This window comes from Arachis stenosperma, chromosome 8, assembly GCF_014773155.1.
Source record: "Arachis stenosperma cultivar V10309 chromosome 8, arast.V10309.gnm1.PFL2, whole genome shotgun sequence".
Lineage (NCBI taxonomy): Eukaryota > Viridiplantae > Streptophyta > Magnoliopsida > Fabales > Fabaceae > Arachis > Arachis stenosperma.
In genome coordinates this window covers 19,064,218-19,136,306 of record NC_080384.1, presented here as the reverse complement: position 1 = coordinate 19,136,306, position 72,089 = coordinate 19,064,218, and the positions used below count along the sequence as shown (strand labels likewise).

The window sequence follows — 72,089 nt, the reverse complement described above, 5'->3', positions numbered from 1 at the left end:
AAAAATATGGTTCGAATATGAATTTTTTTATACTTACATACTCTCCTTACTACTAAACTATATTGCTCCTTATTATTTTAACTTAATTGTTAATTATATAGTAAAAATGTACAATAATTTTTTTAAATATTATTTTAATTTTATATTCACTTATATTTATATTAATTATATTTTTTATTATTCATAATTATTAATATACATATAATTAAATATGTATAAATAAAAAATATCAAATATTTTTATTAATTACAACATAATGATTTTTTTATAATTATATGATATTTATTAATATTATTTTTTAATAAATACATATATAGTATATAACAATATAATAAATATAAATTAATTAATTAGTTATTAAAATAAAAAATATTTACTTTATTATAAAAATAAAATTAAAAAATTTTTATTATGAAAAAATATTAAAATTTTATATACTTATTTAATAATAATTAGATTATAACTTATTAATTATAATTTGTTGAAATTTAATTATTTTTTAAATATTAGTGAAGATATATATTTTTTAAATTTTAATTATAAATTTTTGTTTATTTTATATTTTTTATTTATATGAGACTGATTTTATCAGTTCAATTAATAATTCATTAATTAAATCAATAAATTAATAAATCAATAGTCTGACCGATTCAATTTTGACAACTATGTCTATATCTCCCATAATCCTATCCATATCAAAAAATAAGAACTCTATTACCATTACTAGAGTTCATCCATTCACAACAAAGCTGCACTGCACAAGATCCACACAGACAATGGCAATTGCAGTGGTTTGTGGCATGTAAAGTGGCACCACCACCTTGCTATACGGTGCACCTAGCTACGCTCACCTGTGCTTCCATAATGGTGATAATAATGGTAAGTAAAGTATATAACAAATTAATGGAAGGAAGATGAAGGAGGAATAAAAAAGGAGAGAAGTATTTATAGAATAATTTTAATATAATTAATATTTTATTAGTTTTATCTAATAAAGATAAATTTTGATAATTATCAAATGTATTTAGATCTGTTATAATCAATTTTATCCGTATCTAAATTATTTATGGTTAAGTCACCAAAAAAAATTATTTATGGTTAATAATAGTTATTTATTCTTTAAAAAATAGAAAAAATATTATTTGTTTAAATAAATTTAAATAAAAAGGTTGAAATTTTTATAGGTTTTTTAGAATTAAAATATTATTTCTTTTTTTTTTGAAGATTATTTTGTTAGAAGTTGCATCGTTTGAGTCAAATAATAGTTTATTCTAAAAATTTTATATGCACACTAACAATGAGTTATTATAATCGATCTTTTTAATAAATATTAAAAAAAGTTTTACTTTTATATTTTTATTTTAAATAAAAATCTAATTTAATTATATTATTTTAGTAATTTTAATTAATGTGCATATATGACCATTTCACATTTCTATATGTATTCTTATACAAGAAGTTGGTTGATGGCTAATTGTTTCATGCAATTAAATAGCATGGTTGAAAAATTGATTAGGTTGTTTGTTTTGCACTTTTAATTAAAAATTATCTTTAATAGTTTCATATTTGTTTTAAATTTGTATTTATTTTAGAAAGTTGGATAATATTATATTTTTTTTATCAGTAATTGTTGAATAAAAGAGGTTATATGGCACTTTTTTTTTCTTACTATGCTGCATTCTTATTTGACACGAGATAACATTTACTAGTTTATTGTGTAATTGTAAAATATCCCAAAATACATATTATATATGCTCAAAAAAAAATCCAATAATTTCTTCTTGTGAGTTGTGATTATGGTATGTGAAAAAAAATTATTTAATAAATATCTTAAGTGTATCTGTGATATTGTTTTAAAAATAATATTGGCTAACTAATAATTTAATTATATATTTATATACTCATTTTTTCCAAGGATCCCCTTCAGGAGTTCTCTATGCTAAGAAATCATATTAATATCCTTTTAAACATGATTAGATTTGTTCTCCCAAATTTATTTATTTTTTCCAATTACTAGAACTCAACAAGGTAACTCTATTTATTACTCAACTCTTTTAGAAATGATTGTTACCGTCAAATTTGTACAGCTATAAAGTTTGCTCCATGAACCATATAAAAATAAAAATAGAGTAAATAAAATGATGATTAGGTCTCTGAGAATTTTGATTTTAGATTAATTAGTTTTTTTAAAAAAAGTTTCAATTTAATTCTTGATAATAGTAAACAATAAATACATTATGTCTTTTTTATTAATATTTTATTAATTTATCACATAAAATTTAACAAGTATTTATATGTATCATTAATTACGGTTAAAAAAAAGTAAGAGAACTTTATAAAAATAAAGATTGTGGGCATTCAAATCATGTGGAATGATATACAATATAAAAAAAATATTTATAGGTGTTAAGAAAATCAAAATAATAAAGATGTAATATTTTATAATAAATATTCAAATATGCTAAATAATTATAATGAATGCTAATTAATCATAATATATTCTAACAACTATTATGACGAGTCTATTTATAAAAGATAATAAATATTTTATTTTCTAAAATTATATCATTTTTATGTTCATGTAATAACAACAAAATACACACTACTATATAAATAATAAAATACAAAAATAATTTTATTTTATTTCATATTATTCATGATTGACAAAAAAGTATACATGTCTATGTTTATTATTATGAAAAATTCAATTGATATTTTTTTAAATTAAATATTTTGAGGTTGAAATTCTCAAAGATCAAATTATCATTTTATGCAAAGATTTAAGAGCAAAGTTGGAGTTTTGTTTCCAGAATAATAATCAAATTCATTAATGTCCTACCTATATAAATAGTTAGTTATGACTATTAATTATAGAGTTAAATCACTGGAATGGAATGTTTATTATATTTATCTATTATTGCCTCTGCATGGCATGCATTTGCAGTTAAATACTAATTGAAAGTCAGTGATAAGTAATGTATTGTGTAGTGAATTCTGAGCCTCAGGTAATTCAGTGAAACTTTATAGTACATTTCGTACATGAAAAGTTATAAAACCAAATATTGAGTTATGATTTTGTAAATACTAAATAATTTAATTTAATACACAATATTAGGGTTTTATATAAATATAAATTTTTTTAATTTTTTAAATATGCACAATACAAAAATATTGTCAAAGTACGCATGACCAATTTACATGAAATTTTTGCAAAATAAATTTTGTTATTATTTTAAATAGAATGCTTACGAAATAGAGTTAGATATAGAGTTAAATATGTAATGGGAGAGTCCTATTTTTATTTTGTTGCCCATGAAATAGAAAAATACAATTTCTGCTTCATCACTCATAAAATAGGTGAAGCAAAAAACATAGCAAGAGCATAAAAAAGGAATAGAGTAGAAATAAAAAAAAAGAAAGAAAGAAAAATAGAGTAGAGAAGATGTTTTTTTTATGGCAAATATATATAGCATAAATTTTAACTTGAAGAGAAAAAAGATGCACTTTGAAAAAGAAAGGAAGAACAAAATAACGCTAAAAAGTAAAAATGATAAGAGGAGAAGAAAAAAAAACTAAAATAACACATAATATATTCAAATATTAATTTAAAAATTTATTAATATCTTCTTGTTATTAGTATTTTTAAATATTTTAGTTAGTTACGCAAAAGATATTAATCGTCGGTACCTAATGGAAAAATTTGAATTTAAAATATTAAAAAATATCAATAAAAAAATATTAATAAAATTTTAAATTAGTGTTAAATAATAAATCAAGATTGAAATTATAAATTATAAATTATTTCATTAAATATGTATTATTATTTCTTTTATAGTGTTTAAAAAAATATATCGAATCAAGTCTAATATAATTTAACATATGACAATCCAATATATTATGTATTGTCCTGATTTTTTTTTTATCCTTCTCCCTTTATCTCTTCTAGCACTATTTTATTCTTCCTTTCTTCTTCAAAATGATTTTTTTAATTAAAATTCATGTTATACATATTTGTCATAAAAAAAAATCTCTTTTACTTTATTTTTTCTTTTTTATTTTTTTTTAATTTTCACTCTACTCCTTTATTTTCACATATTTCACTAGTGATGAAGCAGAAATTACACTTTTTTATTTTGCATGTGGGCAACAAAATAGAAATGGATTCTTTCATTTTGCAAATGATGCATCAAAAATAGTTCATGCCTAACTCCATTTTGCAACGTTGCATTTGAATAATAACAAAATTCATTTCACAGAATTTCATATAAATTGATTATGCGTATTTTGACAACACTTTTATATTTGTGCGTATTTAGGGAATTAAAATATTTTATATTTATATAAATAAAAAGTTCGATATTGGTAAAACAAATATTAGATGAGTACCTTGACTTGTATAAATAATATATTGTAAAGAAATGCACAATTTATTTGTTCATCATAATAATTATAACGTGGATTTTTAGAGTGTGTGTTTATAAATGATAATTACGTAAGTGTGGTTAAAATTAAAATAATATTTTTTATATTTTAATAATATTTTTTAATAACATTTTTAATAATATTTTTTAAAAAATATTATAAATAATAAAAATATTATTTTAATTTTAATAATATTTTTTAAAATATTATAACTACTGTAACCACAATAACATAACCATACTAGCTGCTAAAATTTATATAACTCAACATCTTCTTTTGAGTTTTAATATTGATAATCAGTTTTCTAATTGGAAAAAAAAAGTCAACAATAAAATTATTAGTAAATAATGTTGCTTTATTAAATGAACTTCAATGACATTGATTCATTATCCAAAATCTGGTCAGATGAATAATATTTATAATTATAATAAAATTATTAGTAAATAATGTTTTGTCTTTATTATATAACCATATCGCTATGCTTGACATTATTTATTTTCCCCCCTCAAAACTAAAAGATACTACTCATTTAAAGAAATGAAAGAAGGTAGATGAGTGTAATGAATTAATTAATTGTTAAGTAACTAATAAATGTGTTGGTAACAATAAATGGAATGCCCGCACCGCACCCGAACCAATATTTATGCTTGACAGAAACATAAAAGCTGTTCTGTTTTATGTTCTGTTCTGTGCCTTCAACGCTACAAGTCACAAACCCCACCACCACTCACAATTACAACTTTTTTTCATTGTATTTTCATAATAAAAATATTACAACAACAATAAGACTTTATTCCACTTATAATTTAAAAAATATAATAGTTGCTATTATTAAATATAAATAAATTTTTTAAATAAAATACGATTTATAATTTAAAAATTTTTTGTTAAATATGATTTATTTTGGTGTATCTGTGTATTTTTTGAGACGATGATAATAGTTAGCATTGTTAAATATGTTTTTTTTTAATTTATAATTAAAAAAATCCTTGAAGAAGTCGTGCTTATTGTCTGTATATTTTTGTGTACTCCTATATATTATTTATAAATTTATATACTATTTGGAGACGATGATAATGGATTAAAAACACGGAATTAAAAAAAATTAAAGAGAGTTCGATTAGGTGAACTTGCTCTAAAAAAAATATATTTAAAAAATTAAAGTTTAAAAATAATTTTTGGGGAATTATGAATTTTTTTTATTTCCGAAAAAAACCCTTTAGATATCCCTATCATAATCATAACACAAACCATTAAAAATAATCTACTTATGAGAAAATTTGATACTATACATAAAATTTTATGTGTAAACTTTATTTTCACCAATATCCCAAATAAACAACAACGACAAAAGATTTATAGTCATGATTTACCTTTTATTTTTCAATGGAATTATGCCCTAATTATCTACTAACTACTAACAAACCCCTAATGAGTTTAATATTAATGAATTAATAAGGACACTTATCAAAGATATTACTGTAATAAGTTTATTTTAGAAAGTTAAAAATTTGGAGTCTTCAATATATTTTTTGTGTATTTAATACAGAAAATTAATTAAAATCTTATAATAGAAATAACCTTAATAATAACTATCTTTAAAATATTTGTAAACAAAACTCCAATATTTACAATTTAACCTTTATTGGACTTAGATTGTATATACCCTAGTCACCAAAAAAAAAAAAAAGATTGTATATACCCCACCAAACCAGATCAAATTTATTGGGTTCAAATTTGACTAAAGTTTTGTAGGTAGCTAAAAGAAATAGAAAATTTGTTTCTAATTATTTCCTAATTTCCCTCACATTTTGTTAGGAGGATAAAGAAACATGTTTGTATTAGGATAACAAGAAGTAATAAATTATGTCCCTATAAAGCATGTTCAAATTAGGGATGTTAATGGGTTTTCGTTTGGGGAAGATCTTTTTTTAGTTTTTTGCAAGGTTGCGAGAATCAGACTGGTCAAACAACTGATAAGGTTACTAGTTTAATAGTTTATTATTTCGACTGGGGTTTAATCGGTTTAATTAAATATTAAATAAAATTATTAAAAAATCTAAAAATAATTTTAAATATATAAATTTAATAATTTCTAACTTAATAAAATTTAAAATTTCACATAATAAATTATCCATTACTTAATATTAGAGGTTCACAAACAATTTCAAACATCAAAATTTATAACTAAACAAAAAAAGGCACATAATGACAAACACATAATGCTCTACATTCAAAAGAAACAATTACTAACAAGTTTTTAACTAATCAAAGGTGCAACTCATCAAAAATCATAATTATCATTAAGTGTTTCAACTAAGAATATTCACGTTGTTGTTCAACTGAGATTTGATTATATTATCCAAATCTAAAGTACAATAAAGGTGACTAGTTATAATAGATGGTTAATAATGGAACGCATTCAACATTCCACCTCGTCCCTCAGACCACAATTTAGCACAAATAATGAGGTTTTGCAACTAAGCATTAGGTTTAACCATGAATTTCATGTGGAAACGTACCAAAGAATGTTAGAAACATAAACCAACCTAAACGAAAAAATTTCCAAAACAATGTCATTGCTTTCGGGACTATGAATGGCTGCTGGTCAAGGATGTTATACACATAAAACATTAAACATGTTTGCCACATGAACCCGCCAATGGTACCATGATGTAATGAACATTTGGGTCTTCTAGTCATCTATTTATCTCAATACCAGAGGAGCAGAAAATTACCGATGCAGAACAAGAAGGCAAAATGGTGACAACGGCATGATTTTTTATTTTAACTTCATTTTTTGGAGATGGAAGGTTTAACCGATTCTACAACCACCTGTTTTAAAAAAAGAAATCATGAAGCAGCAACCAAAATCATGAAATAGCAACCAAAATCATATAATCCAGCATGAACAAATAAATTATTCAGCAACCAAAATCATGAAGCAGCAACTCATTTCATCATGAACAAATCATGAACAGATACCAAATCATGAATAGCAACTCAAACAGAATTTTTCTAATGACCTCATCATGAATCCAGATAACAAATCATGAACAGATACCAAATCATGAATCCAGATAACAAAACATGAACACAGATAACAAATCATGAATAGAAAAATTATAAAATCAAGCACAGATAACAAATCATGAAAACGAATAGGAACAGAGGATTACCGGCGGCGAGTAACGGCAACGAAGGAGGAAGCGAGCTCGGCGACGATGATAGAGGAGGCGAGCTCGTCGACAACGAAGAGGGGCTGTGGGACGGCGAAGAGGGGCTGTGGGATGTGGGATGCGGTGGCGATGGTGGTGGCTTTGCGACGACGAAGAGGGGCTGCTCGATCGTGGCCCGTGGGTGCTTTCTCTTCTACCCGTGGTGGCTATGCTGATTGTTGTGTTTTCTCTTGGAGTCTTGTGAGAGTGTGAGACTGAGATTAGGATTAGGGTTCGCACTTCGTTGTGTTTAGCTTTTTTTTTTACCTTCAAAACGACGTCGTTTAGCAGTTTAATATCCAAACCAAAAACCGCTAAAAAACCGGACGGTTCTTCCGGTTCATTGGTTAACTGCCGGTTCGACCGGTTTTCTCACCGATTTTTTGCCAGGCAATTTCTGACCTTACCCGGACCGGCTAGGTGACCGATTTCTGGTTTTTCGGTTGAATCGACCGGTTCGGTTTGGTTTTCAGAACCATAGTTTTTTGTTTTTATTTAATAAAATATATTTTATTATGGGTCTCTGTTTATTTTCTTCCATAAAAAGGCAGATATCTATACATGAATATTAAATTTTTAAAAAATTTATATAATCATGATAAAATTCAATATAATTTAACTAAAAGTATTAAATTAAACATAATCAAAACACAAATTTAACATATTATTTTAGTTTAATTTAATAAAAAATAACAATACATTATTTTTTTATTAACAGAGAGTCCAGAGGCCCAAAAAAAAAAAACTACATAGACATTACTCTCACGGTCTTCTTTCTACTCTTGTCATAAGCACGGAGGGGCACTAGAAAGGGACAGGAGCAAAGAAAGAGTGAACCCCGATTGGATTGAGCTGCGCTTTCTTCACCAACACATCTGCATAGAAGTTGGCCTGATAAAATACATACTTGAGAGAAACACTGGTCATTCTACTTGGAGCTCATTAATGCCCCTAATTAGAGAAGAGGTATGACAATGACTACTGACTAACCCATCTATTAGCTTTAAAGCACAGGTGAAATCTGTCTCGATTTGCAATCTATTGATTCTTAGCTCTACAACTAGTATAAATGGTAAAAAATTCTACAGTTGTAATAGCAACCTTGCTAATCTTCATCATGAAGCTCGCTGCAACGTTTCCATCGTCATTTTGAAGAAGGCCATTGCAACTCCTGGAACTTGCAGGAAGGATGATTGATCCATCAATATTAAGCTTTATGCATCCATCCTTTAGAGGTTCCCAACCAACTACGTAAGCTCTGGTGAGGTTGATTAATTTTTTACTGCTCTTTGTGAGGTTCATCAGATTGTTGTACTGCTTTGCCAAGTTGCTGGACAACTTATACACATTGAGGCCAGTAGTTCTTTTATTTTTGAAGATTAACTCATTTCATGCTTTCCATAAAAATGTTGTTGCAAATGGTAATAAAGAGGGTGTGATAAGGAGTACCACTAATTTTTCAAGTGGTCTTAAAGAGATTTACCTTAAGCCAATCTTGCAAGGATTGATTAAAGAAATCTCAAAGAAGAACACTAGTTAATATTCTAGTCCAAACACTATGGACATAGGGGAAATCATGCAGCACGTAGAGCAGAGTTTCATCGTGATCCTGACGGCATCTAAGACAACTTCCAACTGTTGTAAGACCTCTTCTCATTTTGTTAGCATTAGTAAGTAGTGCACTGTGGTACAGTAGCCAAGAAAAAGTTTAGTCTTTTTCATGGCTACTATACCATAATTTGAAGTTTATGTCTAATTCTTCTTCACCATTATAATAAGTAGAGTATGCTAATTTAATAGAAAGCTTCCTATTTGTAGAGGGTAACCAACTAATACATCCATACCAAGAGAATGGTGAGGTGATTTCGAAGTGAATAATATGAATGACATAATCTGGGAAGTATCTGTTTAACATTTTCCAGTTTCACTCCCCATCCCGATCCACGAAGCTTGAAAGCTTATCAGTTAATTTCTCTTCAGCGATAGGACACAAAGCAACATCCTTTAAGCTGCTAATTCCAAAACTCAGTGACTTGTCCAAACCTCAATAAATTGATTACAAACTTTAACAATCTTTTCTAAGCAATATAGCAATTGGACTTTTTGAAAGACTTTGAGAATAGGGTTCTTGCCACAACATTACTTGGCTCTAAAAACTTTAACTTTTAGACTATTAGACTTCATCATAAGCCCCAAGCAAGCTTCATAAGAAAAAGATTGTTTGTATCTTGAGCTCTCCGAAGCCCTAAACCACCTTAATCCTTTGGTTTACATACGGTATCCTAGTTCAGTAGATGAATTTTCTTATCTTAACTCTCAATCCCCAAGAAAAATCATGACAAATCTTTTCAATATTATTGAAAACTTCCTTAGAAACTTTCATGGTTTGCATGACATAGCTTAGAATAGATGACATAACGAATTGGACCAGCATTGCTCTTCCAACTTTGGATAGAGTCTTTATGTTTCAATTCGAGAGTTTTGCTTGCATCTTGTAAATGATAGGTTGAAAGTATTATTTATCGCAATTCTCATGAATGAATAGGACTCCTAAGTATTTTCCTTGATTGCTGGTAAGAGGTATCCCTATCTCCTTGCTAAGCTCTTGTCTGATGTTATGGTTTACATTTTTCGAGAAGAATACACACGACTTTGTCAGAATAACTTTCTGTCCTGAGGAATCACAAAAGATATTTAGCGCCTCCTTGACAACTCCCACTTGATCCTTATTTTCTTGCGCAAAAAGAACTAGATCATCTGCAAAATAAAGATGATAAAGATTAGGGCCATACCTAGACAATTTTATAGGTTTATATTTTTTACTTTCAATTAAAGAGTGTATTAGATGTGAGAGCCGTTCAATACAAAGAACAAAGATAGGGTGAGAAGAGATCTCCCTGTCTTATTCCTCTAAATGGTGTAAAAGCCTCGGAAGGTAATCCATTCCAAAAAAGACTCATAGTGGTAGACGAAATGCAAAAGTATATGTTGTTTAAAATCTACTAAAAAATACAAATATCCCTAAGATTGTCAATGATAAACTCCTAGTTGAGCCTATCATATGCCTTCTCCAAGTCAATCTTAATAGCCATGAGTAGAGTGCCACCATTCCTGGTCCTCATAGTGTGAACAACTTCCTAAGCAATCAATCTCTTATCCGCACTAACTCTTTCTGGAACAAAATTAGCTTGAGTGTTATCAACTAAATTATTCAAATGTGGTTTCAATTTGTCAGCAATCTTCTTAGTCACAATTTTATAACAAATATTACAGAGACTAATAAGCCTAAATTGAGTAAAGTTCTCAGGAAAGGGGATCTTAGGGATGATAGGGATGAGAGTTTGCTTAACAAGAGCTTTCTTCTCTAACTCTCTAAAAATCATCTTTATCCCCACAGTAAGAGACTCGACCTGCAATAGGAAACATAGGAAAGCAAGGATCATAATGATGAGGTGAATATAAAGATTTGAAAAAAGATATTCCCATAGCTTTAAAAGTCTCCACATCTTCAATCCATCTTCCCTCATCAATGTTTAGGGTGAGGATCTTGTTTCTCCATCTTCTTTCATTCGCTTTCTGGTGGAAGTACTTTGAGTTTTTATCTCCAAAATTTATCACATTACACTTAAACATCTATTGCCAATAAATTTTCTCCTGAATAGTGATAACCTCATACTCATTTCAAAGATCTTTCTGTAGCTTTTCTAAGAAAGAATTCAGGTTAAAAAAAAGATGACAATTAATACCATCCAATCTGTTTAGAGTTATATGCCTTTTTCTGGAAGATATAGCCAAAAGTGTGAATATTCCAAGATTTGACATTATCCACAACGGCTAAAATATTTTTCAGAAGGTTCCTTTGCTTATCCAGCTTTATTTTACCAGATTATTATAATCCTCATGAAGGATCCAACGAGCCAGCAATCGGAAAGGCTTATCTCCATCGTGTGTATCGGCAAGGTTGAAATCAAGGAGAAGTGGCAAGTGGTCATCAGATTTAAGCTTCGAAAGGTGTCTCACCTCTGCTGTAACACCCTCACTATCAGAATGTCACGCTTTTGGCTGCGCCACTATGATAGCTTAGGTATTATGATGACTCTAAATGTATTTAGTTTAATAATAGGAGCCTGTTTAAAACTTAAAATACGCATAACCTTTCGAAGGACTTTATATATATATATATATATATATATATATATATATATATATATATATATATATATATATACTTACAAAGAATACATATATACACATAATACCAATATACAAACTTTACATATCATAAGTCCTATCCCTCTTACAAAATTGGTAAAGATAAAGGCGAGGGAAAAATATAACATCTAAAACAATACAAAAATATCGTATAACAAAACTAGAAATAAAGTCTTCATAACTTCTTCGCTCATGTCTTGAAAGAGAGAAAACCTGTAGGGGAGTAAGAACATCGTCCTCGTTGGTTCTCACTATAGGGTTATAAAATTGCTATAATAAGATACGTAAAATAAAACTATTTTTTAAAGTACAGTGATCATTACTCGTTTTACGTGCGTTTTTGAAAGCCAAAGAGTTAATATCCAAAAATCCGTTTCCAAAAGGAATATTAGCTAATTATCCAGAATTTGGAAAACTTTTTCCTCTTTTATAAAAATCTTAAAATCTTTCCTAAACAGTAAGAATGACCAACTTGTCCCAAGCATAAGTTCATTAAGTATATGATGAACCAATTTGATTTTTCATACTTTACTAAAACAAAAACATAAAAGAAGTTACCTAAACTGTATAAATGATCATCCTGTTCCAAACATAGGTTTATTAAGTTTATGCTGAACCAATTAGATATTTTATACAGATCTAGACCTCAAACATACCAGCCACGTCCTCAAGCCCAAACAACTCAATCAGTATCCAAATCACCACAATCCAAACAATTTCAGTCACAAACACAAGTAAAGAGGTTCAAACACAATCAAAATAGTTACATCATGTATGGCAATTAGCAGTTAAACATAATTATTCACATAGGCAAACCAATTACAATATGCACACCCAAACAATATCACAAAGATGCATATGATGAATGTCTATTCTATTGGCTGTGATATCACATTGTCGGTTCAGCTGCCAATCCGACACATTCCCATGGGAATGTCGCCTTTCGGTCACGAATATATAAACGGAAACCCCTCACGGATATAGTACCGTGCCCACTCTTGTGACCCGAAGGAATGTGAATGGGATACTTTGCCTCCCACCTCACATCTACATATAAGCAGGATTAACCAACCGTCCTTACGTCGGCACCACAACCTCGACAAGCAGGATTAACCAACCGTCCTTGCCAGGCGCGAGCGACTTATCAACAATCTCAGTAATATCCACAATCAGTCAAGCTCAACATCTTATTTCAAAAATCATTCTTGATCCATTTATTTTCAAATAACAAACGTATTCAGTTCACATCTCGTCAAGGACCACTTTTCTCAAATAAATTTTCTTTTCAAAACAGAAACACTTTCTGCAACATCTTTCCAAAACTCCCAAACGACTTCAAAACCATGCCAAATTCAACATCTCTTCTGAAAGACTCAAAATCATTCATTTTCAAACCATTCGCTCGATCATTTTAAAATCAAAAGTTATTAGTTTAAAATCCACGGCAATGTCTAAAGACTTTAGGGGAAAACAACCTACCTCCTATCCTTAAATTTAGTAAATATTCTTAAAAATCATTGCTTTCTTAACTTGAATTATTCAAAGAAAGTTTTTAAACAAAATCATATAAATAAGAAGTTTCGAACAAATTTCAAATCCAAAACCAATCTCAATCTCATTCTTGAAACCAAATCTTTCAACTTTTTCTAAAGTATCACAAAATGATATCAGTCAATCAAAGTCCAATTTCTTATAAATTCATTAAAACTCTTCTGAACGAAATCCTTAATTCCAACTCAAAACATAAGCCCTTTTTATATATATAAAATCGATCTTAGAACATAATACATTTCTTAAGTGATTTAAAATCGTAATAAAATTCTTTTTTGAATAGATCAAACTCAAGATATAGGTTTTTCTCAAATAAATTAAACTCGAAAATGTAACTATTTCTTTAATAACTCAAATAATACGATTTCTCAAATAAATTAAACTTTTCAAAGTTTTAGAATTTTTAGAAAATTTGGCAGCACCTCCCCTAAAACTTTGACTTTGCCACCCTTTTTGGGTCCCAACCAAACCAATCCCCAACTCTTTTTTACGGATTCAAGACCAAATCAGTTTCCAATAAACAAAATTTAGACTTTCAAACTATCAAAATCATTTCAAATCAAACCAACTCATAAATAGTTATGTTTTCGAGTTTTAATTTATTTGAGAAATCGTATTATTTGAGCTATTAAAGAAATAGTTATATTTTTAAGTTTAATTTATTTGAGAAAAACCTATGTCTTGAGTTCAATCTATTCAGAAAAGAATTTCATTACGATTTTAAATCACTTAAGAAATGTATTATGTTCTAAGATCGATTTCATATATATAGATAGGGCTTATGTTTTGAGTTGGACTTAAGAATTTCGTTCAGAGGAGCTTTGATGAATTTATAAGAAATTGAACTTTGATTGAATGATGTCATTTTGTGATACTTTGGAAAAAGTTGAAACAATTGGTTTCAAGAATGAGATTGAGATTGGTTTTGGATTTGAAATTTGTTTGAAAATTTTGATGTATTTGATTTGGTTTTGATTTGGTTTAGAAACTTTCATTGAATAACTCAAATTAATAAAACAATAATTTTTAAGAATCTTTACTAAATTTAAGGATAGGAGGTAGGTTGTTTTCCCCTAAAGTTTGAAGACGTTGCCGTGGATTTTAAACTAATAGCTTTTGACTTTAAAGTAATCGAGCAAATGGTTTGAAAATGATTGATTTTGAGTCTTTCAGAAGAGATTTTAAATTTGGCATGGTTTTGAAGTCGTTTGGGAGTTTTGAAAAGATGTTGCAGAAAGTGGCTCTGTTTTGAAAAGAAAATTTATTTGAGAAAAGTGGTCCTTGGTGAGATGTGAACTGAATACGTTTGTTATTTGAAAGTAAATGGACCAAGAATGATTTTTGAAATAAGATATTGAGTCTGATTGATTGTGGATATTACTGAGATTGTTGATAAGTCGCTTGCGCCTGGCAAGGACGGTTGGTTAACCCCGCTTGTCGAGGTTACGGCGCTGGCGTAAGGACGGTTGGTTAATCCTGCTTACGTGTAGATGTGATGTCAGAAGCAGAGTATCCCACTCGCATCCTTTCGGGTCACAAGAGTGTGCCGGACACTATATCCGTGGGGGGTTCCATTTATATATTTGTGACTGAAAGGTGACATTCCCATGAGAATGTGTCGGATTGCCAGTTGAACCGACAATGTGATATCATAGCCAGTAGGACAGACATTCTTCATATGCATTTATGTGACATTGTTTGGATGTGTATATTGTAATTGGTTTGCCTATGTGAATACTTATGTTTAACTGCTAATTGCCATACTTGATGTAACTGCTTTGATTGTGTTTGAACCTCTTTACTTGTGTTTGTGACTGAAATTATTTGGATTGTGGTTGTTTGGACTTGAGGCCGTGGTTGGTATGTTTGAGGTCTAGATATGTATAAAATATCTATCTGGTTCAGCATAGACTTAATGAACCTATGCTTGAAACAGGATGATCATTTATACAGTTTAGGTAACTTCTTTTATGTTTATATTTTAGTAAAGTATAAAAAATTAAACTGGTTTAGCATAGACTTAATGAACCTATGCTTGGGACAGGTTGGTCATTCATACTGTTTAGAAAAGATTTTAGGATTTTTATAACAGAGGAAAAAGTTTTCCAAATTTTGGATAATTAGTTGATTTTCCATTTGGAAACAGATTTTTGGATGTTAACTCTTTGGTTTTCAAAAAGGCACTTAAGACAAGTAATGATCATTGTACTTTAAAAATAGTTTTATTTTACGTATCTTATTATAACAATCCTATAACCCTATAGTGAGAACCAGCGATGTCGATATTCTCACTCCCCCTACATGTTTTCTCTTTTTCAGGATATGGGCAAAGAAGTTATGAAGACTTTATATTTATAGTTTTGTTATACGATATTTTTGTATTGTTTTAGACGTTATATTTTTCCTCACCTTTATCTTTACCAATTTTATAAGAGGGATAGGATTTATGATATGTAAAGTTTGTATATTGGTATCATGTGTATATATGTATTATTTGTAAGTATATATGTGTATATATGGTATAAACGAACGAGTATTTCGAAAGGTTATGCGTATTTTAAATTTTAAACAGGCTCCTATTATTAAACTAAATATATTTAGAGTCGTCATAATACCTAAGCTATCAGAGTGACGCAGCCAGAAGCAGGACATTCTGATAGTGAAAGTGTTACATTTGTGGTATCAGAGCAGTCTTTCCTGTAGAGTCCGAGGAATGGACTGACTAAGCTTCAATTGTATACTCTGAGCGTCTGTCATGTAGTAGGTCTTGTTCGGATAATGAGAATTAGAGTTTTATGCACATACATGACGGTCTATTGATTAATGCCATTAGCCTTGTATTGCATACTTCCTGGTATTAAGTTTGGCCGGCTTTAAATTAAACTAGTGAATTATATAAATGGAAGTACTAAGGGGTTGTCATAGACGATATACAAGTTATAGGTAACACGAATTGTGGATTTTTGGGAACATTAGAAACTGTTTCTCGAGGTTACTCAGTTAAGTGTCTTGAAGTTCTTGTTTGCTATTCCTTTTGAAAAGTAGTTTGATTTTTCCAACCCTATTCCTCTATTCATATGCATTCTTGTTTGATCCTAATTGCATATGTCTGCTTGAAATTCTTAGTGTATCTGCCTTTTTCTGTTTATATTCTTCTTCTTGATTTATGTATTCTTTGATATGATTTTGAATTTGTCTCGATGCAGTGTGCCTTTTTAAGTTCTTATTCCGAATCCATTTTCAATGAAATTGTTAATTCAGTTTTTCTCTTATTTGACTATATTTACAACCTTTTTTCAAATTTTTATAAAATCACTTTTAATTCGATATACACTTCTCTATATAAAACTTTGAAAATTCCTTATACAGTTTAAAAACTATTTATTTTTAATACCTTGCCTCTTCTTTTACTGGTTTACAAAAATATACTTACTTTAAATACAACCTTATTTTTCTAACAACTTGGCTACAAATTTTATGCATATCTTTACTCGATTAGGTGCTTAGGTACTTTTCAAAATTCTTGAAAGAAAGAATTTTTGCCTTTATCCCCATTGATCTTCGTTTAACAAACTTCAGCTAAATTATTTTATGCATAACACATTAACATAACACATTATTTATGCATTTGTTGTCCTTTTGAAAATATTGGGCTAATTCCTTAAGCTTTTATTTCTATGGATGTCATACTTGATTTTGTTTTTAATTATTCTTTTATATCTTGTGAGCGGTACCATTAATCTCAGTTTCCTTCTCTTGTGAATCTCATTCTTATCTGAGTCAACTTGAATTTGTTTCAAATTTAGTGCATCATTTATTCTCTCATTGTTTTTACCAAAGTTCTTTAATCAAATATTCTTTCTTGATAATTTGCTATTGATGAGTTGAATTTCTTTTAGCACGTTCTAATCTTCTTGAATATTCTTATGAGGTGGTGATTTCAGGTATACTCTCTGAGTTTTGTTTTGAACTTTAAAAAAAAGTTTAGAATTCTCTTTGAAAAAATTTCAAATTAAATTTTTCTGTTACTTGATTGCAATTGAAACCATTTCTTAGATTTTGATAAAGTTGTTTTGAATTTTTCATGCACTTCTTTATACGAAACTCAAAAAACCTTGTCATGCGTACGCAGCACTGGCGCGCGTACGCGAAGATGAACTTCTTCAGCCACTCGCGTACGTGGCAATTGGCACACGACGCGGACCAGCTTTTTTATTTCGAGCACTCGCATATGCGAAGGTGGCATGCGTACGCGAGATGGGCATTTTAACACCCATGCGTACGCAAAAGGGTGTTCGCGTACGCGGAACTTTCTTTTTGCTGAAAGTGTGTTTACAAAAATTTTTACCTCAAATTTTCTTTTATAAATATAATTTGACTTCTTCTTTTATCCTTACCATAACTTTTTATACACGTTTGTTTGGATATGAACTTTGAGAATTTTCGAACAAACATTTGATATTCTTTCGAGTTTTAAACATGTTTTTGGTTAAGTTGTGCACCTAACTATCTTTCTAACTATTTGAGGAAATATTTTACTTTTGGCCAAACTAGTGTTCATTTTATTTTAGAAACTCTACTTAATCTATTTCAACATGAAATTGTATTAAAATAATGCCACATTTATACTTTTGTTATTCTTTTGCAAAGTATTTGTTGCACACCTTTTTTTTTTTGAAAACGTGAAATAGTTTTTGAAAAGTTTTTCATACTTTATGAGCAATGCATTCGAAAGTATTCTTAATCCTACTCTTGAGTTATGTAAGCGTTGTCTTTGGTTTTTGACACTCTTCTTCTATAAACCTCACACCTCTTTGACTCCTCTTGATTTTGTTCAAACTACTACACTGCTTTTCCTTTTATTGTTCCTATCAGACTTTTTTGATTCATGGACCATTTTTGAGGTTGCCAAGTGATTTTTCTTCCGACACTCTTCATTCCTTGTACATCCTTGATTACTTGTGATCCTAATAATCTTTTCAAGTTCTTGCGGATATTGTCCTTATCGCTTGTCCTTTTCCAAGGTCTTGTATCCTTTTGAGTAAACTCGAGAATTGTCTTTATGTCACGTGCGACCTTTAGGTATAGTAATACGATGCGTTAGTTCTTTAAAACGTAGTTTGTGGGTATGGAAGGTGAAGCGGTAAGTGTTCAATGTTATGAGAAGTTGTGGAGTTTTGTTTCGCGCGAAAGGGGCTTGCGGATATTAGGCTTGTGACCGGTTATGGAGTTGGAAAGTTGAAGTTCTGAAGTGGCACTACAAGAAAAAGTAATATTTGTAACAAAAAAAATTGTTACAAAAAATTAGAATTTTGAAACAAAAGGATTTTGTAACAAAAAAAGGGGTCGTTGCTGTATGTCCCGTTACAAAAAATGGAACTGTTGCAATTCAAAGTAATATTTTGTAACAAATTTTTCTGATACAAAAAACTAAAAGTTGTTACAAAAGTGATAACAAATTTTGATGTTCAAAATATTTTTTGTGATAATATATTTTTTTCTATCATAAAATTTTGTTACAAAAGCAAAATAATTATTTTGTAATAATTTTTTTAATACAAATTGCATACATAATTCACCAAATTATTTTTTAATTAACTGATATATTATCTATTTTACCGAGCAAGTCAACATTCATATAATATATAAAAACATACATAATTCAAATATGTTTCATTTAACTAAAATTGTTTTAAAATAAAATAACATTGGTGAGTACATTGATTAGTTTTACAAGTTATATTTGTTGCACAAATTCAACCAAAAGTTAAAAGTCTAACATAGATTAGTGTCTCTATGAATAAAAATATTCTTGAACCCTCAAGATAGCATGTTGTCAACAGTTTAGCACTCCTGTAAATAAGAAAGACCAAAACAAAAAATTAGAAACAAGATATAACACTAATTTAAATTTTTTCCATTAACTTTTATCCAAAATGTTTAGAAAAATTTTGCCAGCCCCTAAAACTTTGATTTTCCACCGTCTATGGTTCCAACAAAAACAACCAATTCACTACTTATATCTCCGCCAATGCACAACCAAATTTATCAAACCAAATAATAAGACATTTGTCATTTCTCAACCATAACACAAGTAAAATGTGATAAATAGATCCATATACAAATTAAACTATACTCATAATATATGAATCATCTAGGAATATGTATTAAAGCTTTAAGCAATTTCAGGAGTATCTTTAATTGTTTAGTTTCTTTTGTTGTCAAAGCACGTTATGAAAGAGTTCACAACGGCTTGTTGAGCTTCCAATTGAGCTTTCACTCGAACTAAGGGATGCCGGGCTGGGGCAGGGACTGGAGCTGGGGCAGCTGGGGCTAGAGCAGGGACTGATGTTGTAGAACTAGATGCGGTAGCCCTTGTCAACCTTCGTGAGGCCATTATGTTATGCAATCTACAATAAAACTCACAGAGATAACATTAAAGAAATGAAATAATAAAATATCTACATCATTTAATACACAATTACACAAAGAAAAGCACATTAAAATCTGTTTTAGAAATCAATAAGCTTAGTATCTTTCAATTTACATAACTTTTATTACAAAACTTCAATTAAACTAAATTTTAGTTTGGAGACTCCTAACTTATTTAGTAACAAGTGTGTCTTGGTTCCGCTATTCAATTCCAAGAGTTGCAAACTTTGAAAGTTGATGCAAACTTTGCTAAAAACTTATTCTTTCCAACTTTGATCACCAATTTTCAAAAAGTCACAACTCTCCATCTTTAAGTACTAAAATTATGAAATTTTAGAGCAATAAACCAAGTTAATCGAATTTAAAAAAAATGGTTTCGCTCTAAAACTCAGCTCAGAGGAGTCGCAAGAAGACAAACAAGTTGCTGCCCTGTTTGAACTTTCTGCTCCAGGACAGATTTATCGACCTAAATTTAAAAATTCGCCATAAATTGTACATTTAACGAAAATGCCTCAAAATTTTCAGTCCAGTTCCCTATATTCCCAAGTTTAATCCAGACTTAGTTCCACACAATTCCGATCATCATAGAATTAGTTATAACTTTTCAAAGTTTCTGACTTTGTTTAAAAGAAATGCAGAAAATCAGATTTCATAATTTAACTTTAAAAAATCATAACTGATTCTCTAGTTAATACGAAACCTTTTAAATATGAATCTTAGCAACCATACTCATTGTAATTCACTTAACGTTTAATCTCATATTATTTCGATCACTATCGAATTGCTGATCTGCTTTTCAAAATTGCCGTTTATCTCAAAAACCAGATTTTCAACAAAAAGTTTAGCATTTCAAGATTCAACTTTCAGTACCTCTCAAAATTAAATATAAAAAAAATCACCAGCCAATTCCACCACCATTACAATATATTTAATAACCAACTCAACAGTAATCAACCAATATAATCCATCAAATCTAGCATTCACAACAATTATTTGTCAAACAATTCACAATCCACATAATCAATCAATAACAATGAATCAACAATTTCAATCACATTTCACAGTCATAATTCAACATCCATATAATCAATTAATTACTCATGATAATTAAACCTATTTGCAGTTATTCAATAAACTTTATGGGCATTATAAAATTAAAATAATTTAAGTTAACGTCCTTACCTCGATGTCACAAGCGCATAATTTAACATAACAACTCCCTTCCCTTTTAGTTTTATGGCAGCAGTGGTGACTCCCAAGCAACCGGAACGGCAGAGGCATAGTCTTCACAGTAGTGACCGGGATTATAGCAAAACAGAGGATTCAAATTAGATGGAAATGAAGAGCAATCACATCCCAGAATCAAAGCAGCAGTCTCAGACTCATCACGACAGCTCCAGCATTGGCTCTCGGCAGTAGAAGGTCGGCGGCACATTCTCCAGTGGCAATCAACAACGGCAGTAGCTTCAAAGGGGACGGAATCGCAAACCCTAATAATCAGAACGAAAACTAGAAGCAAGAACATAACAAAAACCAAAAGCAAAACAGAACAAAAACCAAGAGCAAGAATGCTTGCCTCGATTCATCTTCACAGTGGTGGCGAGCTCTCACGGCGGCGGCGAGGAGAACATCTACCAACGCGTTCTTCGACTCCCCCCTCTCTCTTGGCCAGTCGCGGATCTTCCCTTCTCTCTCCCCTCTGCGTGCGACGGCGATGGCTACGACGATGGTGACGAGCCCTAGCGACGGCAACGATGAAGCACGACGGCGACAACCCTAGGCGACAACGATGGAGATGGCTTCGTGCAGCTCCAATGGTGACGATAGCTTTGGGCAGTAATCCCGTTCACGAGCTCTTCCTCTCACCCACACGACGGCAGCAGCGGCGACAGTGGCACCCTTTCCGGCGCCATCCCCTCCTTCTCTTCTCCTTCCTCTTCTTCTCCGATTCTCCCCTTTTCCCTTCTGTCTTCTCCCTGTTTCCCGTTTCCTTTCTTTTCCCTTTCTAAACATAGGTTTAGGGATTTAGGGTAATAGATTTAGGAATTTAGTAAAATTAGGATTTTATTTGGCAATTATAGAGTTAAGGTAAAATATATACATATAATATAATAATTGTATAAAATATTTGAAATAGAATGACAATTTAGGATTCAAATATAATACTGTAAAGATTAATTTCGAAACACATAATTTTGTTAATTTATCAATGAGTTTAAATAATTATTTCTAATTTAAATCATAAAATGAATATTCTAGTCATTTTATAAAACACAGGTTAAACCTGAAATATCTATTGCCTAAATTAAATTATATGACATGTTATTATTTTTCTATTATCAAAACTTTAATTTTAATTTGTATAAAATAATTAATTATAATAAAAATTATACATAATTATTAATTGTCTTAAACTTAAAGTATTTATAAAAGTGTGTTCTCTCATTTTTAAATAACTTTTTTAGATATATTATCTTTTATTTCTATCTATGAAATAAATAATGTCTAAAATAAAATTTAAAATTTAGAAAATTCAACTTCATTTTGTTAATCTTAAAAATCTGATTATTAATAAAAATTATATATTATTTTTTAAAAGAATATAAAAATAATGTTTACCATTTTTAAAAATTAATGAATACAAACACTATGTAAAAAATTGTATTTTTTGAAACAAAATAAAATTATTTTGAAAAAAATATATACATAATTTTTTTATTCTTAAAGTATTTAACATTTTGAAAAAAAATTGTTATAAAATATACTTATATTTTGTGACAAACAATTAACTTGTTATAAACAATATTAAATTTTGTGACAAATTAACTTTTTTGTTACAAAATAATTAGACTTTTTGAAACAAAAAAGATATTTTGTTATAAAACAATTGAAATTTTTGAAACAAAATATATTTTACAAAATATTTCGAATTTTTGCAGCTTCTTTATTTTTGTTACAAAATATTAACACCATTTCGTTACAAAAACTAACGTAATTTCTAACAAAAAAATAAGGTTGTTACAAAATATTATTCTTTTGTAACAACTACTAATTATTATTAAAAAAATTATTTTTTTGTAATAATTTTAAATTGAATACAAAATTTTTGTTACAAATATTTCATTTTCTTGTAGTGTGAGTACGAGATCTGTGAGCGATATCTGTTGTTTAAATACCAGCCTGTTTTATAGCTTTTTTGTCTCACTAACTACCGCTTTGCTTTGTAAACTATATAATCTTTTTTAAAACTTAAAACTTATGGTTATTCGGCATTTGAATATATATATATATATATATATATATATATATATATATATATGTTAAGATTTTTTTTTCTTTTCTAAAAGATATTTAAAAAGCAGAATGTTAAGATTATGTATTACCTTATATATTATTTTAATTTTTTAGGACGAAAATTTTATAAAGTGGGTGGAGTGTAACACTCAAAAATTTTGAAAAGTCTTATTATGAGCTAATTTCAAATTATATATTTATTTACAATTTTAATTTTAGAAATTATTTCATTGAAGATAATGAGAGACAACTTTAATTAATTAGATTTGATATAAATAAGTTTTTTATCCAAATTTTACAATTATAGATTATTTTTCTATTTTACAATTTAAAGTTTTAGAAATTCAAAAATGATGAGATTTGATTATTTAAATTAGAATTTTATCTAATTTTATAATTATTGAGTTATTTTATGTATTTAAATTATAAAGTTAGTAATTATGAAATAATAAGAATTTTTATATGATTTAATTCAACTAATATTTTTATGATTTAATATTTTTAAGTTTTAGGAAAAAAAATAATTTTATTATTTTATAATTTCAATTAGAGTATTTAATTCCAAACCAAATAATATTTTAATACAATAAATAATATTTTAAAATAATTTTAAAAATGTAATTAGATTTTAAACTAAACCCAAAAATCCTAAATTAAAAGGTTTGAATTTTACTTTAGAGAGTAAAGTGTGATCGTGTAGCCTTAAATATTTTTTTCATATTTATTCTTGGTCCTATCTATAAAATCAACGTGAAAGATCCCACCTTACTCTCTAAAAAGTAAAATTCAAATTTTAAAACATCCAAATCTAAATTAAAACCCTAACTCTAATTAAAACACATTTTCCCCCTTTGCCTAAGTAAAACCCTAGCCACACACATTCATCACCAACCCACACACAAACAAAACACACGCACACAACACAGCAGCAGCTGCTGAAAAAGAAAGAAGGGGAAACAGAATCAGGGAAAGGGGGAAGAGGGAGATTCGAGAAGGAGAGGGTGCCGGTGGAGGGGGGAAGTCCACGCCGCCACCATCGCGTCACCGTCGACAAGCCTCGTCGCCGTCGCCATTGGAGCCGCCGTCGAGGCAGAGCCGCGGAGAGGGAGTAAGACGCGAAGGAGAGGAGGCCGCGGGTCACCGTCCTCGAAGCCTCCGTCGTCACTGTGTAGAGCCGCCGCCGTCGTCATCATCGCGGGCTGCTGCTGCGCGTGTCATCGCCGCCACCTCTGGGTCCGTCATCGTCGAGCAGAGCCGTGGGGAAGCCACCGACGTCGCTGACGAAGAAGAGGGGAAGCGCGAGAGGGAGCCGCCGGGGAGAATCGTCGCCGTCGCCGTTGAGCTCCTCCACCGCCGTTCGGGTCACTGGGAAAGTGGCTGTGATCACCGGAACCACCATCGGAGTTACCGCTGTTTCAGTTCAGCCGTTCTTCCTTGTCTGGGTAAGCTTTTCGTTCCGGAACTTTTGAATCGGTATTTCTGTTTTAAGTTGTTTAAGGATCTGAGGTTTTGGTGTCATAGGATCGGGTCTTGCATGCTGAGTTCTATGACTGTTGCGTGCGACATCAAGCTGCTGCGTCGATACCGGAGCTGCCACTGTTCTGTTCTCTGGTTTATTTGTAAGTACAGTATGTTGTTCCTCGTCTGGAACCTCTATAGTTGCTAATCTGTTATATGTTTCTAAGGTCTTTGCAACGTTATGCTTTAGGATTATGTTTTGGTTCTTGCGTGCCGTGATTAGAGTTGCCGAGGATGCGGCTGCCGCCGTTGCGGGCCGAGAGAAAACGGAGCTTTATTGCGCGGTTGAATCGCGAACGAGGTAGGGGCTTTTTCTAAAAACTAATTTATTTTAAATTGGAATTGTTATAAACTGATATGATGTGCCAAATGCATTTATGGTGATTATGTAAGTCTTATGAATTGTCTGGTTTATCTTGGATGAATATGTTGTCTGTTTGATTGCATTATTGACTGATTTTGTTAAATTGGAGATTTCTGAGTTGGTTTGATTTGAAATGATTTTGATAGTTTGAAAGTCTGAATTTTGTTTTATTGGAAACTGAGTTGGTCTTGAACCCCCTCCGGAAAGGGTTGAGGATTGGTTTGGTTGAGACTCGAAAAGGGTGGCAAAGTCTAAGTTTTAGGGGAAGTGCTGTCGAATTTTCTAAAATTCTAAAACTTTGAAAGTATTCAATCATAAAAATATCAATTAGTTGATTAAATCATATAAAAACCCTTATTAATTCATAACTACTAACTTTATAATTCAACTACAAAAAATAACTCAATAATTGTAAAATTGGATAAAATCCTAATTTAAATAGCCAAATATCATTATTTTTGAATTTCTGAAACTTTAAATTGTAAAATAGGAAAATAATCCATAATTGTAGAGTATGGATGAAACTTTAATTTATATCAAATCCAATTAATCAAAGTTGCCTCTGATTATCTTCAATGAAATAATATCTGAAATTAAAACTGTAAATAAATATATAATTTGAAATTAGTTCATAATAAAACTTTTCAAAAGTTATGGGTCTTATATCTACAGCTGAAAATAAGCTACAGAAATCGATTTTATAAATAAATTTGTCCAGCCTTCTCTTGACATTTCCTCTCTGCCAAGTGTATGGTGGCCCTGAGAAACCCAAGAAATTCAGGTTACAGTTTCTCATACAGCTAATAAATTTATTGGTGTCTTGTGAAAGATTAAAATTTCCCCCGGTATCTTCCAAAGTGACGACTGAGTTAAAATCTCTACTTAGGCACCAATGACCATTTATTTCCGTAGCTAACTCACATGGGAAAGAATAATTTTAATGGATCTTCCATCTGTCTGGCGTTTGAAAGTCCAATACTAATGAACATCTGACTTGAACTGTACTTTCATCCGATACGACTTTTGATGGCTTTGTAACAAGTATCAAACTTGTAGCACCTTCATCTAGTTTTCCATTTGTATCACTTACATGCATTGGTCCCTGATCGATGTCTTCATCCTTTATAACGTAATTATTTGGATTTATGACGTAACCAAAATTATCCCACGTTGATGTATTTTCATAACAGGAAAACATTGGGGCAACACTTGTTGAAGGTGAAAAAAAAAATCCATAAATATGTTTGTGTATGCTCCACCTCGTAGAGACGTAGACCAACTACTTTAGGTTATAGATCAACATTGCTAGCATCAAGAATCATTGGATCACTAGCAATATTCTAATATGCTTTCAATTCTTCTTCTTTTGCTTTAGGAAGAGTGTTAGAGATATAATCATTTAAGTGAACCCAAATAAGGCTCTTGCTTTAAGAAGAGTGTTAGAGATATAACTATTCATCTTATCTTCCTCCTATCAGCTTAAGTTTTTCGGAGGAGTGATTTCATGACACTAACTCCTCTAGTTTACTCCATAGCCAGCTCTTATTTCCCACTTAAGGACTGCCATAAATTGCAATATGCCACTATGGTTCCCCTTGTTCATAGCTTACTCTCATGTGCACAAGTTATTTTTTAATTAGGACAGGTTCGATATTCCAAAAAAACTTATTCCAAAGGCACCAAATGCCTCTTACAAAACAATCCGCTTCACTAATACATTAGGAATCAACCGAAATTATCCCACTCTAATGTATTTTCATAACAGGAAAACATTGGGGCAACACTTGTTGAAGGTGGAAAAAACCCATTTATGAATATTTCCATGTATGCTCCACCTCGTGGACCAGCTACTTTAGTTGATAGATCAATATTGATAGCATCAAGAATCATTGGATCACTAGCATTATTCTGATATGCTTTCAATTCTTCTTTTGTAAGAAAGAGTTTTAAAATTTCACCAAAAGATTTTCTCAAAGAAATATCAAAAGATAAAACCAGGAGAAAAATTCGGCTTTAAATCGCGCAAAAGAAGAACAAAATTTAAAATAAAATAAATTAACCGACCATATTTTTCGTAAATGTGTTTGAATTTGAGATGCCAATTCAATGCGTGTTGTGCGAGAGACTTTTTACCCGGGTAACTGACATTTTGGCAATACACACATTTGTAACGTGGTTGTGGTGGTTGAAATGGTTGTTCGGCGGTAATTCACACATAGTGATGGCTACAAGTGGTGGCAGGTTTTGAAATTCAGATTTGGTGCTAAATGTTTTGAGAAAAGAAAGTGGTGCTGAACGAAAAGAGAATAAAATTTGAGAATGAGTGGTTTCATGACATGGTATCAAATCTCTATGTTCTAAAGGTCTAGAATTGATCCTTGGTGAACCCCAAAAGTAAAAAATAACATAAGAAAAATAAAAGTAGAAAAGAAGGCCTATGAAAAAAAATCAAGCAAAGCCAAATAAAACACTTGTTTGAGGCGGAGTGTTAGAGATATAATCATTCATGTTGCCTCCTCCTATTAGCTTAACCTTTTGGGAGGAGTTGTTTCATGACACTAACTCCTCTAGTTTGCTCCATAGCTAGCTCCTATTCCCCACTTGAGGACTGCCATAAGTCGCGGTAAGCCACCCTGGTTCCCCTTGGTCGTAGTTTACTCTCATGTGCACAAGTTGTTTCTCAATTAGGACAGGTTCGATATTCCAAAAAGACTTATTCTAAAGGCACCAAATGCCTCCTGCAAAACCATCCGCTTCACTAATACACCAGGAATCTAAGCCTAGCTTTTTGATAGTTGCTTTGGATTTAGTCCCTGAAATGTGGGTTTCAAGAAGGAAATTAAGTTAGTATGGAATCTATAGACAAGATCTTTAATAATAAGAGAACCTTTAGAGGTAGTTCCTCTAGAATTCCAAAAAATAATATTCATGATAACTAAAAATAGCGATAAGAAAATCCTCTTGATAAGATCCAGAAAATTAAGCCTCCATATAGGCTTATGTTCGGTGGAGACAAGCTCCTCTCAGCTTCTAGAGTTGAATTGAGTTTGCCTTGGTTTTAGATGTCCATCATATTTTTGTCCAGGTTTTGATCACCTGAATCTGGTGGCTCCTGCGGACTGTGGTCCTTCTGTACTTTGCTGCCCATACTCTCCCCCACCCATGAACTTGGATATAAGTGCAGTCGAGTGAGAGTCAGAGAGGTCAGTGATATGCATATAGGACTCCTATTTACTCTTGGCAATTTCTTTATTCAGTTTGAAAAATTGTCTCTAATAGTCTTGGTGTTTGACTTCCTTCTCTCTAGAGGCCTTTTGCTGATCAACCTGAGGTTCTAAATTATTTTGCTTCAGCTCCGGGCAGCTTTTGGTTTCTCTTTGGCTTGTTTATTCTAGTTGTTTGTTTTGCTTTTTCTTGCTTATATCAGCATCATTTTCCTTAGTAATGACAAAGGCTTGTTTCTGTTTTTGTACATCTTTCACCATATTAGAATGGTTATTTTGCTTGAGAGGGATCTGTGTGTATTTTCTTTCCTTTTCCACAGATTGTTGAATGATTTTAGGTTCATTATGGGCCCTCTGACCCTCTTTCTCCTAATTTTCTGTTGCCAAAACTTGAAATCTAGACGTATAACCTCCTCTTTTTTTCTTTTGGAATGTCCCCTGTTATCTGCTTATCACTTCTCTGGTTTTTCTTAACTAACATATTCTCTGCTCCATCAGTAGCGATCCCATCAATTAAGACAAATTTCTTTCCTTTTTGAGGAATATTCTTTGATACTTCGATGCTAGGATTTTATTTTGCACGATTATCTGATCCTTCCTATTTTGTTGATCCTGATCATTATTCACTTTCTAAAATTGCTCCTTTCCTTTTCCAGCGTCTATTGTTCTACCCCCATCTTTGCCAGCCGCCGCTGTTGCTGCCACTATGGGGCTGCCTTCTGATAGTTCTTGTTATTGACCGGTGTGCCCTAACCTAGACCCGACCCGAAATATATACTGGGCCTATGCTAGGGCTGGGTCTGGGTTAGGGCAAACCCGGTGTGGCCCGGCCCATGTACACCCCTAGTGATTTGTTCTGCCCAAATAGAGCCTTTATTTGCTTGTGTATGATTAAACCTTGCTGCTTTATGACAGAATGAAGTAATTGACATTCTGGAGCCTTAATTTGCTTGTCATTTGAATTTAATTAAACACAAATGGAAGGATAAATGCCGTAGTTTGCTTCTGTTTTGCTTGCCATTTAGGTTCACTAATCCATCTTCATTAAACACAATGTAATAAGTATCTTTCATATGATTGTTTGGCGTTCCTGATTTATCTTTTGTTCATGTAAATTGACTCCTTTATGGCTATGCTATTTATGACTGCTTGTTAAACCAACCATATTCGTGTCTTCTATTATTGTCTATGTTAATTTTATTAATTGCAATATATATTAGAACACACTGAATATTATTGTTCATTATTGAAAAGTTGAGAAGAAGAAACACAATCTCTGGAATCACTCTGGTCCCATTTTGGATTACAAAATAATAGTTTACAATCAAGTGAATTTGAGGAAGAAAATGAGTTAAGAAAGAAAAAGGAAGAAAGAAAGGTTGAGATATACATGATCAGATAAAGGGCATCCAAAAACAAATTGTGATGACTAAAAGATATATTTATATATGTACCATGTTGCTAAATGATAAAAAGGGAACAGATAGTGATGATGGTGATGTCTAGTTATGAGCATTAGATCCTGAATAAAAGTTCAAGTAGCATGTTCCTTTCAAAATGTCTCCTACCTGTTGACAGCTGAAAATTCAACAACAAAAGGAAGCCAATAACAGCTGCTTTCCCACTTATGAATTTGTTATTCTCAATAAAACCAAATCCCCTTGGATATTCATCAGCAAACATTCAACCTATAATCACAAACACCATGGAACTAATCAGTAGAAAGCTGAAATTTGCTTGGATCCAAAGCTAATTAACTATAGAAGCAAGATTTTAATGTTGTGAGTAGTACTCTGATTTTTCATTAGGGAACATGGAATTAATGTGAGTTGAAATTTCTGATCTTGTATGTACTCCAAGTTGATTTTAGCATATGCTACTTGATCTGTCTCTTTACTCCCCTCGGTTAGGTTTCCCTTTCAAATAAATGATTGAAATAGTGGAATCATTTTTAATTTTTTTGTTTTATTTTTTTCGTTCCTGAGTTGATATCTGGAATTTTTGCTGAATTTGTTGCAAATAGAGATTGAAAGTTGGATCTTCGTTTGCCTTAGATTGGGGTGGTTATGTTTGTGAACTACTGAGTTGGTGCTATCTTATGAAATTATGGCTTGGTTAGAAAAATTGATAGCAACGTTGGCTCAACAAGAATAAATCATTTTGGCTTAACCTGTAGTAAAAAGTAAGCAATATTCACCATAAGTTCTAACTTTTTCCCTTATTTTGGCATATATATGTTTAGGTTGCCATTGCAATTGATCAAATGGATATCAATGGGCATGGTGATGCTGAGGAGAACGTGGGAGATGCTACAGAAATACAAATATAGTGCTAAGAATTTTGCACTCTAAAAAAACTATAGGTATGAGAAAAAAATTTCTTTTTGTTGTTTGTGCTAGAAATCTACCTGATTAGTGAACTCTTACATTGTATATGCTTGAGGAAAACAGAAATGGTATTTTAAATTGCATAATCATCCAATCTTGTTGATTTATCGATGTTAACCAATTAGGAAAACCAAATTCCTCTTCACTTTGAATTTGCATAACATAATGATTTGTCATTTGTTATGCTCTTCTCACTAAAATAGATTGCTCTACTATGCTTAATACATGTTCAGAATGTGAGTGACAATGGAGTGTTTGTAGGAGATATTGGTGATGATGAATAGGTGGTAATAAAAATGCAAACAATGAGTTATAAGATTCAGTACCAGATTTCTTACTTGATGGTCAAGCAAAGATTCAACAAAACTGTTTGGATTTCTCTCACACTCTTCTAACAAAGATTACACAATTTGTGCTGTTAAATGTTGCTTTTCTCCCTTCTCAGCTTAACGGACTCCCCTTTATAGAAAAAAATTGGGTATTTGAATGTAGGTAGGTTAGAAGATTTCATCTCTTAGCGAGACATAACATATTGGAGGACATTATGTTGTTGGGTTAATGACGTAATACGGATGGTTCTGCAAAAGAAACTGCTATACTTTCTTTGCTTTGCTTCTCTGTGTTGAGTTGCTATTGGACTACCCTTCAGAAAGCATGACCCTCATTTTCAGCGCAACCAAGTTTCGTAAATGTGCCTTATTACTCCACAACCTGAACTTTGCTGCACCCACCTCTTGTCTTTCGCTTATGCTTCTTGGTAATAATATTTCTTTCTCACTCTTTTCTTTTATTGAGTTTAATTTCATGCAATAATATTGTGAAAAGTTTTACACGATCAACTGATCCAATTCATTTATTTAGACGATCTTTAAATAGTGTGAAAGTTAGTTATTTTCTCTAATGTAATGATATATTGAATGTTCTTGTAAAATATATTTACTGAAAGTGTATGAAAATTAAGTTCATTTTATTTAGGTTGCTTCTCCCAATAATAAAACATAGTAACTGAAAAAAATTGTCTTGCATCACTGCTCTCAAATTATGAAATTATATAGGCTATTGATAATGGAATTATCTAAAGAACCTAGAAATGCTTCAATTCATTGTATTTCTTTCTCGTGTAAACCCTAAGGACACGTCTGTTGTATCAGGCAAACATGTTGGAAAAGCACAAGGGGCTTCTTATTCAACTGCATTACCAGGCAATGGTGGTTTCTTGAAAGATGAAGACTTTGGAAAATCAACGTTAGCAATGGACCTTGCTTCTCTCGTTGAGGAATCCTCCAAAATTCTAGAGAGTAAACCCAGGAGTAGGATGGAGTTCAAGAGATTTCTTGAAAACCGAATAAAGAAGAGGGTGAAGAATCAGTTTGTGAATGGAAAATTTCGTGGTCTAATGCAGAGCATTTCCGATGGAGAAACTCTACGTGATGCTTATAATTGCATCAGGATTAACTCTAATGTTGATGCAGAGTCAAGATATGACAGTTGCTTTCTCGATGACTTGGCAAAACAGCTCCAAGATGGGAGTTTTAATGCAAGTGCAAATACTTTCTTTGTCTCAACAAGAGGATTGAATGACAAACAAGTTCTGGTCCTTCCCAATTTGAGGTTGAAGGTAGTCCAGGAGGCCATCAGAATAGCTTTGGAAGTTGTTTACAAGCCACATTTCTCGAAGATCTCACATGGCTGCCGAAGTGGTAGGGGTTGTGCCGCAGCATTGAAGTATATCCGCAAAGGGGTTTTAAACCCTGACTGGTGGTTCACGTTGCTTGTAACCAAGAAGTTGGATGCTGCTGTCTTGGCTAAGTTGATTTTGGTAATGGAGGATAAGATAGAAGATCCTGCTTTATTTGATTTCATTCGGAGCATGTTTGATTCTCAGGTGCTGAATCTTGAGTTTGGGGGTTTCCCAAAGGGACATGGTCTTCCACAAGAAGGGGTCTTGTCCCCTATTCTAATGAATGTATACCTTGACCTGTTTGACACCGAATTCCACAGGTTGTCAATGAAATATGAAGCTATATATGATGGAGTTGGAATGCATAATGATCAAGATAACTCCTGCTCCAAGTTGCGTGGTTGGTTCAGGAGACAGCTAGATGGTAATAGTGAGTGTATAGTTGAGAAGAATTCCAGCGTCAAGGTTTACTCTTGTCGCTTTATGGATGAAATGTTTTTGGCAATATCTGGTTCCAAGGATTCTGCTGCTAATTTTAAGTCCGAGATCCAAAGTTATTTGAAGGATTCTTTGTTATTGGATGTTGTTCAAACTGATTTATTGCCTTGTGAAGGACCTCGTGGGATACGCTTTCTAGGAACGTTAGTCAAAAGAAGTGTTACAGAGAGTCCTGGTGTAAAAGCTGTTCACAAGCTAAAAGAAAAAGTAGAGTTATTTACATTGCAAAAGGTAGAGGCTTGGAATTATGGGACAATTAGAATTGGGAAGAAATGGCTAGGACATGGTTTGAAGAAGGTTAAGGAATCAGAAATCAAGCATTTAGCTGATAGCAGTTCTATACTGAATAGGGTTTCCTGTTACCGCAAGTCTGGAATGGAAACTGACCATTGGTATAAACACTTAATGAAGATATGGATACAAGATGTTCAAACAAAACATGCAAGTGAAGAAACTATTTTATCCAAGTGTGTTGCCGAACCAGCTCTTCCGTTAGAGCTAACAGATTCCTTTTATGAATTTAAAAAACAGGCAGAGCAGTATATAACTTCAGAGGTAGCCTCTGTTGTTGAGCTTTTGCCAAATAATAACAGCTCATTGGGAAATATGATGACAAAAACTGAGATTATAGCTCCTCTAGAAGCAATAAAAAAGCGTCTTTTAAGATATGGATTGACCACTTCTAATGGATTCCCCCGTTCTACTAATTTGCTTATCATGCAAGATACAACTGAAATTATTGACTGGTTTTCGGGGATCATCATCCGCTGGATAAAATGGTATGAAAGCTGTGCTAACTTTAATGAGATAAAAAACTTAATATCAGATCAAGTTAGGAAATCTTGCATTCGTACTTTAGCGGTGAAGTACCGCGTGCATGAAACTGATATAGAAAAGCGGTTTGATGTAGAACTCAGCAGGCTTCCGTCAACACAGGATATGGAGGTGGAAATGACTAATGAAATGTCAGATACTCAAGCTTTTGAAAACGATGAGGCATTAATGTATGGAATTACTTACAGTGGTTTGTGTATGTTATCACTTGCAAGAATTGTGACCGAGGCAAGACCATGTAATTGTTTTGTCATAGGGTGCTCTTCTTCAGCACCGAGGGTCTATACTCTTCATGTTATGGAAAGGCAGAAATCTCCTAGTTGGAAGACTGGGTTTTCGACTTGCATTCATCCAAGCTTAAATAAACGACGAATAGGGTTGTGTAAGCAGCATCTGAGGGATTTGTATCTAGGATATATATCACTTCAGTCCATTGACTTTGGTGCATGGAAGTGAGTGTCCACAATTATACCAGAATCTTTATCAGGATTGGGTATTGGTCATGTATTACTTCAGTCTATTGATGGTGAAGAACGGGTAGAGATCAGGTATAAGATCAAGATGAATACTTATATCCAATTCTTTTAAAACATAAGGTAATTCCTGTTCTCTTTTTGTTTTATTTTATTTATTTATGGTAGACAGATTCCAGGTCATTCAATCATATAATTTTTGTTTAATAAAGTTTATTTTAATTAATTTGACAATATTTACACAAGAAGGAATCAGAAAATGAAAATGAAAACACAACCTGGATTTTTGGTGTCGGCTATAAGGAAATTTTATTGCCCTGCCAAGTGCCAATGTACATTAAATTATCATGTAATCTTTTAGAATTGCATATATGTTCACTCAAAAGGTCTTGGTGTAGATTTCAAATTATGGACACAAGTAATTGTAGGTTCAGGCTGAGGATTAAACTTACCATATATAACAAAATAAATAAGAGAAAGCTTCTCATTTAACTTGTGACCAATTTTTCCTCTTTCTAGTGTAGTTTTTGCTGTGCATAAGTTGATTTTTTTTATATCATTGCCATTTAGTAGTGAAAACCAATCATGGACACCCTTTACGGGAAGATTAGGTTTGGAGTGTAATTCTGGACCAAAGGAACTTGATATTCAGTTTCTCCTTTAGTTAAACTTTTGTTCATTTTTCTTTGCTGGACCTAGGAATCAGGATTAATTCTTGGCTGAGCCATAATTTATAGAGTTCCTGAATTATTACTGTTTCATTGTTCTGAAGTCGCAGAACAAAATCTACTTTGATATGGAGTGAGTTTTCAGTTATTGTTCCACCATGAGTGATGTATTTTGCATGTTTTTCTGATGGTTAATCTTTAACAATGACAAGTTGGCATCTGCCAGTGACTTCATTTTGGAAATGATATTTTCTAACATGAGTTCTATATACTTACTGCTGTGATATAACTTATTCTAGTTTTTTATTTCCATGATAGATATACATCATATACATCCTTGTTTAGCTGGGTAATGGCAAATGCAGCATGGTTTACATGTCCTTCAAGCAGTCCTTACCACATAACGCCATGCTGTTTTTCCCGTTAAATGAAGACATTCAGTGATTAGCAAGCAAGGACTGGAATGATTTGTTCCTTTCAAAGCTTGTCTCTGTGGTTAGTTGTGATTGATCATAAGGCTTGCACCATTGGTTTTGGGACTTTCGGCCTTTTTAAAGTGTCTTATGGGATGCTGGGTGACTTGGTCTAGGACAATGCCACAATGGTTTCACCGAATTGTGTGGTAATATAGTCATAATTTTAGTAGTTGCCTTAAATTTTATTTACTTCGAAATATTTATCTGTCATGCTTATGCATTACCTTAGTTGACATTAATGTTCGGTATGTGAATCAGGCCTTCAGGGTAATATGTCTATAAATATTGGACATCTTGCTTATTCCCTTGATTTTTTACCTATAAATACTGCCCATCTTCTACAGACTGCATGCATGCTCTTTTCTTCTGCAAGGTGACTTGTGCTAACTTTGTTTGGATTGTTAGTTTCTTCCATGGTATTTTCTTCTTTTTTTATGATCCATGAATTGTCTGGTAAGATTTAGTCCCTTTCAACTAATTTAGTATGTAGTCTTGTTATTTTTTCTATAACAATTTTTTCCCCGTAATTGTTATTAAAGGTTATGCCAATTTATGCTTAATCAAATAGACAATTGGTTTGCAGATACAACTATGCTTTCTTGTGGGACTTGAAGAATGGAACCGTGGTGTGTGCTCTGCTCTTTGCTTTTATGGAGCTGAAATCGTATGCATGCCCGCCTCTGTTAGTGACTTGTGACGATGGAAGAGATTCATTTTTCTTGAAATAAAAGAAAAAATGCAGTTTCTCCGTTTCAAATGAGTTAGATGTATACATGTTAACAAGCATTTCCTTAAGTTGTTTTATATGCTATCCTTATTCGTAGGCACGAAGTATATACTTTTTTCTGTAGAAAAATCCGAACTATATGAGTGCTAATTTGATTCTTGTTTTCCGTGGCTCAAGTCTGTTTACAGTTTGCATGATATTAGTGCATCCATATTTGAACTTTGGACATTATGCATATTTACCCAATAATAATGCTCTACATCCATACAAAAATCATCTACAAAACAAAGGTGAGGGATTTTAAGTCCCCCTCTTGAGAGAGTAATAGGCTCCCAATCTTTGTTTTGAACTAGTTTATTTATTAATTGAGATAGACGCTCAATACAAAGAACAAAAAGACAAAGGGATAGGGGTCTCCCTGTCTTATTCCCCTAGTTGGAGCGAGATTCTGACGGAGAGTCATTCCAAAGAAGGTTCATAGTCGGTGTTGAGATGTAGTAGTTAGCAACTTTTATAATATTTTTTGGTATATCTGTGTCTCTGAGAATGTCCATCACATAGGCCCAGTTAATTCTATCATAGGAAATTTTAGAATAACGGCTATTAAAGTCTTATTAACGTCCGTAATCGTCTCAGGTTCTTTAAAAACATCTTTCACCCAGGCTATAAGAGATGTCTCCACCACATCCCAAGTTTGTTGGTAGAGTTTGGCCGGAAGGCCATCATTATTCATTACCAGGAGCCTTCCAACTCCCCATCGAAAAAACAACATCCTTGATCTCCTCATTTGACACTTCTCTAGATAATGTTTCGTAATTCGAGTCCTGTAACCTGGGAAAAAGATTAGAAATAGCAAAGGAATTATAATTCAAGTTAGAGCAATAAAGATTTTTAAAGAAATTAACACCCCAAGCTTTGAGAATGTCAACATGGTCCACCCATTCTCCATCTTCATTCTTAAGAGCTGTAATTTTATTTCTCTTCCTTCTCCCATTCGCCGTCAAGTGAAAGTACTTAGAATTTTTATCCCCAAATTTGATAACATCACATCTCAACATTTGCTGCCAATAAGTTTCCTCCTGGGCAGCAATAACTTCATACTCTTTCCACAAATCTTTTTGTAATTTCTCCAAGAACGGGTTATGATTGAAGGAGCGTTTATTATTAACGCCCTCCAGCCTAAGAAGGATGCGTTGCTTCTTCTTAAAGACATGCCCAAAAACTTCTCTATTCAAAATCTTAGCTTTCTCAACAAAGCTGGCTATATTATGTAAAAATTCATCCTCCTTCAGCCAGCTATTTTTAACCATGCAATTGTAATTTTCGTGCAAAACCCAAGGAGCTAGAAATCTGAAGGATTTTGCTTCTTGTTCCCTTCTTGGTTTTTCCTGATTTAAAATATATTAATATAACATCTTAAATAAATATTTAAAATATGTTAATATAACATCTTAAATAAATAAATTAAAAATTAATAATTTATCTCTCTCTATGTAAAAAATGACCTATGGTATAGTTTAGACTCCCACCTTAACTCTTATCTCCACGTGGGTGCGCCATTAATTTATTTTACTTTATATATGTAGAATTTAATTAACATGTGCCTTAAAGATATATAATAAACCGGTAAAAATTTTTAAAATTTTTATTTAATAAATATAAAATAAATATATTAAAAATTTAAATTTTTAATATTTTAATAAAAATTTTCTTGTTTTATAACTTTAACATGTGTGATAGATAAAGTCATATATGTATACCTCTCCAAGATGTGAGCAGTGAGCACCACACTTGGCATCTTGATTTTCCAAAAGTGCTCAATATTGGTAATGTTCCCAATAATGTCAACAAATATCACATTGATTACTAGTCATTGGAACTTGAAATTATTAATGGCCAAGTTAAATTAAATTTGTCTTAACCTTGATACTAGACCTTGGTGGGGAACTGGGGATACACTTATTATATATATGTAGTACCATAGAAAAAGATAATGACATAATGAATGTAGCATATTAGTAGTAATATATTTTGTGTGTTACTGGTCTAGTTGACAATTATTGTCTTTTATAGTGCAACATTTTTATTTGTCTGATAATGCACAGTTTCTGAATAATGCTGAATAGTACACACATAATATATCTGATCGATTATTCAATTAATTAAAGAAAAAGTATAAGTAGACAATGAAAATACTAAATGATGTTAATAATAAATATGTCAGATGTTCTATTTAATAGGCATACAGATAATTATGTTCATTATTTTTAATTGGATGGTTTTATTCATGCACAATTAATAATGGGTGGATATTCAATTCATTAGGTATACGGATGGTTATCCTAATGTTAGAGTTTATGGAATAATTTGAAAATGGAGTGTTTTTTTTATTTTATTGGGCCGATTCTAGAATCTATTGTTGACATTATTCACAAGGATTAATCTCTACATACAAGTGTTTACAAGTTTTACAAGTCTTAACGAACCCACCCATTAAACGCGCTGCTTGTTATGTGCCTTTTTAACAGAATTTTAAATCAATTCAAATCAATTAACGCACAAATATATAACTTCCATTTTTTAAAAGATTTCGTTTCTTTTTTCGAGTTTCTTGCCAAATTTGTTGGATCTCCTTCATGCGTTCTCTCTTTACTTCGTTTTTTTCAATTTTCATGATTTCTGAAATCAAGCTTTGAAATTGTTTTGAAGATAATGAAACTTCAGGAATACACCCAAACGATTACATAAATACACCCAAACGATTACAGAAATACACACAAACGGTTACAGAAATACACCTAAAAGATTTAAGAAATACACCCAAAACAGGGAGAGACAGTATATTTCTTCTTGAAATCTTTTAATATTTTGCTGGTTAAGGATGAGACACATGGCAAAGACAATCTAGAAGAAAAACCTAGAAGAACAGTAAAACAATACCTTGAATAATGTTTCTTCCTTTTTTCTGGTGATTTTTGATGGAGATTTGTATCTTTTCTTCTTAATTTCTTCTACTCTTTGCGAGGAGTTGGAACGTTTCTGCAGAATCGTAGTAGTTTGTTTTGAATGTCCCTTGAATCTTGATGGTTTGCATTTTGATTGTGGAAGAAGAGGAAGAGTGAACGTGTTGTGGAAGGGGCGCATGTTTTTTCTCTTGATGGTTTGTGTTTTGATTGAGGAAGAAGATGAAGAGTAAACGTGTTATTGAAAGAACGCGTGTTTTTTTCTTGGACTTGGAGCAACTTGTATAACTTGTAAGCCAAAAGACTTGTATGTGTAGCAGGCCTCTATTCACAAAAATCATTATCTACCTAACAAAACCCTTAATTAAATTACTAAACAAATTTCTTGTTGTAGGGGGACAATTTTGTATTGTTCTAACAAACAACAACAAAAATATTTTATAAACACACCAATTTTTATCTCTTATGTTTTAAAGTTACATGTTAAAATTATAAATAAAAATCTTTTATTGAAAATATAAAAATATAAATATTTAATATATTTATTTTGTATTTATTAAAAAAAATTAAACCTTCCATTAATAAGTACTCTAAGAACATATGTTAGTTAAACTTTACAAAAAATACACTATTTATGTACATGATACTTTATACTTTTTTTTTTTGGATAGTATAATTGATCGTTAGAACAATCAATAAAATATTTTTATAGAAATATAAATAATTTTTTTATGAATATAAATATATACACACACCATAATTAATTTTTTGTTTGTGTGTAATATAGTTGCAAAAATCAATTACTTTTTATTAGAGTGACTGCTTGATTCACTGAAAGTCCTCTCTGTTCGGGTCTTATGACAATGAAACTTGAGAGGGAAAAAAAGAAAGAAGAGATCAAGACATATATACTTCTGACTTTTTCTTACCTTTTATTTGTTTTTTTAGCACACTGAGCCAATAAAATCTAAATACAGAATATGCATATTGTTTTTTTTAATTATTATTATTATTTTTAAATCTCAGAAGTCCTTTTCCCTTTTTTAGTCCTCATTAGTCATTATACATATTATTGTACTTATGTTGAGGACATACCTGTCCTGAAATTTGCATGCTTTCCAAGTTGATGCCTTGTGCCTTAATGCCTTATCATTTAAGTAAACTATTCTTTCTTTATCGAACCTTCTTGCTTTTTTTTTTCTCTTCTTTTCCTTATGGACTCTCCACCATGCTAAAGAAAAAATGTTGTTCTTGTTATTGTGGTTATGTGAATCTCGTTCTTCTTACCACTCATAATGCACATCATCATATATACATGTTTTTGAACATACACGTGTGACTGTTTAATATGCATACATTTTTGTATACAAGGGAACAACCATGTGCAACTGTTCTTTGTTATTTTTGTTTCGTATTCTTCTCTATATACACTAAATTTGTCTTTTTTAGAGCTTCGTCATATTATTATGATTATTGTTATTATTCTTGTTCATACCCTGACCCAATAATAAAGATCCAGGATCAAACAAAAGACCTAATCCAGAGGGTTAGGCCTCACCAGTATCAATCTTCATCCTATGAAGTCGGTACTCACCACGACCTGTTCTAAAGAAGTCGGACACGAGATTAGCTGGCGGATAAACACTCATTCAAATGAGTAACTGCCCCTAGAATCTCTCTAACCACTTCCACGAGCCATATCTTAACCTCCCTAAGATAATGGGACGGTTAACACCCTAAAAATATGGCACTACTCCAATGATGGTTATTGGTTCACCGCTATAAATACACTGACACCCCTCAGGTATCTTTAAGTCCAATACTCTCTAGACCTGCTCACACTCTTGCTAACTTAGGCATCGGAGTGTCTTTGCAGGTACCACCCCCATCTCCTCGCACAAACAAGTCGGACGGAGCCTCCCGAGTTGCAGATCCATTCGGAATCCTCCTCCTTCACACATTTGGGCCAACCAATTCCATCCAGCCCATCAATCTCCGGTTACCCACCGTAACATTGGCGCCGTTGCCGGGGACCCGAGAGATTAACCACTGATGGCGGACAGATCCCACGAAAAAGGTCATGTGGAGACAGATTCTGAACAAGGGAATCTGGACACAGGCAATAACGATGCGGACTTCACCCTCCAACAGGAAATTAATGATCAACACAGGGAAGGTACCTCCGGAGTAAAAAATCCGAAGGTAAACTCTTCAGAAGGGCGCGAATCAGAGAAAGAGGGACCACCTCATGTAACTGAACTCATGGGATTAGTCCACAGTCGCCTGGAACAGTTAGAACAAGAACGGGAGCGACAAAAGAAAACTGAAAAGAACCTAAAAGAGGAGATGGAACGACGAAAAGAGTTAGAAAGAAAACTCTTAACGTTAGAATCCTCCCTCAAAGGTCGCAACTCCCGTGGCGAACGAGAAGAGCCGCCCTTAGGAGGGGAAGACCCTTTCAGCGAGGACATAATGAGGGCAAAAGTTCCAAGGAACTTCAAAAGCCCTGATATGGACCTCTATGACGGAACCACGGATCCAAAGCATCACCTGAGCAATTTCAAAAGTCGGATGTACCTAGCCGATGCTTCCGACGCCACGCGATGCAAAGCTTTCCCGACCACTCTATCGAAAGCAGCGATGAAGTGGTTCGATAGCCTCCCCCCGAGGTCGGTTACTAGCTTTGAAGACCTCTCAAGGAAGTTTTTGATGAGGTTCTCTATCCAGAAAGACAAAGTAAAACATGCACCGAGCCTCCTGGGAATAAAATAGGAGGTCGGAGAATCCTTACGAGCCTATATGGAAAGGTTCAATAAAGCGTGTTTAGAGATTCAAGACCTGCCCACAGAGGCAGTCATAATGGGGTTAGTCAATGGACTCAGAGAAGGTCCCTTCTCACAATCCATATCTAAAAGACACCCCGTTTCTCTAAGTGATGTATAGGAAAGAGCTGAAAAGTACATCAATATGGAGGAAAACGCTAAGTTGAGAGACCTGAGTTGGCGACCTGGGCCCCCTCCCTCAACAAAAAGAGAGGGAAAGGGAAACCAAGAAAAAGGAAGAACTCGGTCTCGAGAGACCAAGGAAATATCACTCTTATACTCCTCTGAAAGTTTCTATAGTGGATGTATACAGAGAGATTTGTAACACTGAAAGACTGCCACCCCCTAGACCCATTAAAAATAAAAAAGGGGGGAGCCGCAGCGATTACTGTGAGTACCATAAAATATATGGTCACTCCACAAACGACTGTTACGACCTTAAAAATGTGATAGAAAAGCTGGCTAGGGATGGTCGGCTTGATAGATATCTCATAGAAAGGTCGGACGGTCATGAAAAGAGAAAGCGAGACGATATGGATAGAAGAGACCCACCGCCGTAGACTCCAGAGAGACATATCCATATGATCTCAGGAGGGTTCGCGGGAGGGGGACTCACCAAATCCTCTCGCAAAAGACATCTCAAAAGAGTCTACCAGGTCGGAGAAGAGTCATCCGACCTCCCTACCATTTCATTCACAAATGAAGATGGGCAAGGAATAATCCCTGGACACGATGATCCAGTAGTAATAACTATGATCCTGGCGAATGCCCATCTCCACAGAACCCCAGTAGACCAAGGAAGCTCAGCAGACATCCTTTTTAAGCCCGCTTTTGACAAGTTAGAGTTGGATGAGAAAGAATTAAGAGCCTACCCCGACACCCTATACGGATTAGGGGACACGCCAATAAAACCACTGGAATTTTTGCCCCTCCACACCATTTTTGGAAAAGGGGAAAAATCAAAGACTCTGAGTATAGACTTCATAGTCATTGATGTGGGGTCAGCATATAATGCTTTAATCGGCAGAGCTACCCTTAATCGACTCGGAGCCGTGGTATCCACTCCTCACCTTTGCATGAAATTCCCGACCTCAGCAGGGATAGCAACGGTAAGAGGGGATCAAAAGTTGGCAAGAAAATGCTACAATGAAAGCCTAAATCTGAGAGGAAAGGGCAGAGAAGTTCACACAATAGAGCTCGGCGGTGCAAGGGCCAGAGAAGAGCTGCGACCATAACCGGGAGGAAAAACCGAGGAGATACAGGTCGGTAAAGAGGAAGGGAAAAATACTCATATAGGAGCCAACCTAGGGGAAACCCTAAAACAAGAATTGACTAAGCTCCTAAGAGATAACTCCGACCTCTTCGCCTGAAAGGCCTCTGACATGCCTGGGATAGACCCCGAGCTCATGTCCCACAAGCTCTCGGTTTATCCGGGATCCCGACCTGCACAACAAAGAAGACGCAAGCTCGGCCCAGAACGAGCCCTAATAGTAGAAGAACAAGTGCAGACGCTCCTGGAAGATGGCTTCATCAGAGAAGTCAAGTACCCAACATGGCTAGCCAATGTAGTGCTAGTCAAAAAACAGAATGGCAAATGGAGAATGTGTGTCGACTATACCGACTTAAATAAGGCATGTCCCAAGGACCCTTATCCATTGCCAAGTATTGATACCCTAGTGGACTCCAGCTCGGGGTATCAATACTTATCATTTATGGACGCCTACTCGGGATATAATCAAATCCCAATGTATGAGCCAGACCAGGAGAAAACATCATTCATCACACCCAGAGCTATTTTCTGCTACGTGGTCATGCCATTCGAATTAAAGAATTCAGGAGCCACATATCAAAGGTTGATGAATAAAGTGTTTTCCTCTCACCTTGGGAGTCTAATGGAAGTATACGTCGACGACATGCTGGTAAAGACCAAGAAAGAAGTCGACCTCCTGTCAGACCTCTCACAAGTCTTTGACACCATAAGGCTGCACGGGATGAGACTAAATCCCGCAAAGTGCGCCTTTGCGGTGGAGGCAGGGAAATTTCTAGGATTCATGCTAACACAAAGAGGGATCGAAGCCAATCCCGATAAGTGTAAAGCCATCCTAGAGATGAAAAGCCCGACTTGTTTGAGAGAAGTCCAGCAGCTGAATGGCCGACTTGCAGCCCTCTCCAGATTTTTGACAGGATCGGTACTAAAATCCCTTCCACTGTTCTCCTTATTGAGAAAGGGATGTCAGTTTGAATGGACTCCTGAATGCGAGGAGGCGTTCCAGGAGTTCAAAAAGTTTTTAAGCCAACCTCCTATTCTGACCCGACCAGTATCTGGAAAAGACCTCGTCCTATACTTATCTGTAGCGGACAAGGCTGTCTCATCAGCCCTGATAAGAGAAGATGAGGTCGGACAACATCCAGTTTATTTCATCAGTAAAGTTCTACAAGGCTCTGAGCTAAGATACGACAAACTAGAGAAGTTTGCCTACTCCTTAGTAATAGCCTCACGAAAGCTACGACCTTACTTTCAGGCTCACACAATAAGAGTCCGTACGAACCAACCCATGAAGTAAATCCTCCAAAAGACGGATGTTGCAGGGAAAATGGTTCAATGGGCAATAGAGCTCTCCGAGTTCGACTTAAGATATGAAACTCGGACGGCGATCAAAGCCCAATGCCTCGCCGACTTTCTTGCAGAATACGCAGGGGATCAGGAGGAAAAACCAACTACATGAGAACTCTATGTAGACGGATCCTCCAACAAAATAGGAATCGGCGCAGGCATAATATTGGTAGATGAAAGAGGAACCCAGATAGAGGTTTCCCTAAAATTTGAATTTCCAGCTTCAAATAATCAGGTAGAGTCTGAAGCCTTGATTGCTGGATTAAAGCTGGCAGAAGAAGTCGGTGCTACAAAGGTGATGATATACAGCGACTCACAAGTGGTGACCTCCCAGATAAGTGGAGAGTATCAGGCAAAGGACCCAAATATGAAGAGGTACTTGGAGAAAACTCTGGAGCACCTTGGGCGCTTTGCAGAAACCGAGGTTAAACACATAACTCGGGATCTGAACAGCAGAGCGGACGCCCTATCCAAGTTAGCAAGTACCAAGCCAGGAGGGAACAACAGAAGTCTGATCCAAGAAACCCTCCAGGAACCCTCAGTAGTAAAAATAGAAGACAAACAAGAAGTACTTGAGGTAGTCGGTTTAAACCTCGGATGGATGAACCCCTTGGTCGAATACATGAAATTCGACATCCTCCCTAAAGAGGAGAAAGAGGCTAAAAAGATCCGAAGGGAAGCACAACACTACACCTTGGTGAGAAATATTCTCTACAGAAGGGGGATATCAACACCATTATTAAAGTGTGTACCGACCTCAAGAACTGCCGAGGTATTGGAGGAAGTACATAGTGGGATCTGCGGAAACCATCTCGGAGCAAGGTCACTAGCCAGGAAAGTAATCCGAGCTGGATTCTACTGGCCGACCTTGCAGAAAGATGCCACAGAATTTGTGAAAAAGTGTCAACCATGTCAGATGCATGCAAATTTCAACGTGGCTCCACCAGAAGAGCTCATCAGTATCACTTCTCCATGACTCTTTGCAAAATGGGGAATGGATTTGTTAGGCCCTTTTCCCCAAGCGCCAGGACAAATCAAATACCTGATCGTGGGAATAGATTACTTCACAAAGTGGATAGAAGCAGAATCATTGGTCACCATCACCGCTCAAAGAAGTCGGAGGTTCTTCTACAAAAATATCATCACAAGATATGAGATACCTTATTCCATTACTACAGATAATGGAACCCAATTCACCGATTCTACCTTCAGAAGCTTAGTAGCCAGTATGAAAATCAAACATCAGTTCACCTCGGTGGAGCACCCGCAAGCCAATGGGCAAGCCAAGGCAGCCAACAAAGTCATACTGGCAGGGCTAAAGAAAAGATTACAAGAAGCAAAAGGAGCTTGGGCTGAAGAGCTCCCCCAAGTGCTATGGGCTTACAGGACAATGCCCCAATCCGCCACTGGAGAAACGCCCTTCCGACTAGTCTATGGCGTAGAAGCAATGATACCAATAGAAATCAATGAACAAAGCCCAAGGGTAATTCTCCATGACGAGATCGGAAACATACAGGGGCATAAAGAGGAGCTCGACTTGCTCCCCGAAGTCCGAGAAGATGCCCAGATAAGAGAAGCAGTATTGAAGCAAAGGATGACTACAAGGTACAACAAAAAAGTCATTCGAAGAACATTTGCCCCGAATGACTTGGTCTTAATCAGAAACGACATTGGAGTCAACAAATCAGGGGAAGGAAAACTCGCTGCTAATTGGAAGGGACCATACAAAGTCAATGAAGTTTTAGGAAAATGTTATTATAAAGTAACCGACCTGAACGGCACTGAGTTCTCAAGGTCGTGGCATGCTTGTAATATGAAAAGGTACTACAGTTAAAAAGCGAACTCTACTCCCTAATGTACTCTTTTCCCAACTTCATGATTTTTTCCCAAAATCAAAGGGTTTTTTCTGGAGAAGGGTTTTTAACGAGGCATCATAGTAGAGGCTAAGGGAAAAAAGGCTATTAAAAACCCTTAGTAGCAAGAAGGTACCTCCCCAATCAATAAAGATCTTTTTTCATTTACAATATCTCTTATAAACTCCTTTCTATTTTCTAAGTCTTTCTACGAAACGCGCCGACTTAAACTCGACAAAACGTGAAAATCCCATGAACCGACCTAGATGGTCGTCAGGATAAAATGACGAGGTACAAGTCGGTGTAATGAGGTTATAAAAGTTGATCGTAAAGAACTCGGGAACATCCCGACTCATAAGTCGAAAGGAAAAAACCGAGTAGAAAAGAAAACGAATCGCAAAAATAACCTAAGTCATAAGAACTCAATAAAACAAAGTTGAGTATAAGGGATAACAAAAAAGAGATTAAAGGCTGTCAAAAAGTCCTTAAACAAAAGGGCTCAGAAAAACAGGCAAGCCAAAGAGAAAGGTTTTTAGAAAAAGATCAAGGGGACTTCGAAAAATCAGAAAAGCATACACGCATAAGGTAACTTAAACCCTTATCCAAAAAAGGGTATTTATTTTGTTAAGTTAAAACCCTTATTAAAAAGGGTACTTTTAAAATATTTTGTTTACGGCCTTAAAAGGCTAAAAGAAATCGTCCAAACGCCACCAACAAACAAAGAGTTTAAAAAAGGGGGGACTCACAGGCCGAGCCCCCATATAGCCATAAAAAAGTTATTTCTGCAGAGGAGTAGACGGATCACCACCACTAAAGTCAGGAAGAGCGCCACCAGGATAAGGAAGAGAGGCAACCACGGGAGATGAAGAGGAAGTCGGAGGAACAACAGAAGAACTCGAAGCGTCCTTGGAACGAGGAGGGGACTCAATAATCCTCTGCCCCCGAGTCTTCAATTCTGACTCGGAAACGATTACGGGGGCAGGAGGATCCACAATAGCACCATCAATGACGACCTTGTCTGGATCTAGAGGAGAAAGATCCAAGTCAGGAGCAATAACTCCGACCTGCTTCTTGAAAATCCTCCAAGCCTCCTCAGCACCATCAGCGACAGAGTCCTCCAACTCGGCATACGCATTTCGAGAGTTCAGCAAATCTTTCTTCACAGACACAAGATCTTGAAATAAACTCTGATAACTCTCCTGTGCTGTCTTCCTCAAACTCGCCTCCATGTTGCATTGGGCTCGCAACTTACTCTCCTTCTCCCGAAGGCTATCTCTCTCCGCCCTCAGCTTGGCGACCTCCTCCTTCAACTCCCTCTCATGCTCCTGATAAGAAAGAAGCCTCCCCTCCAGCTCCTCAACCTTTGAGGTTAACCCCAAAGAGCTGAGAGGAGTCTTCTAAAAAATATCCAAAAGCTTGCCACAAACACCTGCCGCCCTAAAACTCTCCTCAGCCAGAGTGGTGAGGTGGTTTCGAACAGAAACATCATCCATACTTATATGAGGATAGATGTTCTTTCGGACGAATGCAAGAGCATCCGCCTTAACCCCACCATCGAAAGAAGAGCCAGACTCTAAAGTCTTCGCTTCTTCTTCTCTGGCTCAGAAAGAAGTCGGGCGGAGGGGAGCGGCCGAGATAAAGCTGAAGAAGAAATCACAATGGGCTGAGAGGGAGTCCCCACGTTCTAAGGAGGAGGAGGAGGAGGAGGAGAGATGATTGCCCTGGTGCCACCAGCCCTGGCCCGAGACATTGCTTTAGCCTCCTGAACTCTCTGGTAAGATTCTTGAGCATTCTTCCTTGCCATATCTGCAAAAGAAACAAATAGCAAAAACAACAAGTCGTCATTACCTCAAAAACGGCAGATATAAGTCGGAAGTAAGGAATATATATATATATATATATATATATATATATATATAAGCTACCTAGTTGCGACCGAACAAAAGTCGGCGATCCCTGGAGGAATTTCCTAGTATCCAAGTATGGGGCTCTCCCCCACACTTCTCGGAAAAACCCCACAATGGCCGCCTCCACCTCATCCAGGTCGTCCAGACCGTACTTCTCACAGGGGGAGGCCTCCAACCAATAGAGGGGAAAGCGAGGGGAAGAATTCTCATCCAAGAAAAAGGGGTGGTGACCCTCAACAGCTTGCACTTTGAAAAAATAATTTTTGAAGTCGTGGAAGGATTCGTCAAAAAGGGTGAAAATTCTCCGACCTTGTATGGCTCGGAAAGACACCCATTGTTGCTTGTTATTTAGCCCACTGAAGGGCTTAGTCATGTGGAAAAGATAAAAGAAAATTCTCAAAGAGGTCGAAAAGTCCAAAGCGTGGCTTATAAATTGGTAAATTTTCAGAAAATTCCAAGAATTGGGGTGAAGCTGGGTAGGGACAACTCGACAGTGGTGCAAAACAGACATCTCAAAATTCGAAAAAGGAAGAAAAACACCCAAACGGGTGATCATACATTCATACATAAAGAAAAAATGAGGGGCCGCCTCATTGGCCCTCCCAAAACAAACCCGGTCTTCTGGACCCGGGACTACCAACTCATACTTTGGCTCGTCCTCCTCAAAAGTACAAATTCTGTGGTGAGTACGAAGATGGGTAATAAACTCAGCATCAACCAAGGGTTCCTCCCCTAGGACCGTGACATCAACCCATTGAGAAAGAACATCTACGAAAGCCATTTCTTTTTCTTATAAAGGGTGACAAAAACCTACAAAAGAAAAAGAACAGGAAAATAAAAAACATAGTCTCTAAAGAGAGGAGATACGGAACCAAAATCTACAAACCAACCTATCTATCTACAAAATAAAAGCATGCAAACACAAAGCATGTTACGAAAGAAGAAAACCTAACCTTTGTCCAAAACTGAAGGTTGGAAGAAGCAGAAGTCTCCGAAACACAAGAATGCAGCACGAACGAAGAAAGAAGAAATTTGAAAAATTGCAGAAACGAAAAAATGAAAGAGAGGAAAAGTATTTATAAACATGCTAAGGGGCATAATGGTAAAAGCGGGGTAGTCATTAATGAGAATGCACCGTTACCAAGACCTACGCACATCCCTAACGGACACGACGCTTGATTAGACGTAACTGTCAGAACCAAAAGGACACGAAAAATCACGTCGGTTTCAGAAAATCACGTCGGTCCTCCAACAAGTCGGCTACGACCCCGAGCAGAATACTCGAACCCAAATCTTGAAAAAATTGGGCTCGAGTAGGGGCACTGTTCATACCCTGGCCCAATAATAAAGGCCCAGGATCAAGCAAAAGACCTAATCCAGAGGGTTGGGCCTCACCAGTATCAATCTTCATCCTATGAAGTCGGTATTCACCACGACCTGTTCTAAAGAAGTCGGGCACGAGATTAGATGGCGGATAAACACCCATTCAAATGAGTAACTGCCCCTAGAATCTCTTTAACCACTTCCACGAGCCATATCTTAACCTCCCTAAGATAATGGGACGGTTAACACCCTAAAAATATGGCACTATTCCAACGGTGGTTATTGGTTCACCGCTATAAATACACTGACACTCCTCAGGTATCTCTAAGTCCAATACTCTCTAGACCTGCTCACACTCTTGCTAACTTAGGCATCGGAGTGTCTTTGCAGGTACCACCCCCATCTCCTCGCACAAACAAGTCGGACGGAGCCTCCCGAGTTGCAGATCTATTTGGAATCCTCCTCCTTCACACATTTGGGCCAACCAATTCCATCCAACCCATCAATCTCCGGTTACCCACCGTAACAATTCTGTATTTAGAGTTTTAGTTATTGATGCGTGTTTCGGCATAGAGTTTAAGAATTATTTAATAATTATTAATTTATATTTTTAAGTATTAAGTTATTTAATTTTATATATTTTAATTTTATTTATTTAATTAATAGATTAAATTTTATGTTAATAAATTTAAATTTTTTATTTTAATTTAATATAAAATTATAAATATTTCTTAAACTATTGTAGTTATTTTAGAATGATTAGAGGTGTCAAATTTTTTTTTTTTAGTTTCGTGATAAAATCATAACGTGAACAAATGAGAATGAATAAGTTCTTTTTTTTGTTACATTGAAAAATTGAATAGAAAATTAAGTGATTTTTTTCGATTTAATTTTAAAATTATAGTCTAAGAAAAATTAAATTAAGGGACAATTTACTAAAATAAATAATTTTACTTCCAATTTTATCAGAATACACATCTTGCAAAACGAATACCAAAATGCATTTTTTTTCCATAAACTATATAAACCGCGATAGGACCCACAGTTTATAAATGAATGTAAACCACTATAGGTCTCAGGGATTACGTTCGAAGCCAAACTGCACATAATCTACATAAGGCTATTGTGTGTGAATTGCAAACGTGCATAAACCGCTACACCTCTACAAGCTACAGCAGTTTATGTTGATATGCAAATGGCTAGAAATTGCGGCAGGGATATGGCGATTTCTGTGTACATGTGTTTTTTGTTCCGGTTAAACATTTTTCTAACCTAGACCTTTAAACTTAGCATAGTTTTCACCAGCTTCAGTGCTTTGTCCATATCTGACATATCATCGTGAAAAGAGAGAAGGGGTTGTTACGAACAAGTTTAGATTTCGTTTTTTTTTTCAATTTTTTACATTTAATCTTTTTTAAAGATAGCGTATTTCTAAATGTTGAAAATAATAAAAATATGTTTAGCTGGTATATAATAAAAATATTTTCAATTTGTTAAATTTTTTTTAGTCCTGGTACGATCTGAATTAAAAGAATTATGATGAATATTACGAGTTTTATTTTTTAATAGTTGATTTATATAAATGCAATTAATTATTTTAAGATTGTAATTTATTTCATGTTTGATATTATATAAAAATAAATTGTTCTTAAACTTGAAAGAAGACACGAGCATTATTGAGATTCTTTTGATCAAATGACAGAAAATTTAACCAATAAAATGAGCCAATAATTAGAGAAGACATAATCCGCACAAAAAATAAAAATAAAAATAAAAATAAATAAATAAACACAATATTCCAAAGTAAAAAATATTGATCTTTTGATAAAAATGAAACAAAATAATAAAAAAGATCACTAGAAAAATTAACAAAAAGAATATATAAAAAAAAAAAAAACGGAATAGCCTGAGAATTTGAGAGTATGATGGGAGAATAAGCAATAGAGTGAGACTAATGCCAGGGCCATAGTTATGCATGATGATGCAGAGTAAGAAGATGAAGAGACGTAGATGCGAAAAGTATAGTAATTTATGCATGTTTGTAATTCACACACAAAGCCAAACCCCGAATTACGTTCATTTGTTAGCGATTTACATAGTTTGTGAAAAAAATGTATTTTGGTATCCGTTTTGTAAAGTATGTATTCTGGTAAAATTAAAACCCAAATTATTTATTTTGATAAATTGTCCTAAATTAAGTCCTTTTTTTATTACACAAAAAATAAATAAAAATATATTAATTCTCTTTGTATTTAATTTTTTAACTTTTTTTTAATTTTAAATTAATTTTTATTTAATTTCAATCATTATGTTCTTATTTATCTTTCGCCCCTTATCAGTAACCACACACACACACACATATATATATATATCTTGTTATGTACCAATATAGGTATATGTAGTTGTATATATATGAAGTAAATAATTAATAATTAGGAGTTTGATTCGATTCTCCTCTTCTTTTTCATACTAGTGGCTTTTGGTGTTATTGGGATTCTATGTATTGTCATATCATCATTAACTTAATATTCTCTGTCTAATTAGTTTTTGTGTTAGAGCCATGATTTCTTTTTTTGGCCTTTGTTTTTCCTATCTACGTCTTATTAAAAAAATATTTTGATTTGAAAATTTATATTCTTTTTAATATGAGTTTTTTTTTTCTTTAATATTCAAACTCGAAACTGTTGGGAAAAAAAAAGAGGAAAGTTACCTATCACTTAGCTTGATGAACTTAAATTATTAGGTAATGATTTCATTTCAACTAATGACACCCTTAATATTCTTAATAAATTAATGAAGGGAGCATTATTCAACTTGTGAGTGGCTCACTACCTACGGTTAAACATGGTTGATGCCTCCCCATCACTAGGCTTCATTTCTAACAATACAATCAAACACAACTAGAATAAAAGAAGAAGCACATACAAGAGAGAAAAAGAAAAAAAGCTTTTAAATCATATTGCTTTCTTTATTTCTTCTCCTTTCCACAGCTAAAATGGAAGACAAGATGCTCTCATCAAATCAATCATCCAAAACCCCATTCATCTTTTTTTTCCCCCAGTGGATTGCTTTGTTAAGGGGCCCCTCCAAAACACAAATCATGGCTTAATATTGTATTCAGAATCAGAAACCCATTTTCATCAAATATATATATATATTAAAAAAAAAAGCTACAACATGCGAATCACATCCTTCTGGTCCTCATCAACATATATGCCCCTTTTATTGGAGCCATCTTGCATCACCCAAAATAAAATAAAATCTAATGATAAAAATTAAAGAGAGAAAAAAACAAAAGTTCGCACAATGCACAAGTTGGTGAATTATTTAAAGGGTGGACCTTTATAATACATGGATACTATTGCATTACGATAAAATCATGGATATCAACCTCACTTCCATTTTTGTTTTTTACAACAGTCAAAATTCAAAATATTATTATTATATATATCAGAAAGTGAAGTCAAAAGATAGAATCTACAAAACTACTTGTCTAGGAAAAGGATTATCATTGTAACATGTTTTTCTCTACAAAGTCTTAGCTTATCTAAACTACTATATATCATAATCATATGCATGCTCCTTTAATATCTTACCCCCTTTAAACTTGCTTTATCAAACTATACTTCATATGGTTTCTTTATTATGGTGACATTATTTGATGCCAACTTGCATGGCTCTGCCTCAATGAGAAGCTCAACAACCTCCTTCATGGTTGGTCTACTAGATGGTGCTTTGTAGGTGCACCTAATCGCAATCCTAAGAACCTTAATCATGTCATCTATGAATGAATTTGATAATCTTGGATCAAAAACTTCACTTGGTCTTGCACCTTCTTTGCCTTCAACTTTGTTTGAGACCCAAAATACTATGTTCCTGTTCTCTCCAAATTCAGCCTCCACCGGCTTTCTCCCAGTTAGAAGCTCCATTAGAATCACACCGAAACTGTACACATCACACTTTGTTGTGGCCCTTGGTGAATATGCATATTCTGTGAAACAAGAGCACAATTAAAGTTATGGTAGAGGAGTTACCACATGACCTATCTCACCAAATCCTATGTATTCTACTACTTATATTCATGTGGTAGAAAGGTATATATTATTCAACAAGTACTTTACCTTCACAAAAACCTCTTTGCTATAAACAATCAATGCATGCTTATACTAAAGTAACAAGAACAATAATAATCACACTTTGATAACAAAACAAAATTTAAAATAAAACACATAAATACTAAGATAAGATAATAGAGATATTATCAAAAGTGGAAATTCACCTATAATTATCTTCAAGCGAAATTGATAGATGATTTAACATGTTTTACTAGATTAGTATTTAACTATTAATTTCGCATTAAAAAAAACTATAATTAACTTGCTGCTCCTAGCACTTCTCAAAGAGAAAATCATGATAATTTAGGTGAAATTAGTAATATACCTGGGGCTAAGTAACCATAAGTTCCAGCAATAACAGTAGTGGTAGAATCCTTGGCTCCTCTAGCTTGCAAAACCTTAGCAATTCCAAAATCTGCAACCTTAGGATGGTTATCAACATCCAAGAGAATGTTAGTGGACTTGATATCCCTATGTATGACCGGAAAAACCAAATCATGGTGAAGGTAGGAGAGCCCCTGAGCGATCCCAAGCGCAATCTGGTAGCGTGTAGGCCAATCCAAATGGATCCAACCTTTGTGAAGCGCGTCCCACAAGTTGCCATTAGGCATGTATTCATAAACAAGCAAGCTGCAATCCATACTAGAGAAGCAACAATAGAGTTTCACTATGTTCTTGTGCCTTATGCTCCCTAATGTCTCCACCTCCGCCTTCAATGCTTTATCCACAACTAACCGATCTTTAGATTTCGTGCTCCACAGTCTCTTAACTGCCACAACATCACCGCTCTTTAGCTCGATTTTGTACACCGTCCCTGACCCTCCATGCCCCATTATGTTCTTGTCCACCAACGACTCAATTATCTCTCTTTGATCGAAAGTAATCCTATGGAAGCTCTTCACATCGTAAGAGAAGAACGACGAAGAAAGCGTCTCGTCGTGTTCAACTGCAGCTGTTTCCTTGCTGCATCTGCGTTTCAAGAACAGCATGGCTCCAACAAGGATCAAAAACACGGAAATCGCAGCCACCCAAACAGTGTTGAGTCTCTTGCTCTTGTACTGGTGCGAATTACAGAGAGGAAAGTTTTGATTAGAGGAGTTAGAGGATGGAAGAACACACAATCCAGGGTTCCCGGAAAAGCTTTCGACCAATCCTCCTTTGATGAGTTTGGGAGGAATTGGACCAGAGAGAAGATTGTGTGAGAAATTGATAGAGTTGGGAAGCAAAACAGAGAGGCTCTCCGGAATGGAACCGGTGAGAAGGTTGTTAGAAAGATCTAGAAGGTTGAGCGATGAGAGAGAAGAAAGCGAACTTGGAATGGAGTCAGTCAACTTGTTCCCTTGCAGCATAAGCAAATTCAGCTTCCTCAGGTTTCCGATCTGGAAAGGAATGGGACCAGAGAGACGGTTACAACTGAAATCAATCTTCACGAGGTTTGGAGCGCGTGAAATGGACGCGGGTATCACACCGGATATCATGTTCCTCTGTAGGAAGAGCTCCGAGAGGTTTCTTGAATTACCGTTAATCTCCGGAATCACGCCGCTCAGGTTGTTGCTGCTCAAATCAACGATTGACACGTGTGGCAAGCTCAGCAGGCCCTCGGGAATCGGGCCCTGTAACCGATTGTTACTCACGCGGAACCGTAACAGCATCATGCAGTTAGCGTAACCGTCAGGTATCACGCCAGACAAGTTGTTATCCAGTACAAGAAAGTATAACAGCTTACCTCCCTTGCAAACTTCCGTCGGCAACGGACCGGAGAGGCTGTTCTCCGACAAATCCAGAACCTCCATGCGGGAGAATTGTCCTAGCTTTTCCGGCACCGTTCCGTTCAAGAAGTTGTCGTAAAGCGACAAGAGCCTCAACGCAGTTGAGTTCTCTAACTCACCTACAAATGGATATGAATCAGATATATATAAGCATTGAGTACGTAAAAAAATGAAGGCATCAATCATCACCTGGTATCTCTCCGACGAGGCTGTTGTTGTAGAGCTGAAGAACTTGAAGCTTTGGAAGCTTACAAATGGAAGCAGGGATTTTTCCGGTTAGCTTGTTGACGGACATGTCCAAATCTGTTAGCTCCGTTAGATTCCCGAGCTCCTCAGGTATGTTTCCGACGAGGTGGTAGTTATAGTAAAGCTCAAGCTCCTGAAGATTCTTCAGAAGGCCAAGCTCCCTGGGAATTTGTCCGGTGAAGAGGTTTCCACTGAGTTCAAGATCAACGAGCGTCGTTAAGTTCCCTAACGCGGCAGGGATCTGGCCATGCAAAGAGCAAGTTGTTAAAACCATGGAGTTGAGCTTCTTGAAGTTAAAGGTTTCCGGAAGCTTCCAGAAGTTGAAGCCTGGGTTCTCGTTGAAGTTGAGGATCTCGAGGTTGGAGAGGTTGAAGACGGACATGGGGAAGTCTCCTTTGAAGAGGTTATAGGACAAGTCGAGGACTCTGAGGTTCTTCAATGGCGAAAAGTCAGGGAGTTTTGCTGATAGGAACATGTGGTTCATGTTGAGTTCTTGCAAGTTGGAGCAGTTGGTTATGGATTCTGTGGGGAACTTGAACTTAGTATAACCCATGCGAAGGACTTGTAAGTTAGGAAGGTAATTGCATAGACCCGAAGGGAAGTTTCCGGAGAGTGATGACCAGCTTGTGAGGTCGAGAATGGTCACGTCACCTTCTTCGTTGCATGTCACTCCTCTTAACTTGCAGACACCTTGGTTGTTGTTGTTGTAAGTATTCCAGTTTCCTGAGAGAGAAGCCTTCATGAGGCTGAAAAATTCAGACTGGTTTGTGGTTGTAGCACCTTCTGATGATGAAAACACAAACATGACTCCAATAACAAAGAGAATGAATGGACGATCCATTTTCTTTTCTTTTTTTTTTTTTTGAATTGAAGGGTTTGTTATTGGTGTTGTAAGGAGAAGGATGATGAGGTTAAGAGTATATAAAATGAAGAGGTTCTTGTGCTACTGGAAGAGGGTGAAGTGAACAGAACTTACATAGATATCATTGGGTAAAGATGCTTTATCTGTTTATTATACTCCACTAACCACTTCTTGTGAGTAAGAATAGTTAAATTTGAATAAATTGTTTTTTAATTATTATTATCTTTTCATATGAAATTATGAATGCAACTTTGTAGAGTAGAACTGCATCTGATACTGTACATGTTATACGTACTGACCACTTTTTTTTTAGAAGAAAAATAGTTATTAAATTTATCTTTTGGGTTTGAGCTTCTACCTGGTGCCATGATCTATCTCTTTCACAGGGATTCCCAACCTATAGCCGAAATGCAAATATATGTATGGCGTATCTGACTTCAATAATAAAGAAAGATATAGAGGAACAAATGCACTTAAAAGTTAAAAGTGCTCCTGCTCATGAACCATCTTTTATATTTTTTATTTTCAAAATTTCTCTAAACAAATTAAACCAAAGTCTATCACTGTATGTTCAAGACAAGTGCTACTGTGCTAGTAATAACTAACTAGTTCACACCCATTTTAGATTCAAATATCTGCGAACATATAGCTATAGTTAGAGGAGAGCACTTCGATAAAAACACTCAAAATATTTTTTTTTTTAAAGACGTTTAAATGCTATAAATAAAAGGATTTGCACATATCTAAATATCTATATATCTTTAATTTTTATACATTTTAAACTATTACAGACTTAAATATTAGAATTTCCAAAATAATATACAAATTAAACCAGTTATTCGTCAAAAAAAGTAGTTGATAATGTCTTGCATAGTGAACTCCACTTGATTATTTCATATATCCTTCAATATCTCTAATTTGTGTGCAGTAAACTCCACTTAGTTTTAAATACATATGCATATAGTCACCAAAAAAAAAATACATATGCATATAATAGGTAAAGATATTCCCCACATTATAAGAATTTATTTTATTTTACTTTATTTTATGACAATTGATTCCTTTACCACATCATAATGTATTGCATGTTAAAAAATAACAATAAATAAATTGTATGCCAATAATATGGGGGCTTCTCCTTCAAATGGCGTGACACGTAAGGACAATTTCTCTCATTATTGTCTTTCTATCTATTTTATTTTATCTTTTCATGAAATATTCGTTTTCTTTTTTTCTTTTTCTTTTTCTTCCAACTTTGCATTGCTAGAGAAATTTAAATCCTGATTGGTTGGATTGTGTTTTTAGAATGGTTTGCATGAAAAGCATGGGGCCATATTCTATATATCTGATCAAGATATAGAGAGAGATGGGGGACCATGCATGTTCATTCTGGATGCCAAATTCATCCTTCTCGTTATTTTTGTTTCTTTCATTATTATTTTTTTTAATTTTTCTGTTAAAAGTGAGCTAAGAGAGATGTTTCTTCGTGTGTATCATAGAGCTGAGAGAGATGAACGAGAGAAGAAAAAGGAATTTGGTAAAGGTGATTTTTTATTGAATGAATCAATCTCAAAAAATTTATAAGCTACTGTACTTATTTATACAATGTACAATTTTTGTCTCACTTCTAACAAATTCTATCACAAAGAACCAATTACAGTTGTGATTCTATAATTACAAATTTATTCTCTAACAATATTAAGTTTGTTACAATTAGAATTAACTATGAATGTACAATTAATAGTAGAATTAGTTATGTGATATCCTCCTGCAAACTCGAAATGCCATGAATATCTATCAGTCTTAGCTTGAGATAGAATTTGAAAAAAGGTCCTGGGGACAATGGTTTAGTGAGAATATCTGCAAGTTGTTCTTCATTTTTAGTGGGCAACAATCTAATCAGTCCCATTTGAGCTTTCTCCCGTATAATATGACAATCAACTTCAATGTGTTTAGTCCTTTCATGAAAGATAGGATATAGCCAAGTGAAGAACAAATTGATTATCACAGTAGAGGTTTATAGATTTTGTAAAAGACAATTTCAATTCAGTGAATAAATTAAATAACCATTGAGTCTCACAAGTTATAGAAGCAAGAGCTCTATATTCAGGTTCAGTGAACGATTTTGTTATCGTTGCTTGTTTCTTACTCTTCCATGAGATGAGTGCTGATCCATAGAAAAAACAATATCTAGAGACTGATCTTCTGGAATCACTGCAAGATGCCCAATCAAAGTCGGTGAATCCAACCACATTGTTGTCTGAATGAGAAGAAAATAGGAGGCCAGTTGCTGGATAGCCCTTGAGATACTTCAAAATTCTGATGGCAGCACTCATATGATTCTTCTTGGGCTGATTAAGGTACTGATTTAATTTTTTCACAGCAAAATAAATATCTGATCTTTTGTTGGTTAGGTATAAAAGCCTTCCCATCAATTTTCTGTATTCAACAGAATCAGCTAAATCATCACCATTGTCTTTGCACAGTTTGGTAGTATAATCCTGATAAACCCCATTTTTAGGGTTTATCCTGTGCTTAATCTAGTAGATTTTATCCATTATTCTCACACTTATTCATAGAAATCGCATGTTTTACGTTTTCCTTCCTGATTTTGTGCTATGATTGAAAACATGCTTCTTTGGCCTTAAATTTGCTATGTTTAATCCCATCTTATTACCATTCGATGCCGTGATATGTGCGTTAAGTGATTTCAGGGATTACAGAACAGGAATAGCTTAGAGGATGGAAGGAAGCATGCAAAAGTGAAAAGAATACAAGAAACTGAAGGAACTGCTAAAGCTATCCAACCTGACCTCTTCGCACTCAAACGGTCATAACTTGAGCTACAGAGGTCCAAATGAGGTGGTTCCAATTGCGTTGGAAAGCTAATATCCGGGGCTTCACAACGATATATAATTTGCCATAACTGCTCCGAAGATAGGCAACGCGCACGCGTGACCTGGAGAAAATTCAATCCATGCGTACGACGCGTACGCATGACAGTGCCACGTGCTGGACGTATCAGAAATCGCTGGGGGCGATTTCTGGGCTGTTTTTGACCCAATTTTTGGCCCAGAAAATATATATTAGAGGCTATAAAGTGGGAGAATGCATCAATTCATCATACAACATTCAATATTCACATAATGTTAGGTTTTAGATGTAGTTTTCTAGAGGGAGAAGCTCTCTCCTCTCTATTAGGTTTTAGGATTAGGATTTCTCTTAGTTTTAGGATTGTTTCTTCATTCCAGGTTCAATGTTCCTTTAGTTTATGTTCTCTTCTACTTTTATTTATTATATTACTTTAGTTGTTTATTTTCTCATATGGTTTATGAACTCTATGTTGAATTTGATTTTCTTATTTAATACACATTGAGGTATTTCAGATTTATGATTGCTTTCTTTTATTTATGATATAAATAATTTGGATTTTTCTCCTCTTGGCTTCAGTTGAGTAATTGGTGACATTTGAGTTATCAAACTCCTTTGTGATTGTTAATTGGAATTTGTTGATTAGTTTGGATCTCTCTAAAGCTAGTCTTTCCTTAGGAGTTGACTAGGACTTGAGGAATCAAATTGATTAGTCTACTTGACTTTCCTTTATTTAGTAAGGGTTAACTAAGTGGGAGCAGTGAACAATTCTCATTACCAGTGATAAGGATAACTAGGACAGGATTTCCAGTTCTTAAAACCTGCCAATAGCTTTATTAGTTATTATTTTAATTCCTTGTTATTTTACATTACTTGTTCCTTATTTCAAAAACCCCAAAAATATACTTTTCCCATAACCAATAATAAACACACCTCCCTGCAATTCCTTGAGAGACAACCCGAGGTTTAAATACTTCGGTTATAAATTTTATTGGGTTTTGTTACTTGTGACAACCAAAACTTTTGTACGAAAGGATTTTCTGTTGGTTTAGAAACTATGCTTACAACGTGATTATTTTTGTAAAATTCTTTACTGGCAAAAATCCTCTCGTCAAGTCCATAGGAGTTGAGCTTGGTTTATAATCAGCAATTCGTGATCCTTCAACATGTTTAACACATATTTATTTTGGTAAATAGCAATCACTTTGGAAGATAGCTACCTCCATGCCAAGGAAATACTTTAAATCCCCTAAATCCTTGATTTTGAATTTGCTGTAAAAAATGTGCTTGAACTTGTTGATTTCTGTTAAGTTGTCCCCTGTGAAGACTAGATCATCTATATACACCAAGATTATGGAAATACCATCATTGTCATGCTTTGTAAATAGAGAATGTGTAACACCCCAATTACCCTAAGCTTTTCCTCTAGCCGTAAAGCAAATGTTAATTAGAGGTTACGTAACAGTTCTAGGGCTTATACATATTTATATAGAAGGAAATAATATATTCTAGAAGCCTGATAAAGGATTAAGTTCAAAGACAGAATTACATAAGCGTGAAACGTTCACACGAAGCTAGCGCACAAGATACAAGGTATAGGTATAAGAGAGTAATACATATACAAATATAAGAATATAATAATCATAGAGAACTAGCCGCAGCTTGCGGAGTTTAAGGCGACTAGTTACAAATAGACAAATACAGAGTTTTAGAATTAAAACAGCTTATACAACATATCTCTCAAATAATCTTCTAAGGCCAATACAAAAGATGAGAGTATGCTACGACAAAAGTAAAACAGAAGCATACAAAGAAAGAACTCGCTCTGTCACTATATCCGCAACCTCACTGAAGTAGATTATGACCTGCATCTGAAAAATAACAACAAAGTATAGAATGAGAACCAGAGGTTCTCAGTATGGTAACAGTGCCCAATGATGTAAGATGTAAGGCCCTGGGACGCCGAAGGCAATCTTAGAACTTCACATCACATACTGAAATTCAAGCTTAGAACGAAAATAAATAAATACATAAAGAACTTAAACCATTAACCAGGGTTATCTAAACATAGGGGGGTCTAACTAATACTAATCACACCGCTGTATCCCACAGTCCTCGCCAACCTAACCGCCGTGCGATCCCATCACCACCGCCTACCTAACTTCCTCGGCACCAGACAAACACAAATAATGCAAGCAAGTAATACACAGGTAATATTCATATATAGCAAGTAGTTCAAGAAGCAAGTAGGCATGTTATACAATTAGGAAAACTCAAGTAAACAAAATAAGCTAGCGTATAAAAGATGCACATGATGAATGTCTATCCTATTGGTTAGTGATATCACTTGTCGGTCCGTAAATGCCAACCCGACACATCCTCCCGGATGTAGCCTTTTCTGCCACGACAGAGATATAGTGCCCTGCGCACTCTTGCAGTAGAGAGTCTACTACGTCAGGGATATAGACCCCGTACACTTCCTACAGCAGAGAAGGAAATAACCACAACTACTCATGTAGCAGAACAATCTGCCACGCTGGGGGTATAGGCCATGTGCACTCTCAACAACACTAATCATGCAGCAGAGAAATCTGCTACGCCGGGGATATAGGTCCCGCATACTCTCAGCATTCAACAAGTCATGCGACAGAAACATCTGCGCCGCCGGAGATATAGGCCGCGCACACTCTCTCATGACCTGATCATTTCCTTGTATTTCTTTCCAAGTTCTCAACTCATAACAACCATCATTAACTCATAATTTTCCATTCTGAACTCATCAGTTCATCAACTTCTCAATTCGTATATCATCCTTTCTTCACACTCTACCAATCTCATCCCCAAAACACCAGAAACCTAAGCCTTCGTCCACTAACTTTTCAAAAATAAACATCAACTAAAACCCTTAACTTATTTCCCTTATTCCCATACTCAAATCTAAGCCCAAAAGCCTTAAAATGGTGTTATAGAAGCTTACAACCTTGTTGAGAAGGTGGAATAGTTGAAAACAAAGTTTAAATTTATGAAACAGGGTGTGTGCGTCCGCACAGGGGTATGCGTGCACACGCACAGGTACAAAAAATTATAAAGTCTATTCACTCGCACAAGCTGTGCGAGCGCCCCCAACAGACGACCCTTTCCGACTTGTGCGTGCGCACAGGTCGTAATTCTTCATTGATGTGCGCACGCACAAGTTGTGCTAATGCTGCAAGCAGTAAGCCCTTTTCCTGCCTGTGCGTACGCACAAGTCTGTTCATCCGCACAGAAAGAGGTTTTTGCAGCTTTGTGCGTGCGCACATATCAGAAATCCTGAAATTTTGCAACTTTGCAGAATTTTATATTTTTAACACCAACTTTGATTGATCATAACTTCCTCTACAAAATTTTAAATTTTTCAAACTTTATATCGATTTAAAGGGTTTTCAATAATCTTTAATTCTAAATAAGTTTCAACTAACTTTGAAAACCGAGGCAAAAGTTATGATCAGACAAAATTCACCAAAAATCCACTTTTATCCAAATTCTCAAAAACTCAACTTTTAACCAAGTCTCAATCCAAAACCAATATAATCACATCTCAACCATACCAAAACAACCCAAAATTCATACCAAATACTACTTCAACCATTTCCTCAAACACACAACCTTCTAAACTATTTAACAACTCAAAATCCAACCTAATTCACATTTCACTGTCCTCAATCACCATCATCAAATACATCTAACATTAAATTTAATCCTCCACCAATACATTCACCAATCATCAATCTATCACTATCATCAATGAACCACCAACTATACCAACCACTCTCAACAACCATAACACTCAATAATCATAAATCCTTCATCAACACATAAATCACACATTCCTCATCAACTTTCATAATCATTATCAATCAACAACATCAACCACTACAATTCCTCATATTAATCTCATAAAATCCACATCTTCAAATAATAGTTATCAAGAATCAACATTCATATTACCAATATCAACGTACACACCCACCCACATCAATCAACATCATAATTCATTATTAACACCAAAACTTCTCCACAATCACTCTCACCCACAAAAATCAATTATTTATCATCACATTTTTTAATACCAACAACCATCAACAATTAACATCAAACCACATATAATTATTCATACACCAACCATATCCAATCCTATCTTAGGGTCAACTAGTCTAAGTGTCCATGAACATTACATATTACATAAAGAAAACTAAAACCATACCTTGGCCGATTTCCAAAACGTCCCAAACATCAAAACAAAGCCATCAAGCTCGATCCAAAGCCTCAACCAACTCTAACAAATACCACAAGTCAATCTAACATCACATACATATACCAAATCAAAACCTAAGATACACAAAATAACTAAACACAAGGGTTTAGTAGAACCTTACCTTATTCAACGTAAGTAGGGATAAAATCCAACAATTATCCGCTACTAAAGATCACCTAAATAAACAAAACTACAAAACTTGCTCAAAACTCCAACCTAAAAATGTGCAGAAACTTAGGGTAGAAAACTGGGGATGGAGACGTGTGATCTTACCAAATTTCTTTAGATAGAAATGTAGAGATTGACGAGAGCTTCGTGTGGCCATAAACGGCTCGTCAATCAGAGCTCCGGATCAAAAGTTATGGCTCCCGAAAGGTGGAGGTGAATAGTAACTCCAACCCCTTCTCCTCTCTTCTCTAAAACCGCGGCTCTCTCTCTCTTCTCCCAACAAAATGAGTTTAAAACTCATTAAACACACACACACATATATATGTTAGACATTGGGCCCGGTCCGACCCGTTAGCGCTTTAGGTCCGTTTGGCCCACTTTGGGCAAAAACGTTTAAGATTAGTATCCGATTTTCGATTCTAAATTATTTTTATCTTCTCAAAATAATAAATCAATTTTCAAAATCTTATTTTTCCAAAATACGGAATACTGGACAGACTAGAGCCGGTACTGCCAGCTTAAGCGCCAGTACGCATTTTTACAAAAACTCTTCGAAAGAAATACATTTTCCAACTCAGAAAAATTCATTGAAACCAAATTTCTTATTTATATTTTCAAATTAAAACTTCTAAATTTTGAATCTATTTCGGGCACTAAAATTATTATTTTTAAAACAGTTTTACGTGAAAACGCGGGTTCTTACAGAATGATCAAGTCTTGATTGAGTGAAACCTGCCTCATGAAGAACTGAACTCAGTTTTGTATGCCATTGCCGACTAGTTTGTTTTAAGCCATACAATATTTTTTTTTAATTTGCAAACCAAGTCATTATCATTTACCTCAAGACAGTGGGGTAATGTCATGTACATTTCTTCATCCAAATCTATATGCAAGAAGACTGTGTTTACATCAAGTTGTTTGAGAAATCAGTTTTTTGCAACAGCAAATGATAGAACTACCCTTAATGTAGTCATCTTGACAACTGGACTAAATGTGTCAAGATAATCTACTCCAATAACTTGGGTGAATCCTTTGGCAACAAGTCTAGCCTTGTGCCTTCCAATTGTGCCATCAGAATAAAATTTGTTGTGGAACACCCATTGCAACCAATTGAAAACTTTTCTGTTGGCAAATAAGTGAGTTTCTAAGTCTGGTTCTGCTCAAGAGCATCTAGCTCAGCTTTAATAGCACTTCTCCAGCACTGTTGAGTTATAGCATCCCTATAGTATTTTGGATCAGGTGTATTGTGATGGCTAGAGAAAGGTGTTTGAAACTATCACTCAAATTGAAAAGAGGCACATGTAATGGATATTTGAGATGAGTAGCTAGAGCAACAACTGAGTTTATGTAATGATAATCTGCTATGCAGGTGCATGCCTGGTTCAAGTGGATTTTCTATGGATTGGGTTAGAAATTTTTACTGTGATATTAGCATTATCTTGAGTGTTTGAGGAAGATGCAGATGAAAATGTATGATGATTATTATTATTTTGATTGTTTAGGGAAGATGCAGATGGAGATGCATGATTGACATCATGAGATGAAATGCTAAAGTCAGAATAATTTATTTCAAGTCCTAATTGTGGAGGATTCTCAGGTGAATCTATGCTATCAGTTTCAAAATGTGTATAATTCTCAACAGGAAGTGCATATATATGAGTGATATGTTGATAATTTGGTGATGAATGATGGCTGTAATTAAACAAATCTCCAGATCTATGAGAAATGTTTGTGTGATTTGAGTTCTTGTCAACAAAAGGGAAATGATTTTCATAGAAAATAACATTTCTTGAAAGAAATATTTTTTTCGATGGAAATTCTAATAAAAGATAGCCCTTAGTTCCTGCTTGATAACCTAGAAAACAGCATTTCGAAACTCTAGTATCTAGCTTAGTTCTTTTTGAAGTTAGAGTACTTGCATAGGCAAGACAACCAAAGGTTTTCAGATGTGAAATATCAGGTAATTTTGAATGAAGAACTTCATATGGAGAAGCATTTTTGAGAATAACACTAGGAAGACGGTTGATGAGGTGTACTGCATGCTTAACAACATAGCTCTAAAAACACTTTGGAATGTTTGAATGAAACATAATGTTGCGGCTAATTTGTAATATGTGTTGATGTTTTTGTTCTACAATTCTATTTTGTTGAAGTGTCTCAACACAAGAGGTTTGATGTTCAATTCCATTAGAATTGTAAAAGAAAAAGCATCTTAAATTCTGGTCCATTATCTGATTTGATAGCCTTAATATATTTTTCAAATTGGGTTTTAACTAGTTGAACAAAATATTTAATCAAATTTGATGTTTCAGCCTTATGTTTCATTAGAAAAATTCATGTGAATCTACTTTTATCATCAACAACCGTTAAAAAATATTTATGGCCATTAGTAGATGGAGTTCCCAAAGGCCCCCAAATATCCATATGAAGCAAATCAAAACAATTAGCTGCCTTACTAGAACTTAAAGGAAATGGAAGCTTCTTTTGTTTGCAAAATGACAAGCATCACAAGGAATTTTATTGAAATTCAAACCACAATCTGTAAAATTGTATTTCTGTTTCATTACAGCAAGCCTATCCTCTGGTATATGACCTAATCTAGTATGTCAAATGTGTGTAAAAGCTGTGCTATTAAAGCTAATAACAGAATTCGTTGAAGATGAAGATGAAAATGCATGTTGTGTTGAGATATCCAATGCATAAAGTCTATCTGTTGCTCTAGCTACTCCAATCCTCATCTTTGATGAATCCTGTATCTCACACATTATGTCAGTTATTTTCAATTTGCATTTTAAATTTGATGTAAGTGATGAAATAGAAATAGTTAAAGCTAGGTATGTATAATGTGTTGGTAAGATAGAGTGAATTAGAAAATCTAACTGTTCCTATGGTGTAGGAGCCATTTGGAAGCTTAACTATAATTGTGGGAATATGATGGTAAGTGTCAAAGTCTTTAAGATAATATGATACATGGTCAGTGGCCCCTGTATCAATGATCCAAGACTTTGACTTTTTTGTTTCATCGCCATTTCTCTTAGCCAAAACATGTGACTTAAAATATAATAATTAAATCACTCAGTTACCTCTCATTGCTGGAGTTTGGCCAACTATTTGGTTGGTGTTGTGGATGAGTTGTAACTTATTGCGCTGAAGAAGGGCTAGTAAAGCGATCTTCTGATCTTGAGTGAATTTCAAGCATTGCTCGTCACTCATTTGCTGCTTCTGATCTGCACTGGCTTCATCAACATTATCATCAATGGCTGCATAATTGAATGTTGTAGCACTACCACTATTATATCTCTCCTTCAGATGTGGTGGCAGACCATGTTTCCTATAGTAAACATCTATTGTGTGGCCAAGCTTCCCACAATATGTGCAGACAATTTTTCCTCTATCCAATCCTTTGCCTCCATATGTTCTGCTCTTTCCTCTACCTTGTCAATTAGCAGTAGCAATATCACTCTTAGTAGAATCTAATCCTTTGTTGGAGGTGGTTCCTTGTTGAAATTTGGATTGTGCAATGTTGAGAAGTATCTGAGATTCTTCTCCATGAAAGCCAAGTTGCCTTTCTTGCTGTGTAAGCAAGGCAAAAGCAAAATCAAGATTGGGTAGTGGCTCCATCATGATGACCTGTGAAGGTTTGGCAAGTATGGGTGGTTGCCCCAGGAAAATTTTGAAGTCTTGGAAAGCTTGTTCGCATTTTGGGATCCACTCAAATTGCTTTCTTTTTTCTTAGAATTGAGTAGAGGGGAAGGGACTTCAGGGCTAATCCCACCATGAATCTAGATAGAGCGGCCAACTTTCCATTTAATTGTTAGACCTCTTTAACATAGGTTGAACTTTTCATATTGAGTATATCTTAGCATTTGTTGGGTTTGCTTCTATACCCTTCTGAGTCAGCATGAACCCTAAGAATTTTCCAGCTTTTACTGTAAATGTGCATTTTGAGGGGTTTAGCCTCATTTCATGCTTTCTTATAATGGAGAATACTTCTGAGAGGTCGGACAATAGCGTTCCGTCTTCTTTAGTCTTAACGAGCATGTCATCCACGTATACCTCCATGAGTTTCCCTATATGTGAGGAAAACACCTTATTCATCAATGTTGATAGGTAGAGCCTGCATTTTTTAACCCAAAGGGAATCACTACATAGCAGTAGTTAGCCTTTGGAGTTATGAATGAGATTTTTTCCTAGTCCCGAGTAAGAATCCATAAAAGATAAGTATTTGTAGCCTGACGCTGAATTAACCAAAGCATCTATGCTTGGGAGTGGATAAGGGTCCTTGGGACAGGTTTTGTTGAGGTCGGTATAATCGACACACATTCTTCACTTTCCATTTTGTTTTCTCACCAACACAACATTTGCTAACCACAGTGGATATTTCACCTCCCTTATGAACCCTGTCTCCAGTAAGGCTTGCACTTTTGCTGGACTGATCGAGAACCTGAATATACTGCGAGCCTCTGGCACATCAAGTCGGGATTTATACTGGGCATGTCAGAGGTTTTCTAGGCAAAGAGATTGGAGTTTTCTCGTAACAATTCAACGAGTTGTTTCTTTAGGCTTTCCTCCAGGTTCGCCTCTATACTCGTTGTTTTGTCGGGATGGTCTTCGATTTGTATCTGTTCTGTCTTGCCTTCTGGTTGGGGTCATAGTTCTTCTCGAGTTCGGACTCCCCCTATCTTGATTGTGTTAACTTCTTTGCCTTCCGAGCTACCTTTCAAATTGAGGCTCTCATTGTAGCATTGTCTTGCTAGCCTTTGATCTCCTTTAATGGTGGCAATACCTTCAGCTGTGGAAAATTTCGTGTAAAGATGTGGGGTGGAAACGACGGCTGTAAGTCAGTTCAGAGTTGTCCGACCAATTAGGGCATTGTAGGCTAAATTTTCGTTTACTACAATGAAGTCGACACTTAGTGTCCTCGTCCTGGCTCCTTTCCCGAAGGTGATGTACAACGAGATGTAACCCAGAGGTCAGATCGGGGTATCTCCTAGTCCGAAAGGCTATCTGGGTATGCCCTTAGATCCTTTTTCTCTAACCCGAGTTTGTCAAAGGCGGGCTTAAACAGGATATCTGCCAAGCTACCATGATCTACCAAGGTTCGATGGAGGTTAGCGTTTGCTAGAATTATAGTTATCACCACTGGGTCGCTGTTCCCTGGCAATATTCCTTGAGCATCTTCCTTAGTGAAGGAAATAGTAGGTAATTTGGATGATTGACCATCTTTCCGACTTGATATACTTCTTTTAGGTGCCTTTTTTGTGAGAATTTTGACATTCCTCCTCCTGCAAATCCTCCGTTAATCATGTGTATATGTCGCTCGGGGGTGTGAGCAGGGCATTCTATTCGTCCTCCTTCTTTATCCCTTTTTCTCTTTCTCGGGTCGTCTGACCTATCCGCTAGATATCTATCAAGTTGATATTCTCTGGGCAATTTTTTGATGACATTCTTCAAGTCGTAACATTCATTAGTGAAGTGCCCGTACAGCTTGTGGTACTCACAATATTCAGTCTGGCTTCCAGCTTTTTTGTGCTTAATCGGATGAGGTGGTGGGAGCTTCTTCGTGTGGCATATCTCTCTGTAAACATCAACTAGAGAGACCCTTAGAGGCATGTAGTTATGATACTTTCAAGGCATTTCTAGGTTCGGCTCCTTTTTCTTCCTGGGCTCGCTTTCTTTGTCCCGAGCTTGATATTGGGGCAAGTTAGATTGCAAAGGTGGTTCCCTAAGTCGGGAGTTTTTGTCCATGTTGATGTATTTTTATACCCTTTGTTGAATTTCATTTAAAGAGATTGGATATCTCTTGGATATTGATTGAGAAAATGGCCCTTCTCTGAGGCCATTGACCAGACCCATAGTTATAGCTTTGGTTGGTAAACTTTGAATTTCCAAGCAAGATTTGTTGAACCTCTCCATGTAGTCACGTAGGGTTTCCCCTACCTCTTGCTTTACTCCTAGCAGGCTCGAGACGTGCTTCGTTTTGTCTTTTTGGGTGGAGAATCTGGTCAAAAACTTTTTGGACAGGTTGTTGAAGCTAGTGACCGACTTGGGAGGCAGGTTATCAAACTATTTCATTGCATCCTTGGTTAAAATAGTCGGAAAGGCTTTGCAACGAGAGGCGTCAGCGGTATCGGCCAAATACATTATGCTTCTAAAATTGTTGAGATGGTGGCTCGGGTTAGAAATTCCATAATAGAGATCCATGTTGGGCGATTTGAAGTTCCTATGAACTCTAACCCTCATGATTTCTTCTGTGAACAGATCTCGTCCCCCTAAGGGACTTTCTTCACGCTCTGTCCGATTATTGCTCTTCTGTACATCAGCTTCTAGTTTTCGTAGTTTATCTTCCAACTCTTTCCACCGTCTCACCTCTTTTCGCAACTCTCGTTCAACTTTCTATTGTCGTTCAGCTTCGTGTTCGAGCTGTTGTAGCTGATCTGCTTGGCCATGGACGAGATCCAGGATCTCGGTCGCATGAGGTGGATCCTCAGCCTCGGGATGATGGACCTCAGATTGGATCCTCCTTGTTTGGGGGTTTCCTGAGGTCCCTTCCCCGTGGGGGCCATGGTGTGGTGGCGAAAGCGGAAGCAAGAGAGCTTGATCTTCTAGCTGATCTTCTGGCTCAAACTCAGATACCATGTATCCGTCTCTAAGCTCATGGTCCGCCATTGGTCAAAGGGTGAATTGCAGGTCCCTGGCAACGGCGCCAATGTTCCGAGGGTTACCTGAAACGTTGATTTGGGCTTGGATGTGAGGTCCAAATCCCTTTGAGTGGCAGCGTCTGACCTCTTTAATGCCGAGGTGCCGCCTGTTCGAGTTTTTTCGTAAGGAGGTTGGGGGTGGTACTTGCAAGAAACTCCGATGCTTAAGTTAGCATGGGCTTTAGGACGGTTTTTAGTAAATTAGAACGTGAGTTATACCTGGGGGGGGTGCTAGTGTATTTATAGTAGAGTTTGATGACCATCTTTGTTGAAGTAGTTCTATCTTTTCTGATAGATAAGCGCTCCCTTTATTTTAGGAGTTTGTTGGAATTTACCTTTTAGATAAGGTAGAAGTAGTAGGAGAGATTTAAGGAGACAGTTACTTGTTTAGTCAAGTAAAATTGGACTTTGTATCTTTGTCCGACCTCTTTAAGATAGAGGTCGGGCTTATCGTGGAGGGCCACTTTATTAGTGGACCTTTTCATTTTCTTGGGCCTGTCTTTTATGTATTGGGTCAGGATATGAATAGTTTGTTTGACAACTTATCACATGATTAGCCGAAATTGACTACTACAATATTGATTTTCTAATATTACTCTAAAAAAAAATTCAAAATTTTTAAAAATTGTGATATAGGCTCAGTTAAACCTTAATCATATGAAATCTAAACTCAACAAAAATTATTTTTAGTGTTGATTTAGATTGGCCTTTTTGAGTTAAAAAAATATTTTTTTAAAAAAATTAATGATACCTTATTTTTAAAAAACTAAAAATAAAAGACATTTTTAATACTTGAAAATTTTTTTTGAAAAGCTTATCCAGATGTAAAATAACTTTTGCCTATTAGAAAATATCTTTTTAAAAAAATTAAAAAAAAATAAATAATTTTTTCAAAAGTTAATCCGAAGTCATCTTTAATGGGTTTTGCAGCGTGTTGACTGTTGGGTCATAATAATTAGTAACAATCTAGTGGCCCATGACTGAAAGCCCAGAAGGGGTTGTTGAGGCCATATAGCCATGAGTGGGAATCTCTGTAGTCTGTACAATACATATAATGAGTGCTCATTGCTCAATGATGGAGAGTGCAAAGCAACTAGTACTAGTAGCAACCAAAGATGCCCACTCCCCAAAAAGTAGTGTCTTGATTTCCCAAAGAAAATAAAAAGATACTTGCTCAATTGCTGACTTGCCAATTCCTTATAAGTTGCTTTTAATTTATTGCTTTGCAATTGCACCTATGGACCGACAACTTATTTTGGAGGTTCTAATTTTAGTTTTATTTTATATTTTACCCTCTTAAAAGGAAAAAAAATAATTGGTAATGCTCTTTGTGAGGAATTTGAATAGACAAGCAATGGTGATGGATAATTCTTCTCTATCTATATATTCCTTCTATTAAATACTGCGGAATGTTTTTAAGACAATTTCAAAAGATTTTATGTGCAAAAATGTTAACGATGTTTATATACCACACACATTCTCATCATCAACAGCTATGTTTTCATGCTGCGGATGGCCGCGTCCCAACACATTATTATGCCAAAATATTCTGAAAAGAAATTAAAGTGCTTCATCAAAAACAGTTAATCAAAAGTTTAATTA

General features: G+C 34.6%; 3 protein-coding genes across 9 annotated transcripts; 1 reads left to right on the top strand and 2 right to left on the bottom strand.

Annotated features, from left to right (window-relative positions):
* The first annotated feature begins 24,032 nt into the window (after positions 1–24,032).
* Positions 24,033–36,857, top strand: LOC130944134 (nuclear intron maturase 4, mitochondrial). Of its 7 annotated transcripts, XM_057872309.1 has the most exons (9): positions 24,033–24,571; positions 24,651–24,748; positions 24,838–24,948; positions 30,478–30,597; positions 31,115–31,379; positions 31,774–34,231; positions 35,095–35,398; positions 35,511–35,625; positions 35,836–36,856. In XM_057872309.1, the coding sequence occupies exons 5-6, from the start codon at positions 31,277–31,279 to the stop codon at positions 34,089–34,091; spliced, it is 2,421 nt and encodes an 806-aa protein (XP_057728292.1). In that variant the 5' UTR covers positions 24,033–24,571; positions 24,651–24,748; positions 24,838–24,948; positions 30,478–30,597; positions 31,115–31,276; the 3' UTR covers positions 34,092–34,231; positions 35,095–35,398; positions 35,511–35,625; positions 35,836–36,856. The 7 variants fall into 7 exon arrangements, with proteins under 7 accessions (XP_057728292.1, XP_057728286.1, XP_057728287.1 ...); XM_057872303.1 differs by having other exon boundaries at positions 35,511–36,857; XM_057872304.1 differs by having other exon boundaries at positions 35,095–35,705; positions 35,836–36,857.
* A 16,028-nt stretch (positions 36,858–52,885) lies between these two features.
* Positions 52,886–56,517, bottom strand: LOC130944689 (receptor protein-tyrosine kinase CEPR1). The gene is made up of 3 exons (XM_057873147.1): positions 55,535–56,517; positions 53,902–55,464; positions 52,886–53,452 (listed from the first exon to the last, which is right to left on the bottom strand). Exons 1-3 carry the CDS (start codon positions 56,430–56,432, stop codon positions 53,082–53,084), a joined length of 2,832 nt encoding a protein of 943 aa, XP_057729130.1. The 5' UTR covers positions 56,433–56,517; the 3' UTR covers positions 52,886–53,081.
* A 9,875-nt stretch (positions 56,518–66,392) lies between these two features.
* On the bottom strand, positions 66,393–69,399 carry LOC130945521 (uncharacterized). Its single transcript, XM_057874227.1, has 5 exons — positions 69,179–69,399; positions 67,674–67,903; positions 66,870–67,220; positions 66,667–66,770; positions 66,393–66,536 (listed from the first exon to the last, which is right to left on the bottom strand). Exons 1-5 carry the CDS (start codon positions 69,397–69,399, stop codon positions 66,393–66,395), a joined length of 1,050 nt encoding a protein of 349 aa, XP_057730210.1.
* Between the last annotated feature and the right edge of the window lie 2,690 nt (positions 69,400–72,089).

Coding starts and splice junctions, on each gene's coding strand:
- LOC130944134 (XM_057872303.1), top strand. CDS start 31,277: ATGACCCTCATTTTCAGCGCAACCAAGTTTCGTAAATGTGCCTTATTA. Junction 31,380..31,773: donor TCTTTCGCTTATGCTTCTTG/GTAATAATATTT, acceptor CTGTTGTATCAG/GCAAACATGTTGGAAAAGCA.
- LOC130944689 (XM_057873147.1), bottom strand. CDS start 56,432: ATGGATCGTCCATTCATTCTCTTTGTTATTGGAGTCATGTTTGTGTTT. Junction 55,465..55,534: donor CCTCGTCGGAGAGATACCAG/GTGATGATTGAT, acceptor ATCCATTTGTAG/GTGAGTTAGAGAACTCAACT. Junction 53,453..53,901: donor TTATGGTTACTTAGCCCCAG/GTATATTACTAA, acceptor CTTGTTTCACAG/AATATGCATATTCACCAAGG.
- LOC130945521 (XM_057874227.1), bottom strand. CDS start 69,399: ATGCCTCTAAGGGTCTCTCTAGTTGATGTTTACAGAGAGATATGCCAC. Junction 67,221..67,673: donor GTTCATGCTGACTCAGAAGG/GTATAGAAGCAA, acceptor CTAATTGACAAG/GTAGAGGAAAGAGCAGAACA. Junction 66,771..66,869: donor CCAAACTCCAGCAATGAGAG/GTAACTGAGTGA, acceptor TCATTGATACAG/GGGCCACTGACCATGTATCA.